Raw genomic sequence first — 72,089 nt, forward strand, 5'->3', positions numbered from 1 at the left:
ATGTGCCAGGCTGTTTTCAGTATTTTATATTAGTTGTCATAGCACTCTTGTAAAGTAGGTATTGCTATCCCATTTTTAGATGACTGAACTCTTGATTCCTGAAGTTGGGCTCCGTGTTTGTGAAATGAGAGGGCCTCTCAACTCAGAATGATCTGGCCAGAGAATACAGTGGCACTGTACTCTAAATCAGTGGTCCTTAAACTTTGGTTTGCATCAGAATCACTTAGAGGGCTTGTTAAAAGATTGCCTGGCCCCACTGCCAGAGTTGCTGTTTCAGTGGGTCTGGGTGGTGCCTTAAGAATTTGCATTTCTTTTAAGTTCCCAGGAGATGCTTTTACTGCATTGGGCTCAGCCCAGTAATGGGGGATTGTGATGTCATTCAAAACCAGGGAGAACTAAGGCAGAAATCTATGGCTATGGGATCACTTCTCATGTAAATGAGTATGTTTCAAGACTAGTGATATATATACATAGTTCTGTTTATTCCACTGGAATGAGGAAAACATTGTTTACTTCTTTGTCAACCTAGGAGTACATTTATTTTCATCATGCCAGTATGTTAAAAAAAAAAGAAAAGAAAGACTTTTTTAAAAGCAATTTTAACTTCATGGCAAAATTGAGTAGAATGTACAGAGTTCCCATTACCCCTTGCCCCCAAATGCACACAGCATCTGCCTCTATCTACATCCCCCATCAGAATAACACATTTGTTACATCTGATGAACTATATTGATGTATCATCAGCCACAGTCCAAAGTTTATATTAGGACTTACTCTTGGTGTTGTGCATTCTTTAGATTTTGACAACTATATAACGCTTGTATCCAAAATCCTGTCTTAAAAAAAATAAATTATTTTTAGCTACTGTTAAGTAATCAAAATTTCTTTGCTTTTATGGGATGTACTGTAGTTCTTCTCAGAGGTAAAATAATATTCATTTTGCTGGAAGAATCCATCTGCTTCACCCCTCCATCCTCACTCTCCCAGACACACAGACACACACACACACACACACTTTTTTTTTTTTAACGTTAAGGAAGGAGCAAAAAGAAAATCTTATTGGCTAATTTAAATTTTTTTTTCAAAGTTAGGAAATTCCTGGTAAACGACGCTCTGCTTCTGATTTCAATGGCAAATCAGTCATGGGATTAAGTGGATTATTGTAAAAAGCTTTCTCAAAAAGAGAAAGAAAATCCAGTCATTTTATTCCGAGTGAATGTGTCTGTGATTTCAATGACCCTGACAGTACCAGTATGAAACAGCCACCGCACAAATGGATGGTAACAGCTGTACTATACCACCGGGGAAGACGGCGATTGTCCACGCAGTGCACAGCTCTGAAAGGCTTCTTGTCACTATATAATTCCCTGTATTGTAGGTGGTAGGGATGTCCTTTCAACAAAACTTCACTCGAGTCTATTAGCCATATTTGAAAGGCAACGTGTGATGGTGGAAAGAGCTGCAAGGTTTTCAATTCATCAGGTCTGGGTTTGACTCAACTTCAAAACTGGGGAAGTTTTTTCCTTCTCTCAGAGATCATTGGAATGGTGGTCATAAAGGACAAAACTTACCTTCTCAGGTTGCTGTGAAGGTTAGCAGTGTGCGAAAAAAATGCCAATAAGTGGGCACTATTATCTATTCTCATTTTGCCAAAGGCGCTTTGTTAAAGCAATCATTGAGCTTTCTACAAAGATGATTATTCATAAGGTCTTTTATGGATTCATTGGTTCGCTCCTTCATTCTTTCATTAATTTTTTTATGGAACACTTGTGTAAATGCTCTGCATGAGGCATTGGAGAGTGTCGACTGCTTCCTTCTTCATAATGGCATGGAGGTATTCTTGAAGATATTGACGTGAAATATTTTCGATGCTTATGAAAATATAGACGGAGCATGATATTTTATTTTTAAGTTTCAAGAGTTAGGGAGATAGAGATATGGACCATCTCTAAATGTTACGGTGGTTTTCTAGGGAAGTGAGAGCATGCATATTTTACATTTTCTTCTTTGTGTTTACTGACATTTTCTAACAGTTTTCACATGAAGTTTAGATCATTTGGGAGTGAGGGAAAGGACATCAATTTTTTTTTTTTAATTTTGAAAAGTGGTTAATTCTGATCATCATCATTAACAATAATCATTCCTTGGTTCCCCTTGTTGGTAGAACTTTGAGTTATGCATCAGGGGATAGAGAGTAAGAGACCAGACCAGTGCTTAACAGTCTTTCAAAAAAGTTATAAAGGGAGATGTTTCTCATATATTTGTAATATGGTTACAGAACCTGAATGATATGTCATGAATCAGTTATATTACTATTTTTGTTGCTTGCCACAGCTAGCTTGATCAATGATATCCCACTATCTTAATCAATTTTTAAAAGGACAAAGGATAAAGTTTAAATTTAGAAATAAAGGACAACCACAATAATGAGAGAAGATAACAAACATCTTTCCTAGAGAAAAAAAAATCCTCTTAAAAAAATCTTAGGAACCGTCCTGATGTTCCAAAGTTAAATATTACACATGTTTACCATCTTAGGATATGAAGTTTTACAAATTTAGTTTCATTTTATCCAGGTTAACCTGCACGTCAATAGGCTTGTCCATTCTAAGAGTATTTATCCTGTCATCGATGATGTCATTTACCATGTCTGAGTGATTATGGGAAGAAATCCAAACTAGACAGGAGATGAAATCATATTGGAGTTTTCCACTGTTACTAAGCCTGTGATAAATGGAGGGTTGCTTTGTATAAAACATCTTGCTGTTTCGTACCGCATGTCAAATGTCAATTGCTCTGAAATCACAAATATAAAAATAACCTGAGTTTAACAAGAACATTTTCTTAGGGACAAACCAGTTCAGCAGCCAGAGTCACAGAGTACTTCAGAATGTTGAGGGGACTTCCTGGGGATGGGGAAGCCTTGGCAGAGTTGTAGATTCTGGAGACACAATATTATAGTTGTGGTTTTTGCCAGTAACTGGAATATTTCTACCTATTCTTACTACTGGACACCTGAATCACTCAGAACTTATATTTGTAGTTTGAGACCTGAGAAGGCCTGATAAGAGCTCATGCTTTTTTCCAATATGAAACCCAGTTATATTTCAAGGACTTATATCAGCAAAAATTATTATATATTTTTCAAACTTGATTCAAATCATTATCACAACTGTCAGGCCTACAGTGGAAAAAAAAGTTACATAGGAGATTATTATTATTTTTTAAAGGAAAATAAAATGAGATGAATACCATTTACTTCCCAATTCCCTATCTTTGAAGAAAAATTTTGTATAAACAGTATGACTCTTACCAGCTTAAAGTGATTTTATGATGGATTTGATTAGTCAATTAAAATAAGAAGAAGAGGAAAATTCATTCCATTGAGTGCAAATATGCTTGTGGTTGGAAAGAATGCTTGTGGCAGTTTCAGGTAAAATGGCCAGCAGGTGATCAGTTAGTGGTTCATGGTGGTCAAAGGTGGGTAATGTGGTGAACATCCATGGACTTGGGCTCAGGGATGCAGTTGGTAAGAGAACAGTGATGGTTCTAACCCTGGGTACTGGAAAAGCTTGAGGCCCATGGATCACAATGCAATTCATTCCACAAACATCTTTTGGGCTCTCTGAGCCAGGCACCACACTTTATTGGGTCTACAAAATCATCGAGGCACATCTGTATTTTTGAGGAGCTCCCAGAACAGGGCGGAGGTTGGATAGGTATAAAAATCCTGGTAGACGGTACTGCGGGAGCCTTGAGTAGGGAGCTCCAAGGTTCCTAGGGTGGTGGGGAGAAGGTTTTTGTTTTTCTTCGAATTGCTGCTGTTGTTGTTGTTTTCTTTTAGAAAGAAAGAATATTGAGGCTTAGCGAGGCCATATAATCAAAAAGTGACAGAGCTGGGACTCAAAGCCCATGTCGTTTCTGCATACTATGCCAACTTCTCTGAGGGTGGCAAGGTCTTGCTGAGGATTAGATGGAAGCAGTGGGACAGAGACAAATTGAAAAATTTTAAGGGATAAGATGGGGGACTGATTGAATATTGAATGTGACTTAGGGGAACATGCCTAGATGACCCTTGGGTGGAACCCTGGCTTGGACAACTAGAGAGATAGTGACATCATTTACCAAGGAAGGGGAAACAGCAAATAGGAAACAGAGCAGGCATGGTAGTAATCACAACTTTAGATCTCCATGCTGCTATTGCTTATGCGTCTAGTTGATATTTGGAGCCCACAGGAGAGGAGTGTGAACAGGCACATATGTTGTGGAAATCCTTGGCATACAGGTGGTGGTTGAAGTTGTGTGGAGAATGGCATTTCCCAGGAAGAATGTGTTGGGAAAAAAACTGATCTGAAGCTAAGATCCTATGAAACATGGGCGGGAAGAGGAAAGGCAGCCAATGACGAGTTAATGAAGAGATGATCTGCAAAGCGGACAGGGGACTAAAAGTATCCAGTGGTAAAGAAGTAAGGGACATTGGGTTCAAGAATGGTGATGGTCGTTAACATAGGCTTATGGGTGCACATTGTATGCTAAGCCTTGTTCTAGACACTGTATACAATTCTTCTTTTTAAGAAATGTTTATTTATTTATTTTGAGAGAGAGAGAGTGCATGCATGCACATGCATGAGTGGGGTAGGGAGAGAGAGAGAGAGAGAGAGAGAGAGAGAGAATCCCAAGAAGTCTCCATGTTGTCAGAGAAGAGCCTGATGGCAAGCTCAGTCTCACAAGCCCATGAGATCATGACCTGAACTGAAATCAAGAGTCAGACACTTAAATAGCTGAGCCACCCAGGTGCCTCTACACTTTAGACAATTCTTATTTGGGTCTCACAACAACTCCATGAGGTAGGTGCCATTTTATAGCCATTTTATCTCCATTTTATAGCTGTAGCTTCACAAGAGTCATGCAGTTAGAAGACAGTAAAAGTGGGATTTGGACCCAGGCAGTCTGCTCCAGAGCTCATGCATTACATTACATTATACCAAGAATTTGGCCTAAAAAGTTTCCAAAGAAGCTACAAAATGGGATGGATTCTTTATCCGACTTTTTGCTTTTTAAATTGATTGTCCCTTTCAAGGTTAGCCTTGAAATTCTTTTAAGTCCATTTTTTTTCTATGAGAATTCCCACAGGAGTGATTTTTTTAGAGAGCCCACTGCTTTGGGGACCTCGGCTTTCATCATTCTCCTGGCATAAGCTCAAACAGGAGTATTTAACATGATATCTGGTCCATAACAAATGCTTGTTGAATGAAAAACTGATGTCTCATCTGGGAACGACTTGTGGTGTTTTCAACATGTTCCTTGAGTATCCATACGATACCATACCATACCATAGCCAGTTTCCAAGATAGCTAAAATGACCCTTGTCTCCTGGTACGCATGCCCTTCCATAATCCCTTACTTTATAGTGTAAGCTAAGCTTACTGTCTTGCTTCTAACAAATAGACTAAAGCAGGAGTTAGGTTGTATGTGTTGGAGATTAGGCCATAAAATTCAGTGTGGCATCATTTTCTCTGAGGGAAGCTGAGTTATAAGCTTGCTCTATGGAGAGGAATACATAGAAAAGAACTAAAGCTTCCTGCCAACAACCGTGTGAGTAAAATTGGAAGTGGATCCTCTAACCCCAGTCATTTTTAGAGATTACAGGCCCAAATGACACTTGATTTATGGGAACCAACTGTCTAGGTTTTTCAGGGACTTTTTCAGTGTTAGCACTGACATTCTGTTTCCTGGGAAACTCCTCTGCCGTGGGCAAACTGGGACTATTGGTCACTCTAACTTGACTGGAACCTCATGAGACCCTCTGAACTAGAACTATTCAGCAAAACCCCTGTCAGGTTCCTGACTTTCCAGAAACTGTATGTGGGGGTAATTTGTAACCAGCAATGAGTAAGTAATGCATATAACATATCATATTGTACCAAGAAGCCAGGTTCTGTCCCTACCAAAAAGGATGTTGAACAAGGAAAATACAAGGGAATAGGCTGTAATTTTCTATACTTCAGCTTAGAATTTTCCAGGTCCTACTTTCCTGTATGGCAGAGAATGTTTTGTTTTTTTTCCTGGTACCTTAATTTTTATTTCAACTGCTATGGAGAAATATTATTAGAAGAATTTCTCACTGGATTAGTAAGAATGCCCTACATGAAAATTAATGAAATTACTGCCTGGAAATATCCTAAAACAAAAAGAACTGCTTAAACCAAATAAAATATAAAGTACTGATGCCTTTTCTTCTATCTTTTGCTTTTTGTCTCTATAGCTCACAGAGAACAGTCTGGAGTAAGGGTTCCATGACAGAGTCAGCTGATTTAGGTATCAAGAGGATGTTATATTTATAACATTTACAGGTGTGTTTATAGTTTAGAAATAAAAAAAATCACTGTTTTGCATAATAAGCAGATGAATTTAGGATTCTACAATGCGGCAATACATTTGGCTCTCCAATACCATGCTCTCCCCCCCCCCCCATTCTAGGCCTAAAACATTTGTGGATTATAGGTTATTATATGTAAGGCTTTGGCTTCCAGTATATAAAATGACTTGGCGATACTAAATTTTAAAGATGTTGTCTAAATGTTCTAAAGATATAGCTTTTATTAATGGTACACATATATTGTGTTATTCCAAATTATTAATCCAACCCCATAGAACAGGCTTTACAAGATCAGACCAAACACATTTGCATTTAATCTAAAATAATATGTATATGTCTTTTTCTATTATTTCATTTACCAGAGGGACAAAACTAAACTCTTTAAATAAACTTTATTCTGTTATGAAAACTTGAATCTTTAGAAACTATCATTTAGGAAACTTAGGGCATTCTTAATGGCTGAGCTGGGAGTCAAACGCCTTTGGGGAAAGGGTACGGAAAATTAAAAGCAAGGTTGAGTCTTTCTGTCAGTTGAAGGGATACATGAGCCCGGAGAGTTTTTGGATACTTTGAATGGAGGATACCCAATGGATGACAGTGGAATATAAAGCTCCAAATGGCTGATACTGCAATATCAGAAAATAAACCAGTGTTGGTGGAATAATCTAATGAGTTGTATCTTATCTAGAATCAGATATTTAAGACAATTTTTAAAATCTTTATTTTAAGGTTTTAATGAAAATTAGTGAAATGTAACGTAAGATTTAACTAAAGAAACACTTTGAGGGAAAGAACTAAATACTTTCTTGTCGATACAACTGGAAAACTTTTTGACCAAAAGGACTATTATTCTCCCTCCCAGTATTTCTTTGTTCCCCATCATCCCCCAAAGGATGTTCGATGCATCATCCACAGTCACTGCTGTATATCTTCTGACATTTTTTTTTAAGTTTAAAAACTCTGTCTCTTAATTTTTTCCTTTCTGTCATTTTTAACACTGACTTATTTTGTTATGTCTTGAAGCCTCTTGGTTTCTTTTTCAGGTATCTTCTGATAGTTCTTCTGTTGTCTTCGCTTCTTTGCTCTTGTCTTAAAAAGTGTTCACGTCCTATTCCCTGAAACTTCCAGTTTCCACATGCTTAATCACTCCCTGTGAAACCTGCCCGTTGTAACCTTCCTCGCCTCTGACCTGCAGCACCCAGATGCTTCCTGTGAGACAAAGCCCAGGCGCTGACTTATGAGTTACAGGAAGCATTGTTCTTTTTTGCTGGAGTCGAAAATGCTAAAATAGTGTAAAAATGCACTATGTTATCTCTTGGTTATTGGAAGGGTGGTTCCCATGCTTTTAGATTTTCCTTCTCTTCTTTTTGGTGACCAACTTTAACCAAGTTAAATTACCACCCCTGCACTGGTGGCTGGATAGAAAGTAGACACACAGGTGAAACTTAGTCCTACTTGTTGGTGTCTCCTATGAAAAATTTGTAATAGAAGGACATGAAACCTATAGGCAATCTTTGACCATGTCCTCTCTTGGAGGAAACTTGTCACACTTTCCACAATGGAAGCTATTTTAAAATTATTACTTTTGAAACGTAAGTTGATGGCCACATTTAGATCTGGATGTGTTTGATCTTCCACTAGCCTATAATATTTCAAACAAAATCATAAAGCTGAACTGTTAAAAGGAAGTGTGATAAAATCATTTGTCATATTCTTCTCTGTCTCCTCTACAATGGAAAGAAATGACGTCATATATTAGACTGATACAATGCTAAAAGCCCAGTCAGCAGGAAGCCAACCTGTTATTCCACATTCATTCATTCAAAAAACATTCATGAGAGCCAGTTCTTGTCAGGCATTATACTGAATACTGAGGATGAGTATGCAGAGGGAGATATACAAGACGTCTGAGGTCTTGGAGGAGAGAAGTTCAACTACCCTGGGGTGGAAAAGAGGGTGTTGCTGTCAGAAAAGCTTTAGGAGATTATATTTAGCTCATTCTCAAAGGATGAGTAGAAGCTAGGCAGGTGGGGGGTGTTGGCCATGGTGAGTGGAAGATAAGAAGAGATAGGAAGGGAGATGAGCAAAGTATGAAAGCAAGAAATTGAATGCTGTGTGGGAAACTATAGGCATTTGAATTTTCGGAAGTATGAAGTGTGGGACTGCGTGCTAAAAAATTAAAAGAGTGAGATTGAGTGGCAAGAAATGAGGGCATGGAGGTGGGCAAGGGGCTGTGTTCCCTGTAAAGGAGCTTGGTTTTCATTCTGGGGAGATAGGGAGCCATTAAAGAGATAGACACTTTAGATCAAACTTTAGCGGGTAGTGGAAGATGAAAAGAATGTAAATTAGATAATTGAGGATGTTACACTGTGTAAGCAGAGACAAGAGCCTTAGTTATAATACTAGTAGTTGGGGTAATAAACAAAACATTTTAGAAGTAAAATAACCTAGAGTTTGTGATTTCATTGATTATATCTAAGGATTGAGGGAGGTAGCAATGGAGAATGACACCCAGGTTTCTAGATTAAACATTTGTTTGAATGACAGTACCATAAACTAAATAGAAAATACAGGAATAAGGGCAAATTTACGGGAGAATTTGATAATTTCAGCTTTGGAAATATTGAATTTGAAGTGTTATTGTTTATTCTCGTGGAGTTATTCTGCCTATTGTTCAGCATGAGAATCTCAGTCTCCAGCAGGAGATCTGGACCAAGGATTTGAACTTGGAAGCTGTTAGCAAACATACAGCTCTTGAACTACAAGGGTAGATAGAACCACAGCGGGATGGAACATAGATGGGAAATGGTGAGATAAAGTTCTATATGCCTGGGCAATATTGACTGGCTGTGCAGAGAAAACAGGCAAAAGGAAGACTTACATAAATGTAAGGAAAACCCTGGTAGCGTGGAGGCCAAGGGAGTGGAGCTTTAAGAAGCAGGAGGTAATCAAGAGTATTAAAAACAAGCTGACTTCCCCAGGTAAAGACTGGAAAATATCCTTTGGAGGTGGTAACTTAGGAGTTCTTGTGACTTTAGAAGGAACAGTAAGAGCAATTTCAATCGAGTACTGAAGCAGATGCCAGATTTCACTTGTTTGTCAAGCAAATGGGAATGTAGGTTGCACTTCCGACGAATTTGAAGAAGGGAATAAAAAAATTTTAATGGTAGTCCAAGAGATAGAATGGGATCAAAGAAGAAGGTTTTGTTTTGTTTTGTTTTGTTTTTAATGATTATGGGAGAGTCTTGTACATGTTTGAAGACTATTGGAAGAGAGCAGGGACAGCAGAAGAAGTCAGAAATGAACCCAAGCTTCCAGTGTCTCCAATATATTTCCCTAACCTACAGAGCTTCGCTGAGGACAGAAATTCAGAAACCTGGACGTTGGCAGAGCAGAGTCTGGTTGATCCAGTTCTGCAAACTGCAGTTACTCACTACTGAAATAGGTTGTCTTTCTGGTTAGCACATTGCTTGGGGGGGGGGGGGGGGAGTTGGGTAATTCGATGGGTTAGTTAAAGAGGTGTGATCTAACTCCTTCATGTCTGCAGAATACCACGGAGGTCTTAGAAAACAAAAATTGGATGAAAATTTAGGAAGAAGAATTGGTGAAGTTATTAACAAGGAATGAAAACCGATATTTACCATGAACAAATGAATTAAAAAGTAGAATGTGGTATCTAAAATAAAAGTGTCTTGGGGCGCCTGGGTGGCGCAGTCGGTTAAGCGTCCGACTTCAGCTCAGGTCACGATCTCGCGGTCCGTGAGTTCGAGCCCCGAGTCAGGCTCTGGGCTGATGGCTCAGAGCCTGGAGCCTGTTTCCGATTCTGTGTCTCCCTCTCTCTCTGCCCCTGCCCCGTTCATGCTCTGTCTCTCTCTGTCCCAAAAATAAATAAAAAACGTTGAAAAAAATAAAAAAAAATAAAATAAAACTGTCTGGATTAAGTAATCTTGCCCCTTATTAACATGGATTACTGAGGGCTGCTTCTACTCTACTTTCGCCCTATTTTCCAAATAAATATTTGACCTTACGACTCCCTCTCAGCACTGCTTTCTTTCTTTTACGTGTAAGAAAGAGAGTTTATCTTAAAAACAAAAACAAACAAACAATAAATGATTCTGTATACATCTAGTTGTCAAGTTCCAGCAACTAGAATGCAAAAGACACTGGATATTGGGTGTCACATGTTTAGATAGAACTTTAACAGAACTTGGGAAAAAATGAGGCCATTTTCTTCTTTGTGAGCAAGGTTAATATTTGGCATTTTTTCTTATGCTTTCCAAGCAGGCCTTTAGACGTTTAAGGATATTCTTCCTGTGCTATTCGTCTGCAGAGATACCATATTTTACCGGTGATAGATGTGTTCCTGAAAATTGGTAAATAAAATCTCATTCAAATGTGGTAAAAGAGCTATTTAAAGAAATCCTATAGCAAATATTTTCATGTATCCAAAGAGCATTTTTAAATGGATCCATTTAAAAGGTTGGTATGTGTGTGAATCAGGCTTTGTCAGGTGGGATTGTAACAGTATCTACAGTAGACAAAATCCTACCAGAGACAAAGCCAGAGAACTTTAATCAGAGTCACCTCCAAATTCACTTCTGCAAATGAAGCCCTGATCAGCAGTAATAGATCCTGAAAGTCAGGACTCAGGTCTTTTTTATCCAAGTGTAATTCTACTGAGCTATCGGAGGATATAGAAAGCAAGATGCCTGTGGAATGTTAGTAAGATGAACTGAACTAGGACAAATATAGTCCAGAGCACAGAAGAGTCTCTCCTGGATGTAGACAATAAACTAGCACACCGAGCATTTAAAATATAATCACTAGAATGGATCTTGGGCCAAAGGTTCAAAGTGATCCCACAACCCCAAGGCATGTGTAGTAAGTAGGGACAGGTTCTGCAAACATCAGGTAGATCTGAAAAGAGAATTGACACAGTTCTTTGATTTATACAACTCCTGAATGTCACTCTTACTATGTACGTTGGAGAAGTCAGATATCATATACCCTAACAGCTTTATGGCTAGATTTTATGAGCACAGTTATATTTCATTCATTATCATCTCTGTACCAACTCCTTTGTTTTCTCAGGTTTTCTAGTCTCCCTTTCTTTTATCCTTGGCTTTAATAACATCTTCTGTCAGATATCATCTTGACATATGTTTTGTCAACTCACTCTCTTTTGGACAAGGTTTTTCTTATTTTTCCCCCTTGACATGAGGTATAGAGCGCTTTGAGAGAAATGCTACACATCTTATTCATACATTCAGATGCAGACATTTGGTGATATCCTGTTCTATGCACTCATTTTGATTTTTCTGTTTTTAAGAATAACAAAAAATATTTTGCCATGCTTAAAATTAATAAAGGACTTTCACATTCACTAGTCTATTTACCTTTCACAACTATCCCATGAGGAAATATTATGAATTTTGTTTTTCAGAGGAGAAAACTGATGCTTTGAAAGGTCAAGCCACTTAGAGTGGGTGGACCAAGAACCATATGTGCCTTGGATATTCTCTTAGGGAATCACTTAGGCCATTCCCTCAAGTGGCTTTAAGAAATTCCCATAATTAGTTTGAGATAACTGGAAAGCAAGTGACTTCAGGAAGAATAAAAAGCAGCAGCAGCACTAGTCACAGCTGCATCTTGGGCTGCCAACAAGCTCCCAAGGCAGATGCTTGTTGACCGCAAGGTATAGAACCCAGAGAAAATAGAAGACTAATCCAGGGAATATGATGGTCAAATCATGCATTTATTAGCTCTGAACGTGACATATATATACACATATATATACATATATATGTATATATACACACGTACACACATATATAAATACATATGCATACATATATACATATACATATATATATACACATACATATATATATACACACATACACACACATATATAAATATGTGTATATATAAATAAATTTATATATAAATATATATGCATACATATATTCATATGTACACATACATATATATATACGCATACATATATACACATGGCATACATACATATGGCAGAGTATACATATACATATATACATATATACATACACATATATACGCATACATATATACATATACATACATACATATGGCAGAGTATACACATACATATGTACGCATACATATATATACACACATACACACACATATATAAATATGTGTATATATAAATAAATTTATATATAAATATATATGCGTACATATATCCATATGTACACATACATATATATATACGCATACATATATACACATGGCATACATACATATGGCAGAGTATACATATACATATATATATATACATATATATGCATACATATATACATATACATACATACATATGGCAGAGTAAAGGGAAACCTAAGATGTATTTTGTTGGTATGGGAAGATTCCAATGAAGGGATGGTGTCTGTTTAATCAATGAGGAAACAAATTCTCAAGAAATAATCATCTCCTTGAATCTCACCACCTTCCAACTGGTGATTCGGGCCGGGGTCGAGCTGGTTACGAAATATTCAGTTGAGGTAAAGAGCATCGTTGCTGTGTCATCCGCACTGTTGCATGTTTGAGGTGTGTTGAGGGGCAGAGCGGGCTCAAGTGACTCTATCTCCTGATGTAGCATTTCTCTGGCTCTAGCTCTGGGGCTGCTCCGCAACCCATTTCAGCTCCGGGCCAACAGGGAGCTTCTCCGCGCAGGCTCCGCCTCTGGGAAACCTCGGTATCTCGGCCACTGGTTTGGCTCCGCCCGGCCCCCGTCGCCAACCATGAAGTTCCAGGCAGAGTGGTAACACTTTTATCTCCCTAACTTTCAAAGGCTGCAACGGGAGAGTCAGTGAATGTGTGAAATCACAAACTATCCTTCAACGTGAGGGATTCTGAAAATGAGCAATCAAGCAATAAAAACGTCAAGACAAAAGGAAAAACTTGTCCTTCAGGCGTGCACAGCAGTAACAGCCCACGTAGAGAAACGCCATTAGGATGAAAGTTCCAGGCTTTTATTGTACTTTCTTTTTCTGATATTTGAAAAGGAAAACCTATGTAGAGCTTCTAGTGTTTAGAAGCCTATAAGCCTGTAAGAATCATAGTTGTACTGACATAATGTTATGTCAGTTATGTCTCAATTAAAAAAATTATTGTTTAACCTAAACACAGAAATTATGTTATGATCGCCATATGACTGGATTCATTGGCTCACGGATTTTCAGGAACTCAATGGAAAGACAAGGAAATACCACCACATACCTTTCTGTATGTGGAACAACTGGAACGCTTGTCTTTTTTTTTTTTTTTAATTTTTTTTTAATGTTTATTTATTTTTGACAGAGAGACACAGAGCATGAGCGGGGGAGGGACAGAGAGAGAGGGAGACACCGAATCCGAAGCAGTCTCCAGGCTCTGAGCTGTCAGTACAGAGCCTGATGCAGGGCTTGAACCCATGAGCTGTGAGATCATGACCCGAGCCGGAGTCGGATGCTCAACCGACTGAGCCACCCAGGCGCCCCGCAACTCTTGTTTTTTGTTGGTGAGAATATAAAATGGCATTTTACCTTATAGAACTGTTTGGAAGGTTCTAATAAGAAGACATTTACCGTACAGCCAACCCATTTCATTTTTACGCATACATCCAAAAAAGACAAGAATATTCATGGTGGCATTGTTCATAATAGGCCTCGAATGAAAACAACCCAAAAATCCATTGACAGAAGAAGAATGGAAAAACCAACTGTGGCACACATATATTTAATTATTACTCAGCAATAAAAAGGAATAAACTACTAAAGCATTCAAAAATTTTTTGAGCAAAAGAATCCTGACACAAAAAGTAGAAGTATGATTCTAGCTACATAAAATTCAAGAAGAGGTCAAAGTCATCTATGGTTATAGAATTTTGAATAGTGGTTACCTGTAGAGGTAGGAGGAATATGAGGGTAATTGTGAAAAGATTGAAGAAACTTTCTGGAGTTGTGGAAATATTTTCTATTTTGAATAGGCCACCCTGAAGTATACAAAATTTCATCAAGCTGCACACCTTAGGTTTTGATTAGACTGCAAGGAAAATATACTTCAGGAGAACACCATGAGCATAAATTAAAGAAAAGTCGTAAGATGCGGTAGAGACATACATAAAGTTGTAAGGTAAATTCGTGTTGGTCCTCAGTGAGGACAACCTGAAGACGTGGTTTGGGCGGTGTTGAGATATCAGTTTAACCTACTTTATGGTTTTTGTGGGGAGACAGCTTGTTCATCGTTCCTAGGAGGGGATGGAGGATAGAAATAAAGACAAGTGATGGTGGCACAGTGATTCAGATCTCTAGCTTACAGAGGGTGTGAACACAGCTGTATTTCAGTGTGTTGAGGGCCATGTAACGTCAATGTATCAGGAGACAGCACCTTTAGCAAGACTGGGTCATCTAGAAATAGTGGAAATAGTGGTAGAGACGGATGCTCCCGATCATGCTGGTTTTCCATCAGAGAACCTGGGAAAAGTTATACTATGTCCAGTAGATTAGACCTGTTCCAGAATGTATAGGAGGTCCTTGCTGGGGATACTTCCCAAATACATCTTGGGAGAAGAGATGTCAGGTTAAAGAAGGCTGAAATTTTACACGAAGAAGTGAGAGATGAGCCAGAGACACCGGGTGTAAAAATTACTGCGACTTCAGGTATACTCGGGACCGGTGAGCAGCCAAGGGCTAATTCAGGGGCTCTACGCTGCCTTAAAAAGGAAATAGTATATGTTATATTCATGTGTGTGCTCTAGGGCCCCAAGATCAAAACTTAATGAGCTTGACTAGGTTTGATCATCAATCTTACTGCTATAACCGTGAGCCATTAGGAACTAACTTTCAGTTTCCAGACTTTCAAAATAGTACAGGTGAGCTTGCCAGGAATTTTCTATGATCCTATAGAAAGTCCAGTAGCAGCTGCCAAGAGTTTGAGTCTCCATGGTAGCAAATAGCTACGCCCAGTAGGAGAGGATCCCCATTTCTTTAGGAAAGGCTTCCTGATAGGTCTGAGCCATCTCAATGCTAGGACTAAGAGGTCTCCACCCATGGAGTGGCTTAATAATACCTTGCCAAGACAAATACAGAGACTTTAAAAGAGCCTTTCTCCTCACCCACAGAAATGGTTCACAAATAAGAAGTAACACACACCCGTGAACTCCATGAATCTTCCCAAAGCAAAAAGGCAAGGGATCCACTTGGTGATAAAGTGAACCCAACACATGAAATCTTAGCGAGACGTCAGTCAGGAGGCATGAGTGACAATTGCCAGGGTATTAGATTAGATCTTCAAAATTACTTGTGGTATAATAAAAGATATAGACATCACGGGGAAACAAAACACTGGTTATTTCAGTTTTGCATTTACAAAACATCCTTGGTCCACAGAAGCTATTGTTTTATTATGCATTCTTTCTCAGCATACAAATAAATTTCATCCAAAAACTGAAAACATAAAGTAGAGTGATGTAGTGGAAAGAACATGGACACTGGAGCCAGACAAACTTGGGTTTGAATTTTGTCCTCAGCAGTTGCTAGAGAGTCTTAGCAGAGGTTAGGTTAGGATATACAGCTGCCAGGTCTCGGTAGTTTACAATAAAGATTTATTGTTCACTCGCATTACATGTTTTATTGGGTTGGCTGTGTTTTTGCTCCCTGGTGTCTTTATTCCAGAAACTAAAATAAAGACACAGCCTGTATCTTGTTATTGAGGACCTTGTTGGCCTCATGGGAGAGGGAGAAGAGAAGGCTCATGGTGAACAATGTGATATTTCTACTCATTGACCTAAACAAGGCCCAAGGCCAAGCTGGATTGTAGAACTCTGTGTAGGGAAGGGCCCACTGGAAGTAAAACATTTGGAGAGTACTTGGAATATAATTTACTTCAGTGATTTTAGTGAAGTTACTTCTCCAAATCTCAGCCCCCTCAAACTGGAAAGCAAGGTTAACAATCCCTGTCTTATACAATAGCTCTTAGTAAACAAATGTGAATTATCTGACATGCAGTATGGTCTGAACGAACAGCTCTTTTCTTTCTTCTTTTCTAATGTCTATGAATGAGCACTGATTTGCATTACTGTGAATTTCAGAGTTCAAAAATTAATCAATGCTTCTAAATCATAATTTCTTAACAACTATGTGTTGGCCATGTTTCACTGTGTGCACTGGAATTCACTAAATGGGAAGAAATAGAAGACATCATCATTTTTTCTTTAAAATTTCACTAGCCTACAGAAGGAAACTAATACTAACAATCGGAGTGCAAAGTAGAAGAGCGTTTTCATTAAGCTTCACACATGAGGATCTGAGAGGGGAAATAGTATTGTTTGTGGCATTTTATAGTTAAATGAGTTCAATAACAATTTTTTAAAAATTCATCAGTCCACTAATTAGCAAAGATTTGAGACTTTTTTTCTTCTGGCTATTAAGCAGAAATGAATGTACGTTATAGAAACTTAAAATACAGAAAAGGACTTGCAAGAAAAATAATCATGCATAATCTCACTCCAAGAATATTCATGGTTAACATTTTATTATATTTTCAGTCTTTTTGTGTGTGTGTTTATAATATTGTACAACTGGAATGATAATGCATAGATCTTTTTAAAACTTGATTTATTCACTTAATAGTATGTTTTACTTTCCTGTCCACAAAAACACCATTTTGCAAGAATGCTTAATATCCATCTATCATATATCATATGATATATTCATATACATTTAGCTTCTATCATTGGATACTTCATGAATTACTCAACCCTCTGCTCTTGATGACTATTTGGATTGTGTCTTTTTTTTGATTTGTTTTGTTTGTTTTGTTTTGCAATTAAGAAAACTCTGGATTAAACATCTTTGCACATATATTCTTGTGTGCATTTGAAATTATTTATTAAGATTAGGGTTCTAAAAGAATAATTCTGTCAAAGAATATTTTCTTTTTAAAGCACTTGATACGTATTGTTACTTTGTTTTCCAGAAATTTTTGGTGAACATTTTAACAAACATTCTTTATTTTATTTTTAAGTTTATTTACTTATTTTAGGAGACAGAGAGAGTGTGCGAGCGAGTGAGCGGGGTGGGGGAGCAGTGACAGAGGGAAAGAAGATCCTGAGTAGGTCCTGCACCCTTAGCACAAAGCCCCACGCAGGGCTTGAACTCATGAGCCATGAGCTCAAACTCACAAACCATGAGATCACGACCTGAGCCAAAATCCAGAGTTGGATGTTTAACCGACTGAGCCAACCAGACGCCCTAAACCTTTTTTATTTTTTAACTGCATGCATAATTGTGGAGGGGTGGGATTGGGAATAGGTGGGGATAAGGAGTTGGGTTGGAAGATGGGATGTGAACCTGAATAAGACCATATATATATATATATATATATATATATATATATATATGTATATGGGAATGTGCAAAAAATTAATTGAGTGTGGGCTAAAACTAAGAGCAGCCACGTGAAAGTACTAAGTGGGAAAAGCAGTAGCATTTGAAAATGCTACCCCAAAAGAAGGGTTTTGTGCCCTAGATGGTTTGGAGGGCAGGAGACAGACTAGTCAGCAGAGTTAGACAGGTTTAGCTCTTCCCCAAGGTCACAGAGCTAGTTAATGACGTAGGATATGGGTCTTTGATCTGACGGTGAGTACATTTTGCAATGCACCACCCTGCCTCTCAAGAAAAAGCATACGTTAAAGAGTCAGATTACTACACCGGGTATGGTGCAATTAAATGACAAAATGGACACCATAAACACGTGCTTCCTGAGGCAGTCGTTCTCTATCCAGGGACTCAGGGTTGGGTCAGGTGGATTTCAAAACAATTGCTGAAAATGTGTTCTGTCTTAGTTTCCATGACTTCCTACAAATTGTTGTTGTTGTTTTTTTATTTCTGTTAATTTTAATTCTGATCCAAATCGTCCATGTGGGGATTTTAACAGACTGTTATATGTTCCAAATTAGTATTTCTCTTGATGTTCCCTTTCCCCTGACCTCCGGCAAATGTTTTGGATATACCCTGTGTAGTGGACAGCTTAGTGTTTATTATTATTAGTTTAAAAATGATTGAGCATTACTCTGCACTCGTACTGTTCTAGCTCCTGGAGGTAAAGATGTGAACAATAAAGATATGGCTCTTCAGAGGGTATTTACATTTTAATGAGGAGAGACAGACAACACTAAAAAAGTTAAGTGGCACAGTAATTTCAGAGGGTAATATATGTTATAAAGAAAGTAAAATGTGATGTTTTGATAGTTATGGGGCCTTGGCTTTACTTAGGGTAATGGACAGGGAGATACTCATTAAGGCAAGGTCTTTGAGTTAAGACCAGAAGGGCAAGAAGGCACCAGCCTTATGAAGACTGGGGTAGAGTATTCTGTACAGAAGGAATATCAGTGGCAAAGGCTCCAAATCAGGAACAAGCGTGCCATGTTCAAGAAATGGTAAGAAGCCTGTGTAGCTGTGAGTGTGAGAGAGAAAGGGAAAAGAGGATCTTAGAAACAGAAAAGGATTAGCTCCTGGGGGTCAGGTAGGCTATGGTACGTTTCGATTTTGTATCAGTTTTAGTAGGGAGATATTAGAATGCTAAAGAGACCACAATGAATGTGTCTGTGTAAACCTAATAATAATCGGCGACAACAGCAGACGTGAAAAAATGATGAAAAATGATTTCTATCTTTTCTCCACATCCCTCACCCTCTTTCATATGAGATAAAGAGATTAGAGGGCCAGGGACGGAAGATGACAGCAAAGAGGCAGAGACTGGTGTAGGGCCCCGAGCACCGGCCGGGTTTGGCCAGGTGGCTAACAAGGGGTTGGTTGTGCCAGTCACCAAAAGAGGCAGTCTGGAGAAGGAACAGCTCCTGAGAAAGGGTGATGGAGAGTGCAGATTCATTTTGGACATTTTAGGCGTGAGATGTCTGTGGAGTAAATACCCAGGTGGATTCTTCAGCAGACCTCTGGCAAGACAGTCTGAAAACTGTTACGGAGAATTTGAGCTGGAATTGTAGAGCTGTAGCTGTGGGAGCCCCAACCATATACGTAGTGATCGGCATAGACTTTTTGCAGGTTGTGGATTACATGTGGTTTAAAAAGTATTAAACAGTTTATTAACTGAAAAAATAAAATGTCCATGAGGCAGCAGTTAGAAGGTATTTATCATCTGGATGCTCCAATAGCTTACCTAGTGGTTATAACAGTTTGGGAACCCCGCTTTCTTACCAAACAGACGTGAGGCTATGGGGCAGGCCTGAGAGAACGGTCATTCCGCGGGTGTGAACACAAATTGCAAATCATGTTTGTTTGAGGCCAGAAAGCTGTGTTTTTTTTAAATTAATTTTTTTAAGTTTATGTATTCATCGAGAGAGAAAGAGAATGGGGGAGGGGCAGAGAGAGAGAGGGAGAGAGAGAATCCCGGGCAGGCTCTGTGCTGCCAATGCAGAGCTTGATGCGGGGCTCCATCCCATGAACCTCGAGACCGCGACCTGAGCCTAAGCCAACAGTCTGACTCTTAACTGACTGAGCCACCCGGACATCCTGTTTTCGTTTTTGTTTTTAATGAGTATTTTGACTATACTATACGTGAACTCGGGTATGGGGCTCTGAAAGAAGAAAACATGATTTGGAGAGAAGGAAAACGGCAGTGACAGTGAAGGGTAGGGGTCAACCAGCAAAAATGAGTTTGCCCGTGGAGGTGGGCTTTACGAGGCCAGCGTTCAGCTGGACCATTTAAAAGGTGAAGAGGAGAAGTTTCTCAGAGTGAAACGGATGGTGTGTAGTCTTTGTTTTCATATCTGAACAAAGGAAGAGCTGAGCTCTGACAGACAGCAACATGAGAAAGATGGCTTTGACCAATTTTCTTTAAATAATGTAATTTTAAACCACTGGACTTTTGAATGATGTCTCTAGAAGGGTAATATGTCCCTGAATATGTAAAATAAGTCTTTATAAATAAGTTGGCTTTCAAAGTATTTTGCAGTATATTTCATCTATTTATATTCTCTCCATGACACGATTGTCCAAGGTTTTCTTCTCCTGTTGTGCTGGCTAACCTCAAGTTGATAATGGATAGTAAGCAGTTATGGAAATGGATAGAATTACACAAGGCAACTCTATAGAGCAGTGGTTCTTAGACCTAGTGGTGCACCAGAATCACCAGTGAGATTTATTTTATTTTATTTTACTTTATCTTATTTTAATATTGATGTACAAACTTACCCCAGATCAAATAAATCAAAATCTCTGGGAATGGGAACGAGGCATCAATAATTACAAGTAAGTCTTGGAGGTAATTCCAACGTGCAATTAAGGTTGGAAACTATATAATATAAAAGGAAGAGAATTGAGGACATGGTCCTGGGAAATACCTAGGAAGAGGGAACAAGACAGGGCCAAAAAAAAACCAGGATGGCTGGAGAGACAGACAAAAAACCAGAAGGGGTGGGTTTTCAGAAACTGGGAGAGATACAGAAAATAGCCAACAGTGTTAGGTACTGAAATCAGCAAAGACAAGGACTAAATATTCTTCTGGATGTCATTTGTGTCTTTTGCATGAGCCACTCCAATGAAGCCAAGGGTTCTGAAGTAGGTTTGCAGTGAGAGACAATAAGTATGGGAATAAGGAAATTGAACAGAGTATTAGCATGGCTGTAAGTGGATACAAATATGTGGCCATAGATGAATGAGACATAGAATCAGGGAGAGCTTCATCAAAAAAATATGGGTATCTTACAGCACGTTCATAAGCTTAGAGAAAAGAGTGGTAGAGAGTGAGAAACTGAAAGTATAGGAAGGAAAGGGAAAAAGAACAAGGTTTTTGAGGAATCAGAGGGTAATATATAATATGATGTATATAACATGATTATATTTCATTAGAAAAAGAAATTCATTCATTGGGATTGAAGAAAAGCAATAATATAGGAAATGTATTGGGAGAAGGGAGGCCTGATGTTATGAGAGATGAGGCAAAATAGCTTCTATTTTCTCTGTGAATTAGAAGGTAAATCTCCGTTGTGAGTGAGAGGAGTATTGGTGGAGTTCCTAGAAGAGAGTGGAAACATTTTGGAAAGATTGCAGGGCAAAGTGGGAGAAGCAGGTGACTGGGGTTAAATGGAAAGATGGCAGAGCCTTGTTGTGACAGGAGACTGTGGTGCTGGTGTTCAAGGGACGTCAGCAATCTGGACACAGTAGTCAGGGTTGGATGGTTGGATGAATTGAGGCTGGACGTTTTACTGGGTGGCCATTTTGAACTAGAAAGAAGCTGATGGTGTTAACAGCATTAGGGTCTAAGAGGTGGACCTCCATAAGATCCAGACTGGCTAGAAAAGGAAACAAAAAGAAGTGACTGATAAATTGAGAGAAAATGGAGGGAAGGATGAGGCAACAAAGGTGAAGCAGGAGAACATTCATGGTGGGAAGAAGGGGAAGAGAAACGAGGGGCATAGAGAGGATTGTTGTCAGAGAGGAAGGTTTTGGAGATCGTGTTACAGAGTAGTGATGGAGAGGGAGGAGGTACACAAAAGAGGAGGAAAGGATTTTAGCTACATTGAGTTCACAATTCGAACTGGAGGCTAAATACAAAGATAAATAAGAAATAGAATAAAGGTGACGTTTGCCAGTACTGAAAGAGTGATATCCGCAATGCCTGCTCTGGAGGTTCAAATATGACATCATCGTAAGGAAGAACTACCAATGGACTTCACGGTGAAGAAGAAATGCCACCTGTATCTTGAGGGTGAACACAATCCAGAAAAATAGGAGCCGGGAAGGGATTTTAGGCAAACAGTAGGGTAGCCTTGAATATAGAGGGAAATAAAATTATATTTGAATACAGCAGTTTGACCAGACAAGGACTTGTGGAGAGAAGGTTGCATAAAAGGGAAGTAACCCTGGAAGGCTTAGGATGGCCTTCGATGTACGGCTAACGAGTTTTGATAATGTGATAGCATTCCTTAACAATATCTCAGGTAAATAGAATTTCTGCCAAAATGAAAGCAGAAAATCATACCTAAAGGTTAGCTTTTCAACAGCCTTCTTCTTCACCTGATTTGTTAAATCAGGATCCATCTTTTCTGGAGATTGCTCGGAACCCTGACATTCTTCAGGGCCCAGTGTTTCTGGGACATGACCTTCTTTTGTCTCTTCCACCCTGCCCTCTGACTGCCAGATTTGCCACCTTCCAGCCAAATCATCTGATATTTCCCAGTGGAATCTCATCCCCACCCAGTGAAGCTCACCCCTGAAGTTAACGAGAGGGATCCTTTCGCAGCTCCGGCCCCACGAAGTTGTGCATTTTAACTGTCAGCCTCTGTTGACAAGATGGTCACATTCCTCGTGTCACCCAAGGAAGAGATTGCAACAGTGGAGCCTTCAAGATGTTCCCCCTCCTAAGATGAGTCAGACCGTATACAGAGAAAAATGGTGATGCAGGATGAAGGCCCTCAACTTCTGGTCCCTCACCCCAATTACATTTACCTTTGCAGCCACTCAGTGCTTCCCCCTCCCCTCTCAGGACAAGTGGTGGCCTTCTCTCTATTTAACTCCAAATCTGTTCCCTACACCCTCTTCACCCATTCTGTACAGTTTTCTCAGAGACCTCACCCATTTATGATTTCCTCTAACGTATACTGTCCAGTCGTTATTTTAGTGCCTCTTTCCTCTTGGAAGATAAACATCTTCTATCATAAAACAGTACAATAAAAGCACTGTGGCATAGCCTCATTTCTCTTCCGGTGGCATTCATTCTTTCTCCTTTCCCTCTTGGTCTAGCTTCATTGTCCACATTCTCTGCCTCTGCCTTTGATTCACTGTTCTAGACTCTAATCTTATTTATTTATTTGTTTAATGTTTATTTATTCTTGAGAGAGAGAGAGAGAAAGCAAGAGAGAGAGAGAGAGCACATGTGAGTGGGGGAGGGGTACAGAGAGAGGGGAAAACACAGAATACGAAGCAGGCTCCAGGCTCTGAGCTGTCAGCACAGAGCCTGACACAGGGCTCGAACCCAAGATCATGACCTGAGCCGAAGCTGGACGCTTAACTGATCGAGCCACCCGGCACCCCTAGACTCTTAATCTAGCTGCTGTCCATATGCAGCACTGAAATTCTCTTCTGAAGTCACTAATGAACTCCTTGTTGCTATTTTAAAGGATCACTGTTCAGTCCTTGCTTCTCCCCCAGACTAACCCAATTTATTCTCCTCTGTAGGTGGATTTCCTCTACTCTTCCCCTGAATGTTGGCCTTCCTCAGAGTTCTGTTCTCAGGCTACCTCTGCGCTCCCTGGGCAACTTTCCAGATTGATCTGTTTCTCCCTCACATCTTCACCTGCCACCTGCACGCGGAGGTTTCCCGAATCTACATCTCCAGCCCTCAGCTGTCTTTCCAGTCCAGACTCACATCCCCTCACCCAGGGGAAACCTCTGTTGGAGGATCCACAAGCACCTCCAACTTAAGATGAAAAAATATGAGCTCAGCACCTAACCCTTCTCCCTACCTTCCCCACGTCTTTACGTCTTCCTGTTACATTTAGCAAAGCCGCCATCATTCATGTTGTTTCTCCAACGGAAAATTGCCAGTCATCCCTGATTCCTCCCTTGCATCCTCCACCCCTCCTTTTTCCTCCTGGAAGCCCCCCGACCCCACCCTTTGTGGAGCCTTATCAGGGCTGTCTATATGATACAGATAGTCTTCTAACCTTTTCCTTGACTTCAGATTTCCTCACCTGCATTCATTCCCACAGTAACACTGGAGGGATGGTTCTGCCATGGTCTGCCTGTGCCACTCTAGCTTTCAAGTAACATGCGGAAAAGTCTTTGCAAAGTAAGTAACGCCCTCCTTATCTGGCCCAGCCTTATTTCTTACCACCCGTTTCTCCTCTCTTCACATTTCCTCTCTCTGTAATCCCTCCTGTTTGCTTTCTCTCAAACCATTCAGAGCTACCCGCCCCCGCACCAAACTTGCCATGCTTGTTTTTGCATTTGCACCCGTGTTTCTCTCTGCCACGTACACCTGGTCTTTCTTGCCTGCTTTTTTACATCTCTGTCAACGCCTCTCCTGTCGTGAGAGATGGAGCTGGCTGCCTGCCCTGTGCTCTAGCCCTCTGCACCTGCAAGGATCAGAGCTTTTGTCACGCATGGTATATCTTACACACTCAGTTCCCTCATTGGTATGGGAGCTCCAGCAGGTAGGGTCTGAGTCTGACTTGCCTCTCTATTCTCAGAATTAGGATGAGGGCAGCGCTGGGCATGCGCTCTACGAACATGGGAAAGAGGTGCATCTCTATCGTGGGTCCTGATAGGTGATTCATCTGGGCTGGAGGGACCCTGAGGTGCTTCCGAGCCCTCCTCTGATTTGGAGGGCTGTGACAACTCCGTGGTCTCAGGAAATGTACTCAAACAACTATTGTAGTATCAGTCATGGTTTACATGAGAAGATACTAAAAATCTCCCTGGTACCAAGTGATTCCTCTAGACATAGAAGAGGTTAAGTAAATATTTGATACATTAATGATTGAACAAATTGGTGACTCAAATATTAATTCCTTCTGTTCCGAAATAGCCCTGGCAAGGAGATTACCTTATTAAAGAATGAAATGTCACCTTTATTGTCTAGGGTAAAGGCGGAGTTGATTGTTTTCAAGTTCTTATAGCAAAGTCAGAATTTATTTGATGTTTGGAGATTATTCCCATTGAACCTGAAACAACTGTTTGTTTAAACTTTTCTCAGGACACCTTACATACAGATCCTAAATGTAGCGTGTGTAGGGGTGGGGGGGGGGATGGGGGAGGTGCGGGTGTGTGCGCTTGCGCGCCCATGCACGTCTGCTGCTTGTTTGTTTTCTTAGGTTTGTGGAAAGGAAATACTGTATTTACATCGTGCTTCGGCTTTCTCAGCACTCCCTTCCTTTAGTCCCAGGAACATGCATCACGCCGAACTTAACTATTTCTTGACAAACCCAGAGCATATGTTCGCACAGACAAGGAAGTCAGAATGACAACACTATTGAAGGTAAACACGTCTGCACTGAGCTATTATTTCCTCAGAATTCGGGCGTCTTTTGTGGCTAATTTTGTCACATCTCCATGGTGGACTTGAAAACATTCAAATATTGGCTAAACCAATCTAAGAAAAGTGCTCTGAGAAAAATTAGGGCAAAATCAGCTTATTGATCCATAAACTTAAGAATTTGATGAAATGTAGTGTAATGAACTATTCAAAAATTCATCACAAAAAGTGGAAGATGTGCTGGATATAATTGATTTTGCCATCACTTCTGGAGATTTATTGAAAACAATCAATGACTGAAGCTTTGTGAAGGATGCCTTCATTCTTATTATGACTTGGATGTTATGTGAAAATTGAAAAGTTATGACTAGTTCTCTGAAACTGGCAGAATAAAGAGAATGCATCTTGTATATATTATGAAAACCATAATTCTTGTCAAATGAAACGCATCTCTTCTGCATAAAACACTCAAGTGTGTTAGTGAATGCGGTGTTTCCTCTTTCCTCCCATATTTTACTGTCAAGCAAAACTGACGATGTTTTGCGGATACATATTCCAAATCAAGATCTCTCTTCGCGTGTAGATATATAAGATTTTTGATTAGTATTTGGTAATCTTGACCGAAAGAAAACTGCCATATCCAAGACTGAAGAGTAGGAGGAAGCAAAAACAAGGGGAATTCTAAAAATACAAATTCATGAGCCTAGGTCAGTACCATAGGCATGGACCTGGGTCTCTATTGTTTTTTGAGTTCTCTAGGTAGTGCTGAAGCATGGCCAGGTTTGGGAAGCACTAGCAAGAACCCAGTTCTCTCCGCCTGGATTAATTTTCACATCTGTCAGAATGCTCTCCTGAACTAGATGTGGGTATGAAACAGTGTCTCTAGCTGGTGGCAAGGGCAAGGGAACAGGTGCTTGCCTCTTCTTTCCCTTCTGTGATAGCAAGGACGTCTATGGTAGGTACACTAGCTGGCCGCAACACCTCCCTTGCCCCGCTGGAGTCATCAGTTGACAGAGCTGGTGGGAAACGCAGAGATTACTTTAGAGGAATTACATTTTGTAGTTGAGGACGCATTTATATAGATATTAAGTTACTTGGAAGATCACATAGATAGTTCCAGAAAGATTTGAGACGAGAACTCAGATCTTCTGAGACCACATGCTTTTCTAATTTTAAAAAAAGGAGGGGGGAAAAAAAGCTATTTACAATCAGACTTCAATCTAATTTCTCATCCTCATTTCCTATCACTTCACTCTCAACACTCTGTTCACTTTTTCTCAGAACTCTGGGTATTTCATAATACAGTAGACATCAGTTGTAATGCCAGCTCAGTGTCCCTTCTTCCTTATTTTGGTAAAAGTTCTTGACTTGTCATTGTGAAACCACTTATCCATCATTCTCATCTGATTTGAGTGGGTTCACCCCAGCCCCTGGCTTGGGGAACAGGATATGACTTAAACCAGGGCAACTGCAGGCCGAGCGATTGGTTCAAGAAGGACAGGGATTCATCCAGGCCAACGAGAGTCAGTCAGATAAATTTTTTGGAAGCATTAGGAAACAGCCGCTTTCTCCACTGTGGTCCTCATGAGCAGGAAGGAAACTATTGCAGCTGATGGCCTGGTTTGACAGCAGTTAGGGAGTCCCTGCCTGAGAATAAGGTCAACACAAAAGTCATGTGGAAAAAGAGAGACTGATTCTTGGTGTTCCACCTAGAGTATATGGATCCAGTCACGCCATTTCCATGTCGGTTCCTGGATTTTCCACTTATGCAGCCAATAAATCACCTTTCGGCTTCGGCCGGTTTGACTGGGTTTTTGTTACTGTGCAGCTATCTTACCATTTCCTTGTAATATCCATCTTCTATGTTTCCTCCTACAAAGCTATTTATTTGAGAAGGCATGAAAGTCAAGTTTAACTGTTAAAAATAAACAAGAAAAGTCCTGCAGGTGTTCTATTCTCGGCACAAACCAAGGGCCTGGTTAATAGCCTTGACTTGATGTCCATTGGGGCAAGCATGTGGGGAACTGATTTCATTACTTTTAGAACACTGGCCTAGGCCTATGAAATGTCATTGGACAAAGATTCTTGCTTTTGTGGGGTTTATCTTTTTATGCAGGGAGAGATAATTTTTTTAAAAAACATGAAAAACTAAACATGTAAATTATTCTGTGGCTAGTAAGTGATAAGTGTTGTGTTCAAAACACGACCAACAGCAAAGAAATCAGAGAAGGGGGTTCTTTTAGAGTTTTAGGACTTCCTTCCAGTGTAGGGGGCGATTCCCCCCAACAAAACACTAAGCAATTCTTGGACACCCCGCTGGTGTCAACTCAATTCTGATACTATTTACTAGGAGATAGCATCAGATTCCACAGGTTAAGGGTTCAGTATTGTAGGACTGCCTCATTCCCCAATCCCACCTCCCCACTTCAGAGACCAGGCACAAGCCCCAGGCTGTTACCTGCGAGTCTAGGCAACCAGCTATAGATTGGTGGTTCCAATGATCTCCTCCTTAGGTTCCTTTAATTTGCTAAAGCAACTCACTGGACTCAGGGAAACACCTCTGTTTACCAGTTCATTAAAGGATATGATAAAGGATATGAATCAACAACCAGATGAAGAGATGTAGAGGGTGAAGGATATGGAAAGGGCACAGAACTTTCCTGACCTCTCTAGGCATACCACTCTCCCTGGATCTGCAAGTGTTCACCAACCTGGAAGCTCTCCAAACTCTGTCCTTTTGGACTTGTATGGAAGCTTTGCTATATCGGCACAATTGATTAACTCATCAACTATTGGCTAATCCATCCTGTAGCCCCTCTCCGGTTCTAGATTGGGGGTGAGGTTAGTGGAACTGAAAGTTCCAAACCTTTAAATCACACAGCTGGTTCTTCTGGCAGCCAGCCCCTACCCTTAGGTGGGGTCCAAAAGTCACTCCATTAACATAATAAAGGACACCTTATTTGCTGTCATCACAGGAAATTCCAAGAGTTTTAGGAGCAGTGAGTGAAGAACTATGGACAAAGACCAAACACATCTAGTCAACTGAGTGACCAAAATATATATTTCTTCTGAATCACAATATTGCATGGGTACTAGAAATTCTGGGGATGGGATTTAAAATTAAAATTTAAATTTAAAATAAAATTTCATTAGAAAAGTAATAACTAAGAAAAGACAGTGGTGAGGGCGACCACGTGGGGAAAGAGTGTTTTAGGCTTTTAGAACAACCAGTGCCAAGGGCAAAAGGGAGCGGACAGGTGTCCCAGGAGCAGGAGGCCAGGTTAGCTGCTACAGAGCTAAGTCAGAAAGACCACAGAGGTTAGATCACATTCTATTTGTAGCCATCTGTGAGCGTTTTGGCTTTTATTCAGTGAAACAGAGAGCAAATAGGGTTTGTTTTATTTTTCTCTATTCTAGCAGAGGAGTGACGTCTAATTTTCATTTTTAAAAAGTGCCTCTGGGTGCAATGGTGAGAATAATCAAGGGGATAAGGGGGGAAGCAGGGAGATGAGTTAGTAGGCTGTGGCAGATAGCGTCCACAGATGCTCAGCTCCACTCTCAGGCTTCTAAACTCTCCTCTGTGTACCATGAGTCTGGAGGCTTGCAGACCATTGTTCCTAGGCTCTCTTGCCAGCTGGCTTTCACGTAAAATCTGCCAATGGAAAGCATGGTGGGAGGAGGAGTGTAGGAGGGAGAGACAAGCCAGTTTTTCTGCTTCTGAGGGCACTTCTAGTCACATGGTGGTAGGGGCAGTGGGTGACTGAGCACCTGGAGAACAGAAAAGCCATGAACCGATGGGAAGATGGGTGCAAATGGGACATGTTTGGGGCAGAAGTAAGTGGATGAATAGGGAAGAGAGGAGGAGTTCAACTTTGGATATAGAAAGTTTGAGATGCCTAGTAGCTATCCACATGGGGAGATCAATAAGTGACTAGATAGTTTGGAGCTGGCTGTAGATATAGGTCTGAAAGTTAGTGATGTCGTTTGAAAGCCATGAGATTAGGTGAGCTCACTGAGGAATAGAGAAAAAGAGGACCACCCCCGAATCCAGGCTGTCTGACATGAAAACTCAGGGAGGAGAAGAGAAACTGACAAAAACAGATTGAAAAAGAGGGATCAGTGTTGTAGGAGGAAGATCTCAGAGAAGAGACAGGGACCAACTTTGTCAGATGGGCTGCTGTGTCAAAACCGCATGGACGCTGAATGGACGGCTGACGTCAGCAACATAAAGGTAATTGGTGACCCTGACAAAAGTAGTTTTTATAGGGTGTGGGAGTGAAAATCCTGGCACTAGTTTATTCATTCACTTATTCATTTTAAAATACTCGTTGAGCACCTGCTTTGTGCCAATCACTGGGGATTTGAGGTCAATAAGGAAGACATTGCCCTTATCCTGTAGAAGTTTAGAGTATTCTACTGTAATGACAAGCTATAATTTCATGCAGAGATAAACTTCAAAACAGACTCTTATTATACGTGTGTGCGCGCATATACATACATACACTTAAAAGACTAAAGACAACAAGAAAGATATAGGCTAAGGGAAGTTTACCGTGAGGGCCATCGCACCGCTGGAACAGGTACTGCCTCTGAGCTGGGACTTGCTGAATGCTGTTTATCTTGTGAGTTGAAGCAACTGGCCTCTTTAAAAAGGGATTATCGACTCTCTTTTTGTTTTTATTTGGGAAAGTATTTGACCAGGTGCCATAATTTGATTTTAATCTGATTTTGTCTCTGTAAGACTCAGATAGTGTAATTACTGGTTTGATCCGGCACCTAGAATATGAATTGCTGGAAAAATAACACGCTGCATTCGTATCGTCAGGTTTGTTTTCATGGATTCTCTCTCCTGAATACAAGTGGTTATTCATAACTCTTCAAGGACTAGGATTTGCAAAACAGTATTTTGATCATCTAAATATCATCTGATAGAACATGTAAAGCAATCTCTGAAACCCTAAAATTTTCTGGAATGAGTTTGCCATCAGGTCCTGTGCAAATGAAAAGAATTGAAACTGAAACAAAACTTAAATTATAGATGCTCTAATGTGTGTTTCATTATGAATCCTAAATATTATTCTTCTGTAATTCTTTTGAGCAAAGTAATCACTAGTAAGACAATAAAAATGTCAGTATATCTTGGAAGTTATTTCTTTATAAAACAAGAGACCTCTTGTTTTATGGAGAAGCTTTACTCTTCCAAATATAAAGTGCATCAGTATTTTGAGTTTTCGGTTTGAATTCTATACAGTATTAATAACCTAAATACGAGTGCTTTTAGGCCATGACAAAGTCACTCTGTGATAAAGCATGTGCATTTTGTTAATTCAGACCATGAGATTGTCCTGCAAAGAATTTCCTTTCACAGGTACTGATATGACCCATTTTGAACTAATCCTAGGAATATTATTAATAAGTAGCTGGATATAACTTACCCCCACATTCAGAAATTTGAAATGTAAATGATTTGCACCCCAAACATGGGCATTTCAAGAAAGAGATTCTCTCACTGGGAACTTTCATCAGAAAACGGGTGAATAAATGAGAAACTATAGTACAATGCTAACAAAAACAAGAAAGAAAGAAAGGAAGAAAGAAAGCTGTTAAATATTCTGATTGTGACAGAAAGCCCTGATGATCTTCATGGCCTGGTTTTGGCTCAGAGGACTTGAAATAATCAGCCATGGCCCCCCCACAGTCAAGGTGTTTGCCATGTTTTCTTAGATTTCAGTAATGGAAGGCTATGGGATTAGTGGCTAAAATGAAAACTTCTTCGTGTTTTGTTTTCAGTTCTGTTGACTTTTCCTCAGGGATTTTTTTTTTTTTTCATCTCCTCTATTCTTGAAATGAAGATGAAAAGTTGTTTCCAGGAGTGTTAGGCATAATTGGAGTTCATTTCTCGCCCTACATGCAATTTCAATCTAGATAGTTTATTAGCTAATGAGACATAATGCGATTCCATTTGTCAAGATTAGATTTGTGGGGAAGAATCACAGAAATATCCTCCCCTTTTACCCTTTGCATCAAAGTGATTATTAATTCACACTTGGCAGGGTGTTCTGCAAGGTCAGAAGCTTAGCAGGGCAGACTGGGAAAATGGCTCTGAGCTCGCTTGTTCACTGAGCTGACAAGATGGATGTAAATCAGGAGTTGAAGAGGACTTTCCATTATTTAAATGGGAGAGAGTAATTTTCACTGGTTGGGTCTGACTGCTTAGGAGGCATGACACATTCCTTTTTGATAAAAAAAACCTCTGTGAGAGCAGTGTCCAAATTTTATTTCTCAGAATCAAGGGTCTCCTGTGTGGTGAGATGCGGAGGGAAAAGAGGAGACTCGGATGCCAATTCTGGCCCCTCACTTCCAACTGCTAATTGAAGCCGTTGTCCCTTCACTTTTTGTTTTTAAATGTTTATTTTTGAGAGACAGAGAGACAGAATGTGAACGGGTTAGGGGCAGAGAGAGAGGGAGACACAGAATCGGAAGCAGGCTCCAGGCTCCGAGCCGTCAGCCCAGAGCCTGACGCGGGGCTCGAACTCAGGAGCTGTGAGATCATGACCTGAGCCGAAGTCGGACGCTCTACCGACTGAGCCACTCCCCTCAGCTCTTCTAAATAGTAATATGTTCCATTCGAAAACAGTACTACGGAGTAGATTAGCTGTTTTAAAAATTATTTGGACACCTGGAGAGGGAGGTCTCGTTAAATGAAGAGAACAGCATAATGAGGAGTGGGGCTCTAAACCCAGATGTAGTAGGGCCTGCTAATTGTTCCCTCAAATTCATCCTCCGTTTTTTCTTTTTAATAATAAAGCCCTGAACGGCCTGCTCTCTCTCCTCTACAATCATGTAGCTGGTACAAGACCACCCAGCTAGAAGCCATATTCCCCAGCTTTATTTGAGCTAGCCCTGAGTCACATGACTAAGTCCAGCGCCATAAAGTATGAGCCGAAGTGATGTATGTACATTGTGTGTCACTTCTTTGGAAAAAAGAAGCTTATTGCCCTCTACTTTCTTTTGCCCCCTTTCCAGTGACTGGAACAGCGTCCTTAATCTCTAACATAGAAGCTGTGCAGTGACGATATCAGACTGATCCCACCACACCTTAACTGCTGTTGAGCTATGACATGGGTGAAAAAACAATTCCATGTAGTTGAGCCCCTATATTTTGAGTTTGTGTTTGTTTGTTTGTTTGTTTTAATAGTAGCTCAGCCTTGACCCATAGTGATTCAACAAAGGTCATGCAAAGAGTTGTGAGGTCAGTCTCATTAGAAAGGCTGACTTTCAAGAACTTAATCTTCGATGTAATTGAGTTTAATGTCATGTTTACTATGAAATAACATGGTATAGAAGGATATCACTCCAATCACTGCTGGATAGGCCGAAAGAGGTAGATTCCAGTCATTGTTGTCCTTATTATTTGAGACAGCACAGAAGAAAAGCAGGATTAAAGGCATAGGCACATCTAAACAAACAAACAAAGGGCAGAAATTAAGAAGTGGGAGGTGATATTGCGACACGAATGGCTGGCAGTTAGTGCCTACTCAGAGGAAAGCATGAAGTGAAGAGAAATTCAGGCAAAGTGGCAGCTAGGGGAAGGGTTCTCATTATTTATTAAGTACTTCTGTTGTATTTTTCCCTGTAAGAAGCTTCTGAGACTTAACACAATAAGTTATCTTACTGACACTCTGGTGTTTTACATTTCCTGTTCCTTCACAGGCATCTTACTATGGTCTCTTATCCAAGGGTTTCTCAATGCTCATGATACACCATTCCTCCTACGTCCTGCCATTGCCCCAAGCTGAACACATTGGAACTTGAACTCCCTTTCTTCTCATAGAGATTGCTTCCCTTTCTACGGTTAGCTTGTCAATTTTTTTTTTTTTTTTCCCGCCATTTCTCTCTAAGATTTTCTTTGGCTTTTCTTCCTTCTTCATTTGTTTAGCCAATGTCAACATGTCTTTCTTTTCTTCCTTTAGACTAGTTTTTAGACTCATCAGTTGCTCTCTGTTCTCACACCCACCACTGGGTTTCAGACCAGAACACGTCAAACCTTGGATATAGCCCACAATCTTCTACTGGGTCTAATTGATTTAGTCATAACTAATTTCTGTTGATTCTTCCGTGTCAAGATTCGAGGAATTGCTCTAAAAGGTGCTTTTAGCATTTCACTTCCTTCCTCAAGAACCCAGAAGGGTTGACTGCATTTGCCTATTGCCAATAACCCCTGTTTACCTTCTTGCTAGGCCTTCCATGAAATGACCCTGGTAAAATCATTCTGGGGTAGTAGCTAAGAGCACAGGTTTTGGTGTCCTTATGAACCGGCTTCAAATTCTAGCTTCACTACTTATAGACTCTGTGGTATGGCCTCAATGGATTAAGCCTCAATTGACTATCTGTAACTGATGGTAATACCTCCTGGTAAGGCTTTTTGAGGTGTCTAAGATAGCTGTAAGACGTGTGGAATAGCATACAACACACAGTGGGCTTTTGATTCATTTATTTATTTTTATTGTCTGGTCATGCTCCCTCTGCCCCTGTCCTCTGTGGTATAGTCCTTGCTTTCACGCATAGTATCTGCTGTCTCTTTTTATTTTTCATTATTTTCTATTTTTTAAAATGCTTTATTTATTTTTGAGAGACAGAGAGTGATCCGGGGAATGGCAGAGAGAGAGGGAGACACAGAACCCAAAGTAGGCTCCAGGCTCTGAGCTGTCAGCACAGATCTTGATATGGGGCTCGAACCCATGGACAGTGAGATCATGACCTGAGCCGAAGCCGGACACTTAACTGACTGAGCCACCCAGGTAGCCCAGCATCTGCTCTCTTACTTCCTTGGCACTTCAGTGCCTCCCCTTATATTCCCAGTGGAAGTCACACAGTGTTTCCTCATACAGTCTTCTCTGAATTCCCGTTGTTTCTCTCATTGCCCAATATGTTTTCATTTATTTTCTTCAGCTGCAGATGAAGTGCATCCTGAGGGACAGGAATCATTAATGGGCTTTTTTTTCTACTCTCTTCAGCATCTGGCTACTGTTGGTCACATATCATCTGCTCAACATCTAGTAACAAAGGTATTGAGATAGATGAATTCACAAATATCATAATACAACAAACTCTTCAAAATTACTATACTAGGAAAAGTTGTGGAGGGAACACATGTCCTAAAGTCGCCTTGATGTTGTTGTGATCCCACTGTGCCCTTTCTTTATACTATTTCCCGTGTGACATGACTGAACTTGAGAATAATTCATAATATGGTGAAGAAGCTATGGGAAGGCTCTTAGGTGAAGGTGACTGAGAGAGGATGTTGAACCTGGGAGTTGAAGGGAGAAAGGGGCAAAGGGCAAAAGAAAAGATACTAAATTGAGAGAAAGAAATGAAGGTAACGTAAGTAAGAATAACATAGGAGACTAATTCACCATTATGCCTAACCATTGATATCAGCGGTATCATCAGACTCCAATCATAAACTTGAAAAATAGGCATTAACAAGCCCTGTATAAGTAAAATCTAAGGCACTTACGAAAATCTATGTTAAATCTAAAAGTTTGCATTATGAATGAAAGTTTATTGGCCACCATTGTCCCAGACACATCATGCTCCCGGGAGTCTTAGAAAATCTCCTGATCCCAGTCCAAAGCTGAGGTTCTCTAGGATACCCAGAGCCCTGCAGGTCTGTGAGGGCTGGATGACTTTTGAGCCCCCTCATCCTAGGGCTCCAGGTTAGACTGGCATCAGTTTATCAGAGTCCCCAGCTTTGGTAGACTCTGGGCTTTGCCTCCTCCCTCTCAGTCTCTAAGGCTACCAAAAGCTCAGCTCGTTTTGCTACTGTTTTATTTTTTTCTAGATTGGCAGATGACTTTGGCGCAAAAGTGGCTTTACATCTTGGCTTTCCTTCTCAGGGATCTTGTCTTTTAGATTTTGGTCCAGTAATTCCTCAGCATCTTATTATCTCTTTGATGTTTTTAAGAAGCAATTATTGTTTTTATTATTATCATCAATATTTTGTTCAGCAAGTTTCATTTGTTCTCCATAAAAGTGTAGGTCTGAATTATTTCAATTGTAATTATTAGAAGGAAGCTTGTCATTGCATTTTATAGTTGCAGAAATTGACGTTTAAAGAGAGTTACCCATCCAGTAGAACCAGAATTCCAATCCAGTTTGCTCTCATCTTAAACCTCTTGCTCATTTTGCTCTGAAATGTAGACTGACAAGTGAATTTGGTAAAATTTGGCTATAAGTCTAATGTATTGGGTAGAAGTTACAGGAATCAGCTATCTGCCTTTATCTCACTTTTAGCCTTGGTTTGCAACATTCCCTCCTCCAACAATATTAGTTATTAAAAAGATAAAAGAAAAAAAGATTGATAAAGCCTGCTGGCTGTTGCTAACTCTATACATTGTGCCTCAAAGAAAACTGGGGTATTTTCTTTTTTATCGTGCACCCAGGTGGCAAAATGATGGAATCTATCTCCAAAGGGCTTAAAGCGCTTAACCAACGTGATCTCATTAATCCTCACAACACGATCTTAATGTTTCTGTTTTATAATGGGTGCAATTTACCAGTAGGAAGTAATTAACTTGACTCAAATCTTGATCTTAAAAACTCTTCTTTTTGGATCTCTTGATTGTTATGCACATGTCTGGGGCTGCCTCTCCATATTAACTACAGTGTGGTTTATTTAGAGTGACATTCACAAGTAAGACTTTAGGGGAACTCTTCGTAAAACCCAAGGTAAATGATGTTAAAGGGATGGAGTTAAAAGGATGTGTTAAAAGGATGGTGTTCGGGTGGTACTTCTAGGTTTGGGATAGAAATTTCTTCTAGTCTGATACAAAAGGAAACAAAGAATTGGAGGCAACTCACCCATATATCAGGCCAACACCACAACATTACCTTTCGATAAATGTAGAAAATCGTCATTAAAGGGCTTCTGCTTCAACTATATGGACAATTAGGACTATACGGTCCTAATTCTGTGCTAGAACAAATGGTAAACTATTATACACTTGTGTGCATGATGCTTGCAAACAGAAGAATTAGACACTTCAATATTGTTTCTTATAACCACACCAAGGAGACCAGAAGCGCAATCAAAGATTGACAGAGTTCACTCGAGGGCAGAAAGTTTTTCACACTCTGAAAAAGGTCAATGAAAATATTTTCAGCCAAGTTTAAAAATCACACACCCTCTTGTTTAAAGCTTGCTTACGTGCCTCGTATCTACACACCAGAAATGATGCATACCGGAATCAGAACTTTATCCTCGACCCCCACTGAACTTTGGACAGGAAAGGTCACGTATCCAAAGCACGCAGAAGCAGGAAGCTCAGATTGCCTTTTTGCCACATCCCGGTAGTTGCAGAGAGAAGTTTTTGTTAGGAGAGCTGTAAGGTCACAATGGGGCAGCACTTGAACTTTGTCATGCTTATGCAGCAAGAAAAAATGACTGCTGGTCTGGTTGGGGGCACCTCTAACAAAGGTGACCCGAGTTAAATATAAGGAACACAATTAGAGTAGCATGAAACACATCAGCCAGACATTTTCTATAGCCAGAGTCCACGACGATCATGTGCTCGTCAGTATTTGTGGGCATGATAGCTTATGCTAGAGCAAAACCTCACGGTGAGATGGGGATTTAAATAGCTGATTATGGGGATTCATGGTTAGACTGCCATTTTATCAGGCAATGATGCCTTTTGTTTCTGTCATCAGGGTTATGAGATGTTTCTATTCCTCAGAAAAAGCTATTTTGCTACAGGACATTTCTGAGTTCAGATAATGGCTTCTCCAAGAAGCACACGGAGAGAAAAGACGACTTCATGTCAAGACGAGGCTTTGGGAATAAGCTGAAGTCACTGCATGTTTGCATATTAATGAGGGGGAGCAGGTGAACATTAACAAATGGAAGCACAGAGGGTGGCTGGTGAAATCGCTAGGGGCTGTGCAGGCCCCAAACGATTTGCTATTAAGTACAAGCTAATGGAGTGATGCTTTAGATTCTACCAGCATAAATGATCCATAGGAAGCGAAGAGCTAGGAGTACTCATTTTCTTTCCTCTTTATAGTATAATATTTCAGCTGGCATTACGATAGTAATCAGTGATGGGGTTATTAAATAGAAGTAGGGCTAATTTCAGCATAAAGCAGAACAGGAAGAAGTTGCTAAAATGCTAAGAACTGTTTTGATTTTAATGTCGTTCTGTGTCAGAATAGCATCACGAAGAGCACAGAGTTAAAACAGGCTATGGGGTCAAACAGCCTGGGTTCAAGTCAGTCTCTACTACATCCCAGCCCCGGGGACTACCCGGAAGTTACTCACTTGCCCTCTCTGCAGCTCAGTTTTCTGTAAAGTGGGGGGTAATACAGTATTCTTGTCATTGTTATAGTATAATCTTAAGTAGGTAATTTTGTACTGTAAGCAATATAAAAATCTGTGTTAAAAAAATGAACTTCTGGCAGGGCGCCTGGATGGCTCAGTCGGTTAAGCCTTGGACTCTTGACCTGGGCTCAGGTCATGATCTCATGGTTTGTGAGTTCGAGCCCCAAGTCGGGCTCTGTGCTGACCGTGTGGAGCCTACTTGGGATTCTCTCTCTCCCTCTCTCTGCCCTTCCCCCATCTCTCTTTCTCAAAATCCATAAAATCAACAAGTCAATACATAAACATTTTTTTAAAAAGTAATTTTTACCAAGAGACTTCTAGTTTCTGTCTTTTAAGTAGCAGTTTTCTGGCACATTTAAAATATTCTCTGATATATGCAAATCTTGACTTAGGCACATTCCAGACAGCCTGGTGTCTGGCTTTTGTCCTCTCTCTTGTCCTATCCAAAAGCCTTAGCTCAGAGCTGGGAGTCCCTAACAGGAGACCCAGTCACTGCGGCAGAAAGGTGTTCTTTAGTTCGTTTCTGTTGGCTCCTGGGAAGCCCACATGGGAACAGAGTTACTCCACAGGAGGTGCAGATGAACCTATAAGGTAGACGTGGGTAGGCATTTGGGAACTTGAGTAGCGCCTGGAGAAATTTAACCAATCTCCTATTCTCTGATATAAAAGTGATGTGGCTATATTATAGGGTAGAATTCAAAATTCACCTAAAGACTTTAAAGTAATCAGGTGTTTGAGGTGGGCATAATATAAAATGTAAAATGTAGAAGTATTCCTCCCTGACATTACGGTACTGCAAAGAAATTACAGAGAAAGACAGTTGGCTCTGTATTCCCAAGATCAGCTGCACCCCCCCACTCCACAATATAAGACTAATCTTAGCTTGATCAGCCTCTTGGGAGAGTCACCTTAAGTAACTAGTCTTTGACTACTTTTCCATAGGAAAAGTAAGTTTTTCTTTTTATCAATTGTGTTTTGAAAGCTAACCTGGTCAACTGAATTGTTATTAATTACTGGTGTTATGTTTCTGACTTAGTGGTTATAACATTACATATATAGTTTTCTCATTCTCTTCCCCCTCCTCCTCCTCCTTTTTCATAACTAACCCAAGAATTAACATTATCTTGGTATTTATGGGAAACATAATTTGCCAGGTAAGGCTATATTAGGCAGCTTTTGCCTTTGAACATACAATTCATGAATTTTAGACAGATATATTAAAGAAGAAAATTTCCTATTTGAAAAGCTACACAATTTTAATTAGACTCTACAATAGTTTTCTTAAGTTTAATTTTTTTTTTTTTTTGAGGTAGAAAAAGAAAATAAAAACTGGCAAGTAAGTCAGCCCCTTTGACTTGACACCTTGGATTATATTTGTACAACGTGAAATTTTTTATCACATTTGACCCATTACTTTATTGAGCTATTTTTAAACAACTAGGAGCCTTGAGTTTTAAATCTATATAAAAAAAAAGAATTTATTTTAATGAATATAAATGGACTAAAGCAGGAATTAGCAAACTATAGCCTTTAGGCCAAATGTGGCTTGTTTGAGTACAGTATAAGAGTTAAAAAGGGCTTTTAAATTTTAAAGTGTTGTAAGAAAAACAAAGGACAATATGCTACAGACACTGGATGTGGTCTACAAAGCCCAGAGTATTTATTATCTGGCTTTTTACAAAAGTTTGCTGACCCCCAGTCTAAAGGATTACATGATATATTGTTTCTAACTCCTATTAATGCTGTCCTAGTCCTTTCCAGGACTCACTGTTGTTTGATTGTCCAGCCTCTTCAAGGAGTATGGCTAGAGTTAACACACATGGAATCTGAGTTCCAATAGAAAAAGCTGTGGCTTTTCCTGATTATTTCGTAGCTGAATACAGTAACACCATAAATTCAATTCCTGACCTTTACGCTAACTGGAATTAACCTTCCCCGGTCTTAAGTAGAATCTTGCTTTCTGGCCGCAATTATTCAAGAATAATTCTCATTAGTAGGTGGTAAAGGACAGCAACAAGACTGAAGTTCGGAATACTAACTAGTCTTCAAATTATATAAACACAGGGTGTAAAAAAAATCCTCTTTTTAGGGAGAAGGAAGACAGAAACTCAGGGGTTAACCAGGTGAAGAAAAAGTGTTTTTGCTCTTAAAATGGAGGTAAAGAAAGACAATCCAACATTTGGGGAAATTGTAAACTGCTACTTGTATTGCTTTTTTCTTAAGTGGAAATAGACATGTGAAAAACACCATTCTCTTCCTTCAGGAAAACAGAAAACCAATTCTCAATTACGCTCTCTCTCTCTCTCTCTTTTTTGTGACCAGTGGTGATTTACCCCTCACAGTCCAGTACATGGGTTCCTGCTGACATTCTGGCCCCAGATATCTGACCTTAGTTTGTACCATTTCATGCATAGAATTCCTTCCATTAACTGAAAAAAGGCAAACAATCCAGTGCAGATCAAAAGCAGTAACTAAAGAGAATACGATCTAGAGCAAGGAGATTTTGACACAAATAATAATAATAATAATAAAAGGGTCAGATTAATATTGTAAACTGTTATCGACCCCCATCACTTCTGCGAAAGATTATTTCTGGAAGTTTTCCAAAAATTTCCTTGTTTGTTTAAAAAAAAAAACAACCTAAAAATCATTTTATGTATGTGTACTATTAAGTTTTATTCAGTTATTGGTTAAAACTCAGTTCATTCCTTTTGCAGTTCTCACTGCCCAATTATGTTCTCCTTTTGACGCTGGTCTTAATGCAGAAATGAAGAAACAAAGGATTAGATTAACAGTTTTTACATGGACAGACAGAATTTGGGCAGGTTCCTTGAAATTCCCTTCAGACTTTGTGGGAATTGTACAATCAACCACAAAGCCATTCCTGGAATATTTCCTCTTGTTCAGCTTTGAAAGATTTTTGGTTGTCCATGGCCTTGGAGAAATGCACGGTCTCGTTTCCTTGCTAAAGGGCCCCTTCCCGTGGTGCTGGCTATAGTTCCGTGCTGACCTTCGATGGAGGGTGACATCTACTTCCTGGCCATCAGCTGGCAGCATCCTCGTCCCTTCAAGAAAGCAAATCTCAGGGAATGGATAGCCAGGCGAAGGAAGTCAGGAAGAAAGGAAGAGACTGTAGCAAAATGGAAAAAAAAAAAAATAAAATAAAATAAATAAAATAAAGCAATTTTGGTAACTTCAGGAAGAATACCATCAAAGCTGCAGGTTCTGATCTCTCCCATTTATTACCAGATACATTTTCAGATACGAATATTGCTAGAGAATGACTGATTAGCAAATCAGCCACTCCTTTTCTTTAACACACGATGCCACGTGACGTCTAGCACGTGGAATCAAGAGATTTGGATCTGGAATCAAGAGATTTGGATCTGAACCGTTCAGCAGTTGTTTCAGTAATAGTACCTCTGCCTGAAGATGTGTGGGATAGTCTGTTCTCTTTCAAGGTTAAGCTCACCCTTCTTTATCCTCTTCAGACATTGATGGGAAATCGGAAGTTTGGAAGTGGGGGATTTACAACAAAAGTGCTAGACGAAACCCTGCTTTTTGGGGCGCCTGAGTGGCTCAGTCGGTTGGGCATCCAGCTTCGGCTCAGGTCATGATCTCGCGGTCTGTGAGTTCGAGCCCTGCGTCGGGCTCTGTGCTGACATCTCAGAGCCTGGAGCCTGCTTCAGATTCTGTGTCTCCCTCTCTCTCTGCCCCTCTCCCACTCATGCTCTGTCTCTCTCTGTCTCAGAAATAAATAAACATTAAAAAAATTTTTTTAAATAAAAATGAAAAAAAATAATAAAAACCCTGCTTAACTTCAGTTATCCCAGCGTTCTCTAAATCTATTTAAATACCAAAGTCTCTTATAAAAATAAATAAATAAATAAGTTAAAAAAAAAATAAATAAATACCAAAGTTCCCCTCTGCAAGTACCTCAGATATCATCTTGCAGAAGTGGAGTTCTACAGAAGACATTTTAGAAAACGCTGGCCTAGTAGGATATCTGTGGAGTCCTCAGACAGAACTGAGCTTCATCCTAGAACTGCCTCCTTACTTGTCATATGACCTGAGGGTGCTTTCAAGCTTCACTGAAGCTCTTTTTGATTTCTCTGTAACACGGTTGGTTACTATACAGAGATGCCTTAGGGTGACCCTTGGTGATCTACACCCTCGTATGATCTCCTCCTCTTGAATGTGACCGGTGTCTAACCAATAGAAAATGGCAAAGGTGATGGGTTGTTGCTCTCCTGATTCTGCTTCCTCATGCGCAGACACATCCTTTGTCTTCACAGACTGGAGAGAGACTCTTCCGCTGACCTTGAAGGAGTAAGCTGCTACCACGTGAACAGTTGAGAGACGACCGCGTGGTTTGGCACAGTGGGCAGCTTAAAGGATCTGAGGCCTCAGTGATAAAGTAGCAAGAACATGAATCCTGCCAGTACTTTGGCGTTCCTGGCCACTCTGGCCAACTGCAGGCCCTCGTTCATGGGGGCCCACCTGGTTCACACCGACCTCACAGACAAGCAGGGCAGGCTGGCAGATTTTGAAGGAAGGGCATGCTCTGTTTTTTCTCTTAAGCTCACCGACAGAACACTCCCTCTTCCTCCCAAGCAGGAGCCTGAACAGGGCCAGAATTGGGGGGAAGCCAGCACAGGGTCAGAGTCTGTCTTGATGTAAGTAAGATTTTGATATTTTGTTCATTATATGGGTTATTTTTTTTTACATTCATTTCAATTGTTTTTTTAAAGATGTCGCATTAAAACTTTTTTGTTTTAATTGAGTGTTTTTGGCACCTTCCTAGATTTTGTACCTGAGGTGAGTGAGTCACTAGCATCACCCTAGTCCCAGCCCTGCAAGAAGCTTGCAGGATAACATTAACAAAGGCCTTTCCAGATAGAAATATAAGGAACACGGGATACATTTCTACGTGACTGGATATTTAGTAGCTGAATCACCCATACCCTACCGTGACTGTGCGAAGTTACTCAAACAGTCTCAGAAACTTTTATTTCTTTAGTCAGTATGTTGGATTTCTGTTATCATAAAAGGAAAAACAAAACTAGCATCAGAGGTGCTAGAAAGTGATTGTAATGTTCAGTGAAGCAACGAAATAAGGTTGGTTCTAATGGTCTTCAGAACCCAGTTGTTCTCGAAGCAAATACTTGCTGTGCCTTGTTTTTTCTTCCATTAAGATGCAGAAAATATCTGGTTACATAAGAAATATGAAAAATGTAAGCACAGATTTGGATTTGGGAAGCTTAATGCATGAATGTATCCAACTAAGTCTTGAGGTTATTATGTCCATCAGAAGGATTGCCTGTTCTTTGACAAGTGTGAGCCTGCCTCTGGAATTCGCAACACATTCCAAGAAAATCATATCCTAACTGGTTTGTTGTTTACCCTGAAGAGGGCATTTTTGCACCTCATTTTTCAACTCTTTAGTTTGTTTACATTGAGGCAAAACATTCTCACACAGGAAGAGACTAGATAACTCTTTCTCACTGGAAGAAGGCTTCTCTTTTCAGGGTCAGGAACTTTATGTCTTCAAATTTAATTATCGGGAGATTGTAGACCGGTCCTCCAGGCTACAAGTCTGTGTCTCTGACCTTTCCAAGGGCACAGTGCCTCTAGGCATACCACTACATAGGCAAAGGATGGAGTCTAACTTGAATAGCCTTGTTAACTTGTCTTCTGATGCTGATACAGAGATTCTCATCAGAACGCATTTGGGTGCCTTTGAGAGAGCTCAGTTCAAAAGGTGGAATAGTCTAGCATCAAAATCCTTACCCAATTAACTATGACATCTTAAATTCTCCCAGCCAGACCTGTAAGAGAAAGCCTTTTACATTTACACAAGACGTAAGCAAGTCCTTGGACCAACTTCATCAATTTCGTAATTTTGTAAGCTCTGACAAATCGAAAACATCACTTCTGATTTATAGCTTACCTTTAAGGAAGATCTACTGTCATGGCCGTTGGGCACATTTCAGTCAATTACAAAAACTTAACAGTTTAAAAGAATTTTCCCAAGTCTCTAGCTTTGTTCTGGATGGCTTTCACTAACTGAGCATCTAGACCTCTTTAATGTGGTAGCCATTAGCCACAGGTGACTACTGAGCACTTTCAATGACTAGTCCTCTGAACTGAGATGTACTGCAAGTCTAAAATACGCATGAGATTTTAAAGACAGGAGAAATGATACTATTTTGAATACAAAGGACTAGATAAATATATATTATCAACATTTACTTCACCTGTTTCTTATTACTTTCTTAAATGGTGCCACTAGAAAATTAAAAATTACATACGGAGCTCACATTCCATTTCTATTAGACGGTGCTTATCTAGATGCCTTGGAAGCGAACATCATGGAAGGAGACTCAGGAATACTTTGTGCATTTATACTTCCTTTGAAGTACTCCAGAAACAGCATTCATTTACACAAAACCCCTGTGAGATGGATGGAAAAATGCCTCTTACTAGCATTTCAAGGAAAATAACTTCAAAGGATATTGTCATCATGACTATGATTCATAAGTAAGCAAAAACTTTGAGTTCATGCTTCAGAGAATAAAGCATTCGGGGTCAGCTGTTTCCCTCACTCCTAACTCTTTCTCAGGTCCAGCTGAAACCAGAAAAATCTTGGGGTGGGAGTGGGGAGTGGTGTGGATTTGGGCAGTGATGTGTAGGTAGTAATTTTCACAGGAATACCTGGCAGAGAGTAGGTTTTTAAGAAGCGTTCGTTACGTTGACAACAGGGGACTCATGAATTTGGATTAAAAGCCTCATGTTGTCAAATTGCAACTGGCTGGCTGGAATGCCGTGGTGCGACATGGCAGTTCAACACCTTGTTGCAAGGCCAGTCATTCCTGTCCCTCTGTGGCATGGTGAGGCTGGGTCTAGTGCCAGCACAGAGTATGGGGTCCCTGGGCAAACGGCAGGCGTGCAGAGTCTGAACAGTACAGAGACGTAAAGTTCTGAGAGGCTAGAAAGGGTGAGGGGTCAGAGGTCGCCATACATCAGGAAAACATTAAAAATGCATGTTGTGACAAGAATTCAAAGTGTTTCCAGCAGATGAGCTTCAGATTAGTGAAAGAACTGCACCCAGAGGTCAGTGTAGATACAATATTGAACCTGACAGAAGAGTGGGTAATGGAGCTATGGGTTAAGCCCTGCAAAGAAAAACTTGGTTCAGCCAAGTGCCTCTGATCTACTTCCTGCCGGAGCAGTGACTGGTTCCAGGTCATATGTAGGTCCGAATGTTTCAGTGCCAATCAGGGCTAATGTCACCTGATTGCAGATGGGATGATTGAGTAGCTGAATGTAGGTTCCGGGAAACTTCTTAAGGGTTTGGAATTTTGCCCTTTAAAATGTGAGCCAAGCTCCTTTGTTGCTCTGATGGGAGGAAAAGGGCCAGAAATGAGGGGCTTTGATACTCTCCTGGCTCTTTTCACCACTGATTAAGAAAGAAAAACTCAGGTGCCTGAGTCAGTTAAGCATTTGACTTCGGCTCAGGTCATGATCTCATGGCTTGTGAGTTCGAGCCCCGCGTCGGGCTCTTTGCTGATAGCTCAAAGCCTGGAGCCTGCTTTGGATTCTGTGTCTTCCTTTCTCTCTGTCCCTCCCCCTCTCGCACACTCTCTCTCTCTCTCTCTCTCTCAAAAATAAATAAACATTAAAAAAAAGAAAGCAAAACTCTCCTTTTCCAACATTACTAGGCATAAGCTACTAAATGATCTAGATGTACAGTTAAACACCCCCCCCCCATTTCTTTCTAAGTTTTTTTCAATGTTTACTTATTTTTGTGAGAGACAGAGCATGAGCAGGGGAGGGGCAGAGAGAGAGGGAGACACAGAATCCAAAGCAGGCTCCAGGCTCCGAGCTGTCAGCATACAGCCTGCTGCAGGGCTTGAACACGTGAACCACGAGATCATGACCTGATCCTGAAGTAGGACACTTAACTGACTGAGCCACCCAGTTGCCCCAACACTCTCCTTTTCTTTGTTTTCTTTGCCTACTTGGAGAAACAGAAACAAAATTAAATGTTTGGCATATAGGAAGTTATCGTATGTAAGGGCAATCTGCTTTCACTGTCATAGTCTACCAAATGAGCTTAGTTGAAATGATCTTGTCTCAGAATGGTTGTAGGATATCAAACTTGAAAGCTGGTCTTTATAACTTTGATATTGTAATGTACAGATGAGGCCCAGAAGAGTGAATGCCTTTATGACCTTGTGATCCCAATCTGGGTTGAAATAAAGGCTTTGGTGACGTATTGATTGATTGATTGATTTTTTAAGATTTCTTTATTTTTGAGAGAGAGTGCACAAGAGAAGGGGCCGAGAGAGAGGGGAGGAGAGAAGATACGAAGCAAAGTGGGCTCTGCACTGACAACAACAAGCCCGATGTGGGTCTCGAACCCACAAACCGTGAGATCATGACCTGAGCTGAAGTCGGTCACTCAACCAACTGAGCCACGCAAGTGCCCCAGTGACATGTTGATTTTGAACAAATGGCACAATTGATAGTTGAAGTAGCAATTGCCTAAGAGATGTGATCACTCTGTTGCTCTGGAGAAACCCAAGGGATCTTTGTGCTGTTATTATTGGTTTGAAATCAAATTGGTGACCCTAAGTAAGCCAACAGCAGCTCTGAAACCATCATTAATAATTAAATGATGGAGTCCAAATTATAAGTGGAATCAATGTCTTCTTTTCTCCAAGAATCGGAATCATGCTGTTTTTCCTAAATAACTGCCGGACACAATTGGTTTCTCTTAAAAGATGAGCTTGTCTTTACCTCCTTACCAGTGAAATGGTGAATCATAAAAACAGATACAGCTCTCAGATCTGACAGTTTAATACTTTTCTTCAGTACTGGATTTACTTAGAAGGGACATCTTCAAATTCTTGGCTACGGAACATCTGAACAAGCACAAATACTTCTACAACCCATAATTGCCAGTTTGGACCAAAAAAAAAAAAAAAAAGTATGGCTTTTTGTGGATTAAAGACTTAGATTTCAAGCAGTGACTGCCCCCCCCACCCCAATCTCCCACTACCAAATCCAGCAGTCTTATAAATACAACGTAAATTTGCATGAACTATAATTACTGTGGTCAATTATGCTACAGCAAGCACATAGTTTTTCCTCAAACATTTTCATAAGCAAGGAAGAAACTGCCTTTATGACTCATGTTTAGAGATGGGCCAACAAATTTGGGTCATGTGAGAGCTGACTTGTTTTTTTTTTGTTTTTTTTTTCCCTGCACACTGAAGATGTGTTCATGTTTAGGGGAATCTAACTAAATCAACTTTCTATTACTTTGATTGGGTCCAGATGAAAAGTAATTCGAAAATAGGTCAGAGTTTTTAAATCCTGAGGATATCTTTATAATAAGCAGACCTCTTCCTTACTAAGTAGTTTATGACCATATACCTTCTGATGTAGTGTAATTATTTAAAAAAGCAGCTTTATGGGAGTATAATTTATGTCCCATAGCATTCACCCATTGTAAGCAGATAATTCAAAAATTTTTGTGAATGTATATAGCAATGTAACCTTTACCTTATTTCAGTTTTAGAACATTTCCATCACCCCTGAAATTTCTCTTGTGCACTTTATATAGGCCTTCCTGCTTCTACTTCCAGCTCCCAGCAACCATCGATTTGCATTTTCTCTCTACAAATTTTTTTTTTTTTTCCGGACATTTCATGTAAGTGAATTAAATGGTAATTATGCCTCTTGTGTCTTACTTTGTTTTGGGGATCGGTCTAGGTTGCAGCATGCATCGGTTGTACTATCCTTTGATTGCTGAATAATATTCTGTTTTATGGATATGTCACATTTTAAAAAAAAATCCATTTACCAGTTGATGGACATTTAAACTGTTTCCAGTTTGGGGACATTATGTCTAATGCTGCTACGAACATGCATTGACGTGTCTTTGTGTAGACATATGCTTTCATTTGTCTTACATAGATTCCTGAGAATTGAATTGCTTTATTATATAGAAAGTTTCTGTTTAAATTTTTAAGACAGTGTTAAATGTTTTCCAAAGCATCCATGCCATTTTACATTTCCACCAACAATATATGAGAGTTCCCATTCCTCCACACCATCATCAATACTTGGTATTGCATTCTCTGTCTTTTTGATTATAGTGATATTAGTAGATGTAAAGTGGCATGTCATTATGGTTTCAATGTGCATTTTCCTAATGACAAATGATGTTTAGCATCTTCTCATGTGCTTAATCAACTATGTGCATATCTTCTTTGGTGACATGACTAAAAATATTTTGCCCATTTTTTTTTTTTACATTTATTTTTTTGTTGAGAGACAGAGAGAGACAGAGCATGAGCAGGGGAGGGGCCGAGAGAGGGAGACGCAGAATCAGAAACAGGCTGCAGGCTCTGAGCTCTCAGCACAGAGCCCGACGCAAGGCTTGAACCAATGAACTGTGAGATCATAACCTGAGTGGCAATTGGACACTTAACCGACTGAGCCACCCAGGTGCCCCATTTTGCCCCTTTTTAAATTGGGATGTTTGTCTTATCACTGAGTCATAAGTGTGTGTTACGTATTTGGGTACAAGTCCTTTATCAAACACATGATTTGCAAATATTTTCTTCTGGTCTGTGACTTGCCTTTTTATTTAAAAAAAAAATGAGGTGCAAATGTTTTTAACTTTGATGAGGTAAAAATATTCTAAATTTTAATGGAGTCCAATTTACCAGGTTAGCAGCTTAAAATTATTTATGGACTCTCTATAAACCACAAGGGCATAGTCAAGAATCCATAGCACCAGATACAAAATCACAGAAACACATACAAAGTCAGATCTGACTTCCATGCCACTCTGCACGACTTTAGCCCTTGACCGGATTTTGTCTCTCATTCCATGTTTTAATCAGAATGTTATCTCCTGCACCCTCTTAATTGACCTTGTCATTTCTGCTCCCTATGCTTTTGCTCTGGTTCGTCTTTCTACTCGGACCAATGTCGCACATCCCTTTCTCTCTCTGGCTAAATTCTTCTCTTTCTAACTCCTTTATAACTAAGATCCTCTGGAAAACCTCTGCTATTCCTCCCTCCCAGGCTGGGTTGGGTGCTCTTCCTAAATGTCTATTTCAGTCTTCGTCTATTTCAGTCTTAGCATATCTCACAGTATTCTGTAATTTTTGTTATATTGTCTTCCTTATCCAAGAATAAAGTTGTTTAGATAAAGGGCTAGTTTTTAGGTAACGGGTTAGTTTTTCTTTGTATTTCTAGTGCCTAGCATAACTGCAGTTTTATTATAAGTACTTAATAAATATCGACTGAATATATGCTGTGTTTCAAAAAGTCATGAAGAGCCTGACTTTTAGGAAAGCAAATCTATTCAGTGGATTATAACCAATCAGAGATAAGCATTCACCAAACCTACATGTTCAGAGAAATAAGATTATCAGAAAGATTCTGGATTCAGCATCAAACCGTTTGTTCAGTTTTATTCTATAAAGACACTGTTTTATTCTATAAAGAACTATCTGCTTTACAAGAGTTTTCTCTAATACTCACAACACCCTCGTGTAAGAGAGGTAACTGTTGATGTCCCTGTTTTATAGGAAAGAAAACTCAGAGTAAGTGTCTTGACTGAGGCCATCTAGCCATTTGTAATGGGAAAGAGAACAGGTCATTTATAAACTTAGCATGATAAGAAATCATGGCTTCGAGGAATGCACTTAATAAATGTTCAGTGAACACACACTATGTGTCAAAGAATATTCTAGGAGCTATGAATTTAAAAGGAAAAGAGGAAACAACATTTTTTTTTGCAGTCATGGAGTTTATGATCTAGGTGGTCATGCCATTTCCACTAAAACAATGGATGCTACTCTAACCAACATGTTAAGAGAGAAAAACTGAGCTTTCAATTCACTTGAGATAGTAAAGACAGAAAACGATAAAAAATTTGAGTCATACAGACATGAGAATGCTTGTTTCATCCCTCATTTTTCTTTTCTAAGTGGGAGTTGAGAAATGAATGGATTTTCATATACACAGGGGTTTGCCAGCAACATAAACATCATAACCTATCCCTGGCCCTGCCCCTGGCCCTGGAATGGCCAACTATTTGGCCATGATATCTGTCAGAGAGACCAGGCAATGCCTATGTATGCAGTGCTGTGTTTAGGAAAGAGTCAGAAGAGAAAGGATAATTGGAAAAGGTGGGAAGGAGGTAGGAAAATTGAAAATGCAGTGGGGAAGAGAGAGAACAAGGACATAATCATTGTCAAGACCGACATCTGTGGGTCTTCTCTCTGTATCCTGAGGGTAGGGCCCTGCCCGTACTGGTAATTATTATATGACTTGGGACCTAGCACAAGGCCTCTCCCTTGGTTAGTGTTCACTAAGTGTATTAGAAATATGATTTATTGAAATAAGTCTATTCATTAAATTAAAAAAAAACACTTGTTGATCGCTCTGGGATCCTAACCATAGTGTGAGGTGTTGGTCCCTGCCTTCAAGGGATACACACGATATTTAGGGAAAGAAACAAAATCGAATTATTGAAAGGAAAGTATGATAAATACTGTAACAGAGAGGTGAATAAAGTGCTATGAAAATGCTAAAAAGAGATACTTGCGCTGTCTCAGGATTAGGGGAAAGCTTCGTGGAGCGTCTGACATTGGAGCTGGGAAGGTTACTTAGGGCATGGTCTGGAGTGACTGGCCGGTTCAGGATACACTGGGAATGTCACAGTGGCTAGAGAGAAAACACATAGACAGAAGAGACCGAGGACATGTGAAATTTACAAGGCCAGGCTAGCCAACTGGATGACCGTCTGGGGCATCCGGCAGGCAGTAGGGGCACACGTTAGTTCACCCGCTGTGCTGTCAGGGCTATCTTTTTAAAAATATGTTTTGTGATGTTAATACCCTTCTCAAAGCCACAAAGCCACTCATCCATCATGAAGAATTATGTAATATGGGTTTCCACAGGCTGATGAGGCCTCTAGATAGACATGCACACGAAAGTCTAATTGTGGAAGCACTAGTCCACATAAGTCACTGAACCTTTGTGGCCTTAGCCCTACTTCCTGGTATCCATGCCCTGGTATAATCCTCACTAACACTGAGTTAGTGCAGGTCTATGTATCAAACAGAACACAGAGGAAGGGATGGTTTGCCACTTCTAAGGCTAGGTCCTAACATATACTGGGGCATCGCCTGTTTTGTTCTCTCTTCATTTATGTGCTCTGGGGAAAGCCAGTCACTATGTCATAAGGACATCCCAGGAGCCTGTGGATTGCCCCGTGTGGGAAGGAACTGAGGCCTCCTGGTGACTGCCATGTGAGTGAGCCGTCTTGGAGGCAGACTCTTCAGCTTCTGTCAAGCCTTTTCTGATGGCTGCAGCCCCAAGCAGGAATCCCGAGGGACTTCTGAGTCAGAGCCACTAGCTAAGCCGCTCCCAAATACCAGACCCATAAAAAGTTTTAGATAATAAGTGTTTGTGGTTGTAAGCCACTGAATTTTAAGATGATTCTTTAGGCAGCAATTGATAATTCATACATCACTGATCATGTAAAGTCAGAGTTAAAAGGGACTCCAGTGATTAAGCAAGGCAGGCACTGATAGCTGGGTTCACCCTTTCCCATGAAGCCTGAAGAGATTTGATCAAAGCTGGCACATGTTGAGACCCCTTTACGATCCCTGATTCTAAGAGATGCGGGGCTTCGTCCAAGTTTGCGTGTGTAATTAATGAGAAGAACTCCATTTCCTGATTGCAAGTCCAGGTCTTTGCCACTATATTGTGCTACCGTCCATAAAAATGACTTAACTTAACCTTTTTAGTTTTTAGGAGATACCCATTCACTTGCTGAACATCAGTCACTCAGCTTGTTAAGAATTACTCATCTGGGAAGAAGGTACCATAGTGTTTAAGGAAGTGGAAGATAGTTTGATTCGTGGCAGGCTAGATAATGGCCCCCAGAGATATCCAGGTCCCAATTCCTGGAATCTACACATGCCACTTTATATGGTAAAAGTGATTTTTCAGATGTAATTAAGTTGAGGATCTTGAGATGGGGAGATTATCCTGGATTTTCTGGGTAGAATAGAATCTAAATGTAAGCACAACTGTCCTCTTAGGTGGGAAGCAGAGAGCAATTTGATAAAGAAAAGGAGAAGGCAATGTGATGCAGGATAAGAAGAGAAAAGATTATGTGATGCAGGGCCATGAGCCAAGGAATGAGGACAACATCCTTCCTGGAAAAGACAAAGAAACAGATTCTCCCCTGGAGCCTCCAGAAGGAGCCAGCCCAGATGACCCTTTGATTTTAGGTCACTGAGACTGATTTCACATTTCTGACCTCCAGAACTATAAAAGAATCAATTTGTGTACCAATCCATCTCCCCGTCTTGTTAGTTTGTGCGAGACCATCTTTCCAAGACTCTGTTGGGTCCTCTGTAAAATGGGAATAATAAAATACCTATTTCACAGAGTTGCTGTTAGATTATGATCATTCATGTAAAATGCTCAGGATAGGACTTGGCTCGTGGAAGGTTCTTTATAAAGTTGGCTACTGATTTGGTCTAGACAGGAAGATTGCAACATTTTTTGCCTCCTTTGGACTAACTCAAGTAGAGTACTAAGTAGCTCTTGGAATACAGAAAGGGTTGCATATTTATTAACTGTTCGAATGTCACTATCCTATCAGGCACTCCGACCCTATTGGCTTCATCTGCTCCGATCGTCTTTTCTCAAGAGTTGACTGCAAGATACAGAAAAGGCAAATGGATGGAATGACTGGAAAATAACCCCTGAATGAGAGAACTAAAGAGGGTCTTGAAGGGATTTCTTTGCCTATTATCTGTGTTCAGGGAAAGTCACACAAAACAGGTGAAAGGTTATCCTGTTTGTAAAGATCTCTAGCGAGGGAGTGCCCACAACCTTTCCTAGTAAGGTCCCTTGGTGCAGATGAAGACTGTTCTTGATTTTCAAAGAAGACTGCACTGATGTCTGTAAGTCTCCTCTGTGGAAAGAAATAGAACGGTTTTGTTTTTGAGAACGGCTTAATACACAGTGCCGCTCAAGAGTCTGTTGTGAAAGTGGCCACGTGTTAGTTACCTGGCCGTGTCTCCGTTTCGGTTTCAGGACCACTGAAGGCAAGAGGCAGCAGAGTTGTACAGAGATTTTCTTTTCCTTACCCTGGACTCCACTTCAAAATGTCACGAATGAAAAAGAAAACGTATAATAAATCTATTTACTTATGTTATTCATCCCTACAACTCTGTTTTCTGTAGACTCTTGTATTTTCTATTTTTCGCTTCGTGGATTCGGCATTTGTATTCTGCTGTTTATAGGTACTGGTTACATCTGCATAGATGAAGTGCTCTGTAGTTTCTACCGTGAGCCCTTGGGGGGCAGGAACAGCTTCTACACCTTTCTCTTGTATAGTGTTTGGTGGAACTTCTTGTGCCCCAGGGCTGTTTTATGATGACAGAGATGTCACTATAAAACGAATCTAAAGGAACATTCTTTACTTTTATTTTAATATTTATTTATTTATTTATTTTCAAAGAACATTACATTTTTTTTTAGCTTATTTATTTTGAGAGAGAGAGAGAGACAGAGACAGAGACAGAGAGAGAGAGAGAATGAGAATGAGTGGGGTAGGGGCAGAGAGAGAGGAAGGTAGAATTCCGAGAAGGCTCCACGTTGTCCGTGCAGTGCACGACGCAGGGCTCGATCCCATGAACCGTGATGGAGTCAGACGCTTAACTGACTGAGCCACCCAGACACCCCTCAAAGGACTATTTTTTTTTTAAAATAGGGTCTTTTGCTGTTGGGTCTTTAGGGGGTGTCTCTCTATTTACAGAGTAAAGAACTGAGGAAGAAGCACTGTATCATCACGACAAGCAACTGTGGCCAAATGACCCAGGCCAGTGATTTTCTAAAGGCCTGCAAAATCCTGGTCCTGTTGGAGATGGCCGTGGAAACAAATGAATCTGGTTCACTGACCTGGCCTCTGATGCCAGACGAAGGTTTAGCCTAAGGATGAAAGACCAAGTTCCCTTCTATCTCTGAACATGTCTCAACCCTGGACATTGTCCTTCTCCATCACTGAATCCCATGTTCGCCCACCCCCGTGGTTAGCAGCTCATTAGAGGGGGGTGCATTTTTCCTAATTTAACCTGGAATGGCTGATGTTTGTTGGGCTAACAGGGTGTGATGCCTGGTGCAGGAACAAAGTCAGTCTGAAGTCAGTTGACCAGGATGTCTTTCTCTCCGATGCAGACTCAACTACCCAAACTGGTAATGGAGGCAGACATCTCTTAATTGAAGCGGCCTTGTTTAGCCAACAGAGATTGACGGCCGAGGTGGCATTAGGTTTGCTGCCTCACAGGTGCCATCTGATGGTGGCAGTTGAGCAGAGCCTTAGTAGGTCTTTCGTGACAGCTTTGTAAGACACTGACTATAAGCCACGCACAAATTACTTTTTCATATTTAAACACTTTTTAATCTTCAGTTTTCAGAGAGCGAGAGACAGAGACAGAGCACGAGCGGGAGAGGAGCAGAGAGACAGGGAGACACAGAATCCCAATCAGGCTCCAGGCTCTGAGCTGTCAGCACAGAGCCCAACGTGCTGCTCCTACCCACAAACTGTGAGATCGTGACCTGAGCCGAAGCCGGACACGTAACCTACTGAGCCACCCAGGTGCCCCTCTTTTTCATATTTAGATGCTCTGATTGTACAAGGTAGGTGAGGAATGAACAAAGGCACATCCAGAGGGTGATACTCAACCTCTCTCCAGATAAGAAGCTCAAATCAGCTTTTGCTTTTGTGGGGAATCAAAATTTAATATATAATCTAAAATCCTCCCAGCTTACGGAACACAGTTCACAGGTTCTAGGAGAGAAGATGAAACTTTCATTTACCTTTACCCTATACGTGGAGAGATTCTGTGCATAACTGCTTAAACCAACAGCTGGTAGATTTTGATGCATTTTATCTGCTTACACAAGATCAACTCCCACCATAAACACTGAATTCTGTTTATAACAGAAGGGCAGGATCCGCGGGTAGCATAACCAGAGTGCTCCAGGCTCTTTTTTCCCCCCCTTTTCTCAGAGACTCCAGAGGAATGTGCCTTTGTACCGCCTCACTAGCATCCCTAAATCATGATTAATTTAAAGCCTTTTCTCTCCTTAGTTAGGCCTGACACAAGCAACTGCTTTTCTGTCACATCGATTTTTCTGTCCTTGCAGATTCGAAGCCAGGGTTGAGTCCTCCTAACAGGGCGAGTTCTCTGACAAGGAAGTTTTGCAAGCAAATTTACAGCTGGAGTCAAGCTCGTCAGTGAGGGCCAGAGGGGAACTGTCGCAATCCACTGGGTAAGTATGCATTTAATAGTGTTTATCCAAGCAAGTTTGTGATTTCTTCACTCTATGCAACAAATATGTTATTTGTAATACCTATCTTCTCTAATCTAGGTGTTTGAAAAATGCCTCTAACGTGTGTGGGCTAGAATACATTTTGTTTTTCTGTGGGCATATTCATTTAACAAGGGCAGCCTTTGAGGAACGATCAAAAACTGTTTGTCATTTTTCCAAATCATCTCTCTCTGCGGTGACCATGACTTAATCCTGAAGGAAAACAAGGTAATCTTTTCAAATAAACATTCTCAAGGATGTTTAGAGGGAACCCAGTCGCTAGTATGCAGAACCCTCCCCGTGACTGAAAATAGTTATATCGAAGGAATCCAATGACAGTAAGTTGGAGTGTTTGTAAGCATTTGGTATTTACAGATGATTGACAATAATAAGCTAAATTGTGAGCAAAGACGTGTGTGTGTGTGTGTGTGTGTGTGTGTGTGTGTGTGTGTTGGAAGAGTCACTTAGGATCTTGTTTCTCAGTGCTGTTGGTGGAAAATGAGGCACAGAGTGGTTAACCACTTTCCTTAGGTAAGGGAGCTGGTGAGGAACATTGGTGATATTTAGAACCTAAGCCCATCAGCTTTCCTGGGGTTCACCTGCTTCTGGTCAGAGTGACTAAGGGATGAAGAAACATTTGATCATGATGTAAAAAGGGAGCTCTGAAACCACAGCAATTGGTTAGTAAGCAATGCAGCTTAGTAGTACACGATTCCTAGTCTCAAGGAACTTGGCATGAAATAAAAAGAGGAAAGGCTCAGTATGTATTGAATAAACAAAACTTACTTGGATGATAGAATTAATTAAATCAATACAGACCAAGGGCATGAGAGTTTATCATATTACTGACAACATTATTTGCATTACAATTTTTTTTTTTTTTTTTGCCAGTCTTTTCCCTTCTGGTCTCTGCGCTCTTGAAGGACATTTGGGCCTGAAGTCCCAGGACTTAAGGCTGATCCCGGCACAGATGAGGACAGGAAGAGGTGAGTGAATAAATTTGGTCTTGAATTTGGTATTTTTATCTCCCATTGTTTGTGGGCCTGATGTTCTCTAATTTATCATTTGCTATTTAAGATGCCCATACATTCAAGGCATCTTTTTAAATATGTCCCCACCTACACACGACATAATTACATTATTACCTTGTTAAAAATCTTATAGCTGTGCTGTGCAGCAGAAACACAATGTGAGTTTTAAATTTTCTAATAGGCACATTAAAAAAGTGAAAAGAATAGTATAGTTCATTTAACTCAACATATCTAAAGCCTTGCCATTTCAGCAAGTCAATTAATATTATTAATTAACAGAATTACTAATGAGATAACTTACATTATTTTTTTCATAGTAGGTTCCTAAAATCCAGTGTGCATTTTAACTTAATGGGCATCTCATTTCAGACCTACTTTTTTTTTTTTAACTTTTTTAAATGTTTATTTATTTTTGAGAGAGAAAGAGCACAAGCTGGGGAGGGGCAGGGAAAGAGGGAGACACAGAATCTGAAGCAGGCTCCAGGCTCTGAGCTGTCAGCACGGAGCCTGACACAGGGCTAGAACCCGCAAGCAGTGAGATCATGACCTGAGCCGAAGTCGGACACTTAACCGAATGAGCCCCCCCAGGCGCCCCATTTCAGACCTACTTTTGACTATGATGTAGATTACTGCATTTCAGGTCAACAATGTGCACTTGTAACCGCTGTATTTAGCACAGAGCTAGAGTTCACATGTAGGTGTAGGCAACGTTTTCCCTGCCATTATGCACGTTCTCAACCCCTGTAGTTCAGAAATAATCCCATCCTCAGTCTCCTGTATGAAAGCTGGGTGACCAACCATCCTGATTTACCCCAGGGTTTTCTGGGACACAGGACTTGCAACTGTAAAGCCAACACAATCTCAAGCAAAACCGAATGGCTCGTCATCCCACGTGTAAACCATGCCTGTCCATCCACACATTTTATCCTCTTGGCCGCAGTGAGTGGATCAGATTTAGAATATATACACCTGCTGCCACTCATGAGATTTTGTGGGAACCACTGGGGAAAAGACCCTCACTTTCTGCAGTAGTTATCATATTAGCTTCAGCTAACCTTCTTTACATCATGAGGAGAGAGCCTGATTGACAATAGTTCTTCAGAGAAAACCAGAGGTAGGGAAAAACTGAGTCTTGGTGACTTTTTATTTTGTATTTTTTTAGTTCCTGGATCCAGCCTTGCGTGAAGCTACTCTGCCCTTAAACTTTTCAGTAAGACAAAAAAGGAATGGAGATCTGCTGTTTGTTCCTCTCCTGTCTCTTTCTCTCTAGCTCTCAGACCTTTGCCTTTGCTCATGTTTGCGAGTGCTTTGCTCCATTGTAGTGACTCTCACGACGGATCGTAAGTCTCATTCTAGATATTGGAACAATCTAAAGTTCGTGAGATCTCCAACCCATGGGCTAGGGACCCTTGGGAGATTGTGGAGTTGTAAGGTCAGCATCTGAAAATCCGTCCATCCATTTATGTCTTCTTAATCAATGAATACTAAAAGTGAAATCATTAGCATGTGGAAAGATAACACTTTTCGACAGCTCCAGGAGAAGACTGAGTAGGCATTCAATAGATATCATCGAGCTACTACTATATAACTTGACAAGGTTAAGTGCCCTATATGAAGCATTTAACACATATTATAGCATAGTATTTAGACTGGACTATTATCCTTGTTGTTTTGACATAGAAAAATAAATTTATATATATATATATATTCTTTATTCACTATTCATTTAACAAATTTATTTTTTAAACTATTATGTTCTCGATGACTTTAACAGGTGGTAAAGAAAATAAGCTTACAAATATAGCCTACGAAACCACGCATGAGTAAATAAAGAACTAGGAGACGCCACTGCAGAGGAGAAGACGAGAAGCACCTGAGGGCAGAGGTGGGAATGGGTGCAGAAGGGACTCTGACACAATCGGAGAAGCTCCCACAAGCATGGTGCCTGATGCCTGACACAGCAAAGTGTATCTGCTCTATTGCAAACGTCTTTACCTTTTTCAGATGAGAGTTCCATTATTTCACAATGACAAATTTTACTTTGTTTTTCTGCATCATGGTGACGTAAGGTCATGTTCCCAGGGTTGTGGGATCGAGCCCCGCATCAGGCTCCTCGCTGAGTGTCGAGTCTGCTTAAGATTCTGTCTCTCTCTCCCTCTGCCTTTCCCCAACTCGAGTGTATGCTCTCTCTTTCTCTCTGTCTCAAAAAAAAAAAAATAGTATTTGAGGCTGGAGTTTCCTTACCTGTGAAGTAAGGCAGATCAACCAATTCATCCAGAAGAGCATCCCTTTCAAAGTTTAGACACTACAAAGACTTCAAATAGCATCCTCTGTTTCTACATTTACTGGCCTTCTGTTAAGATAACATGTCTTACAAACCACAGTCCAGAAGCCAGGCATTGCAGCTTGGCATCAGCTCAGCCTACGAGAGAAAAATTCCATCTCGTTTTATTTATTTTTAAATGTTTGTTTAATGTGAGAGAGAGAGAGAGAGAGCAGGGGAGGGGCAGAGAGAGGGGGAGAGAGAGAATCCCAAGCAGGCTCCGCATTGTCAGCACAGGGCCTGAGGCAGGGCTCAATCCCACGAACTGGAAGTTCACGACCTGAGCCGAGGTCAAGAGTCAGATGCTTCACCCACTGAGCCACCCAGGGGTCCGTCACCTCATTTTATTTTTACAGAAGTCACAAGATCATCCCTTTGTAGCTGTAACATTTCTTCACTTAAATATAGCCTAGGACAGACTGGTGAAGATTTTGTTACTGGTGGCAGGTTACTGATGGCAGAAAGAGTTTCAGCAAATGCCTCAATCTAGTGTTACTAGATTTGCAAGTGAGTAACAGTGAGTTTCATCCAACGTATAATAAATATCCTGAACTTTCCCTGTCCAGAAGCAAAACAAAATTGAAAGAACTCAAACCTTTTCCTATGGACCTAAGTTGGAAGCATATCAAATTCTTCATCTTAGAATTTAGACTTTTCGAGAAATCTGCTTTCATGTTATGTTTAATTTGACTACGCCTGGGAATGCATTTGTGTGTGTTGTTATGATGTCAGGTAGAGGGAGAAAGAGACAGACAAAGGGCGGGGGCGGGGAGGGTGGAGGAGGGAAGGGGGAGACTGTTGTGCTGTGTTCCCCAGAGTTTAGTGTAGGTCTACAGCTTAAAGATCAACATCATCTTGAAGATGACATGAGAAAAGGAGAAGATAGAAAGGGCATAAGTGTTTATGGACCACATTGGTGCACTTAGCCTCTGACACTGGATTCTTTTGATTTCAAAACAGTTTTTAATGTTAGTTTCATTGTTTTGATGTAAATGAAAATATCTCCTGCTTTATGAACAAATGTGTCAATTAATATGGCGCTGTATCTTAATAAAGTAATATATGTTCACCTTAACAACCTTGGAAGACCCTATCTGACTTTTACGAACTGAACGTTTTCCCTCACTGCAGATTGAAATTGACATTTTACTTCTCTGCAGGTGAGCATGTGACAGTTTCAGCTACATGGTAACTCAACACAAGGGTCATATACTGGCTATTACCATGCTCTTCCAGATTTACTGTGCCTTTTCTTTTTTGAGAGAGAGAGAGAGGGCACAAGTGAGCAAAAGGCAGAGAGAGAGAGAGAGAGAGAGAGCGAGAGAAGCCGGGATCACCCCAAGCTGGGCTCAGTTCACCCGAGGCAGGGCACCAGCTCACAAACCACAAGATCATGACTTGGGCTGAAGTCAGATGCTTAACTGACTGAGCCACCCAGGTGCTCCCAGATTGTAATACTTCTTAAAAGGACATCGCTGCAGGATTAAACCCAGAATACTTACTGTGGTGCACCTGGAGTCATCCTATTCATGAGATCAGAGTCACAAACCTTGTGACACTCATCCAAGGCCACGGCATCCGATATCTGTGTTTCTAATTATTGGGTAACACTAGCGTGAAAATCTCTGAGATTTTCCCCCTAACCTCTGCTACCTTAAATGTAGCCAGCATGCCTTCATCCTGCATCGTGATTGGCAGATAAAGGCCAATGGAAGGTGTCATTGAGCATTATTAACAGAAACTGGCACCAGCAACTTCCTGTTTAATGTGACTGTAACTCCTGCTATTGCCATTACCATGACCATTTATTAAGCATTCAGGGCCTTCACCGTATCAGAAGCAGGTGTATCTCTAAGTTTGACGTTCCCTCCATCTCTTGTGTCCCCTTTGTGTCCCTTTTCGCCTCACTGTCCTCACAGTTTGGGCTTCACTTGCTCAGGTTGTGACTGTGGCTTCAAGGGGGCCCATTTTTATCTGGCTGTAAAGCCGAGCCAACTAAACTTGCAAAACTGTTCTGCCACACATTGGAGCCTCTTCCTGCTTGGGATTTATATATTAACAACTTGCAAAGTCTTCGAAACCGAGCTTTGGCACAAAGCTGCTTCCCGACTGTGGTGCACCATGCTGCTAAATTTCCACACCAGTGTCACCTCCTTGTCACCTAACCCACAAGGCAGAAAGTAACCCACAGCCAGAATTTTAGGTTTCTTTCTTCCTTCATCCAAAGGAAAATACCAGGCTGTTGTGTAAAAAAATGTGGCTCGGAGGTATGGTAGCATGAGCCAGGGGGTTATTGGCTATGGAGATCCTACTGCCAATCCTGTAGGACGTTTGCCTCTTCTACCTTCTGTCTGTTCTCTCTTGAATACTTTCTGCCCTCCAGCACATCACTTCTGCCAAACCAGAGAAGCAGTGAAAGGCCATATTGTTTAGCTCACTCATCTGGAGGCTGGTAGAGAGGGACGAGTCAAGCTTGCCCTGAGTTCTGCTCTGTCAGTCCCTGTCCCTGTCCCCATTGTCCAACAGCACACCCTGACCCATTTCTTCTCTTTCTTTCTTTTTTTTTTTAATGTTTCTTTATTTTTGAGAGACAGAGTGTGAGCGGGGGAGAGGCAGAGAGAGATGGAGACACAGAATCTGAGGCAGGGTCCAGGCTCTGAGCTGTCAGCACAGAGCCCAACGTGGGGCTCGAACTCACAAACCATGAGATCATGACCTGAGCTGAAGTCCAATGCTTAGCCGATTGAGCCACCCAGGCACCCCACCCTGACCCACTTCTTAAGCAACATGGCAAGAGAGAGCAGGAAAACCTCCTTTGTTTGTCTGTCATTCATTCATTTGAGGTAAAGTGCAGTTTACCTCCTAGCTGCAAAGCACCGAGCTCTTGTTCTGAGCATTGTGAAGGAATACAACATCAGGTTCCTGTTCTGTATGGCCCTTCCAGTATGCCCCCCAGCCCCCTGACTTACAATCTAAACAGTTAAGCTGCAGAAGGCCCTTCCTCCTTTGGCAATGTCTACTGGATTATAAAAACTGGGGGAAATGAATTTAGCAACTTTTCTAGATTTGCTTTCTTTTGTGAGGTCTCTCACACCTCACATAGCAACCAACCTGCACTGTTTAGCATCCCCTGAACCCAACCTGCCCTTGCCAGCCTGCAAAACTCATTGAAGCCTTGCCTTCTGTACCCAGCACCTCACACTGCCCCTATCACTGGGAAACACATCTTTCTTTTTCAAAGCACATTTCAAATATGCCTTCCTTTCCTCTGGGTAAAATTCTCTTTTGCCTGTGGACTCAGAGAAAATGCCAGAGAAAACACTAAACGTTGGAATCTAAAGGATCTCTGCCCTTGGGCTTCACTGCTTACTAATCATGTGCCACTGGAAAAGTTACTAGGATTCTCTGAGCCTCAGTTTCCTCATCTGCAAAACAGAGATGATAATACTGCAAAAGAGGTATAGCTTTTTGATGAGGGTAGTTTAAATAAATGGCCTAACTCCGTATCTGGCTCTTGGCACTCCCCAAATGTTAGCGAACATCCCTTCTTGGAAACTTCCACTATTAAATATCTGTTTAGATAGCTGTTTGCAGGATTAGGCCCTGTGTTCGATTCCAAGTCACTTAAGAATAGGCATCATGGCTTATCCATGTGGGGTTCCCTGTAGCCTTGCACCATGTTTTGTTCCTAACAGATGCTCAGGAACCTTGGACACACCAAGGTGTTGCTGTAAAAATATAAATGATCATGGATGTGTGAAGAGCCAGGCACAGTGGGTGAAAAGCAGATCTGGGTACAAAGCCCAGTTCCTTTAAAGCCTTTGCTGAGCTTGGCAGGGTTCTTAAGGGTAAGGTAGTTGCAGGGAGAAAGTGGCAGTCTCTGTGTGCAGGCTCATATTATTTAGGGCCCCAGGGTGACCTCTCCCTGGGATCACGGGCAAGATGAATCAGGAGAAGAGAGAACAGAGATGGGGCCAGCTGTTCTCAGATCTTAAGACATCCCAAACAAGAGGGAGAGACTCGGTTTTTCCAGATTAATCTTTGGTGATTTATTCCTTGGGCATCATTTAAAAGGAGCATTTTAAAGTAAATTAATTGAACTCCCATGACCTTTTACCCTACTTGTATCATCAAAAGAAACTAGATCTTGAAATTAAAAAAAAATGCTTGATTTATTTTCTGTGACTTACAAACTACCGCGGGATGTCAGTTTTTCAAAATTCTAAATAAAAACCCCAGCCTTTTCAGCAGTGCGTTGAAGCAGCCCAAGTTTGAAACATCCCAATGTTAGCAAATGAATGTTGCGTGAGGGGTGTCGTATGTGTGGGCAAATGATAAATATATAATCTAAGACACACAAAAATGAGAAAGGATTGGCTGTCTTTAAAAGAGTCATTTCCCCTTTCACCATACTGACTCGATGATATTCTTGAGTTCACCTCTCTCTGACAATACTTGAGTAAATTCTCATTAGTAGAAGCCAGTGTTTTTTGAAGTGCAGGTAACAGTCAGTCTACTAGGGAGCTGCAAAACCAATTTAGTGGGTTTTTTGTTTGTTTTTGATTAAAGGAGTAGAGTAGTTTAGAGAATAAAATAAAATAGAAAATATCTGAACGCATCACATAGTAAGGATGTATTTTATTTTGTAAAACTTTCGTTTGCATTTTATATATGAATTATGAAATGCATTTATGCATGTAGTGAGTTGGGATGTACAATGTAATTTTCACTGTGGACATATCTCACAAGTGTTGGAAGCCTCTAAATGTATCTGGCTTCATGGTGGTTTGTTTACAAATTATTCGGTGATGGTGATAAAGCTCTGGCCAATGAAATGTCAAGGGAAGTGTGGTGGGAAAGGCTGGGGTACAGGTGTGGGGTATGGGAAAAGATTCTTCACTCAAATCATGGTGCACCGTATAGCTGCTGTCTTTACTTTTATTGGATATGGTTGTATCCGTGCTTTCTAGAACTGAGGTACCATCTTGGAACCACAGAGAGAGTTCACATGAGATCATGTTGAATAGAGCAAAGTGGAGGGAAGATGGAGGAAATCTGGGTCTTAGGATTATTGTTCAAATGTGATATCAAATGCTTCTGGAACTATTCCAGCTCTGGACTTGTTACATGAGATAATAAATCCCCTTACTGTTTAAGCCACTTGAGTTAGTGTTTTGTTACTCATAGCTGAAAGAATCCTGAAGGATAAAGAAAGCTTATGTTAGGAAGTGCAAGTAAATCAAATACTGATATATAGGTCTGGCAGAAGGAAAGCTTGAATAGGTAGAGGGGGTCAGATCATGAAGGATTTTGAATTTCAAGTCCAAGCATTGATACGGAGATAGCACAGGCTTGTGGTTATGAATATAGACTCAGGAGTAGATTGGGCTCAAATCTGTGTCCTACTTATTAGGTGGGTTGCCTTGGGAAAGTAATAATTTTTTAGTATTTATTTGTTTTTGAGAGAGAGACAGAGACAGAGTGAGCACAAGCAGCAGAGGAACACAGAGAGAGGGGTAGAGAGAGAATCCCAATCAGGCTCCTTGCTGTCAGCGTGGAGCCCGAGGTGGGGCTCAAACTCACAAACCATGAGATCATGACCTGAGCCAAAATCAAGAGTCAGTCGCTTAACTGACTGAGCCACCCAGGCACCCTAGGAAAGTAATTGTTTTGAGCAGTGTGTTGGAATATTTATTAATCTGGTGCCATTGTCCAGGGTGGATTGAAAGTTGGGAGAAACTGGAGGTGGTAGAACTAGAGAGAAGACTGTGTTGACAAGCCAGCAGTGAACCATGAGGCTGTGTTCTGGAGGTGGAAAGAAAACCCACAGGAAGGAGGGTTAAGCAGGTGGACTTGACAAACTGGGTCTGGGAGATGGGGCTTGGGAAGGACTCAAGTCTGGTGCTGATTTCAGTGCTGGAATCCTCAAGCGGGGAAGGGATGTGTGTGGTGGGGTGGGACTCCGGAGTGGGCAGCGGGTAACTTCCCATGATCCCCTTTACAGGATGGCACTGTATGCACTTATAATTTCCTCATCTCAAGCCCATGTTATGGAGGATGTGCTGAAGTTCCGAGAAGTTAAGAAGCTTCTCCCCGAATGATACAGTAAATGGCAAAGCTCAGATCGAATCCCAGGCCATTTTTACTTCCAATCTCTTGAGAGTCACCCATGACCAATACATGAAATAGGGACATCATTAGAAGGTGAAGAGCTTTTAGTGAGAAGATGGAATTTAATAGATCCATAATACAGGTAAGTAAATAAAGGAGGGACGGTGACTAGGGCTTGAAGACAGACATTTTTTAATTGAAAAAAATTAAAAGTCAGGTAAGAAAACAAAGACAACAGAGAAGCCTGAGGGAAGGTTGTGAGGACAATGAGAATGGCATTGAGGCAATGAGCTCCAAGGGAGAGTGTGCAGAGAGAGATACCCCCGCCCTACCTGGGTGTCACTTCTTGAGTGAGGAAGGGAGTGAGGGCTGAGAAAAGGGCGCTAGATACAATAGTAAGTGGCTTCCCGGTGACTTTCGAGCAAGAAATCCCAATAAGCTTGACAAACATATGCGCTAGATTATAGGATATGGGAGTGAGCAGAGAGAGACTACGGACCCTTAATGAAAAGTCACAATGGAAAGTAAAGATTTGAAATGAGAGGGAAGATCTTTTCTTCTTTAAAGTAAAAAAGATGGAGGAGGGAGCAGAAATAATCTGAGGATACTTTAGACAAGGAGATTAACTGATGAAACAGAAATCTATAGAAATTTAGAGGGAGGGAGGGAAGGAGGAAGAGAGACAGAAGAAGAGGAGGAGGAGTCATCCCCAGCAAATAGGAAGAAATTTACTTTTTGAGAGAGGGAATGGAAGCAATCTATGTATCAACTGCTTTGTAATTTAAAAGAGGTGAATAGGAGTATAAGACCTAGGGATACATATCCAGGGATCGGGAGAAATTACTGGCTGTGACTTTATCCTACAACACCTGATGCCTTCAAGAGACGGTGAGAAGAAAATAGACACCTTGCAGGGGGTGTGGAATTTGCAACCAATGATTCAAGAAAATGGTACAGGGCTATAGTAAACGCACACTGAGGTGGTTGGTGTCCACTCTCTGGAGCAGGTTCTGAGTGGTGCTGTCATTGGAAAGGGCTGAAAATTCTAGTCATGGCTCTGCTGTTATTAGTTGGAAAGTATTTAATTTAATTTAATTTTATTTAATTTAATTTTATTTTTATTTTTTACTTTTTAAAGTTTATTTATTTTGAGAGAGTGAGAAAGAGAGAGAGAGAGAGAGAGAGAGAGAACCAGAGGGGCAGAGACAGAGAGCAAGAGAGAGTGAATCTCAAGCAGGCTCCCACTGCCAGCTTGGAGCCCAATGCAGGGCTCCAACTCATGAACCATGAGATCAGGACCTGAGCCAAAATCAAGAGTCAGACACTTAACCGACTCAACCACTCAGGCACCCCTGGAAAGTCTGATTTTTTTTAATGTTTATTTTTGAGAGAGAGAGAGAGACAGAGACAGAGACAGAGCATGAGTGGGGGGAGGGGCAGAGAGAGAGGGAGACACAGAATCTGAAGCAGGTTCCAGGCTCTGAGCTGTCAGCACGGAGTCCAACGCAGGGCTCGAACTCACGGACCATGAGATCATGACCTGAGCTGAAGTTGGATGCTCAACCGACTGAGCCACCCAGGCACCCCTGGAAAGTCTTATTTAAAAAAAAATATTTATCTTCTCAGAGCTAGAACAAACAATCCTAAAATTTGTATGGAACCACAAAAGACCCCAAATAGACAAAGAAATGTTGAAAAAGAAAACCAAGGCAGGAGGCATCATGATCCCAGACTTTAGCCTCTACTACAAAGCTGTAATCATCAAGACAGTATGGTATTGACACAAAAAGACACACAGACCAATGGAATAGAATAGAGAACCCAGAAATAGACCCACAAATGTAAGGCCAACTAATCTTTGACAAAGCAAGAAAGAGTATCCAATGGGAAAAAAAAAGACAGTCTCTTTAGCAAATAGTGCTGGGAGAACTGGACAGCAACATGCAGAAGAATGAACCTGGACCACTTTCTTACACCATACACAAACATAAACTCAAAATGGATGAAAGGCCTAAGTGTGAGACAGGAAACCATCAAAACTCTAGAGGAAAAAACAGGCAACAACCTCTTTGATCTCAGCCGCAGCAGCTTCTGACTCGACACATCTCCGAAGGCAAGGGAAATAGAAGGAAAAATGAACTATTGGGACCCCATCAAGATAAAAAACTTCTGCACTGCAAAGGAAACAATCAACAAAACTAAAAGGCAACTGATGGAATGGGAGAAGATATTTGCAAGTGACATATCAGATAACGGATTAGTATATACAAAATCTATAAAGAACTTAATCAAACTCGACACCCCCAAAACAAGTAATCCAGTGGAGAAATGAGCAGAAGACATGAACAGACACTTTTCCAAAGAAGACATACAGATGGTTAACAGACACATGCTCAACATCACATCATCATCAAAACCTCATTGAGATACCACCTCACACTGGTCAGAGTGGCTAAAAGTAACAACTCAGGAAGCAATCAACGTTGGCGAGGATGTGGAGAAATGGGAACCCTCTTGCACTGTTGGTAGGAATGCAAACTAGTGCAGCTGCTCTGGAAAACAGTGTGGAGGTTCCTCAAAAAAATTAAAAATAGAACTACCCTATGACCCAGCAATAGCACTACTAGAAATTTATCCAAAGGACACAGGAGTGCTGATTCATAGAGCACAGGTACCCCAATGTTTTAACAATAGCCAGATTTTGGAAAGAGCCCAAATGTCCACCAACTGAAGAATGGATAAAGAAGACATGGTTTATACACAGAACGGAATACTACTTGGCAATGAAAAAGAATGAAATCTTGCCATTTGCAACAGCATGGATGGAACTGGAAGGTATTAGGCTGAATGAACTAAGTCATTCAGAGAAAGACAGATATCATATGTTTTCACTCATGTGGAATTTGAGAAACTTAACGGAAGACCATGCGGGAAGGGAAGGGGAAAAAGTAGTTTCAAACAGAGAGGGAGGCAAACCTCTCTTAAATACAGAGAGCAAACTGAGGGTTGGTGGGAGGGGCGGGGGAGAGGGGGAAATGGATGATGGGCATGGAGGAGGGCAGTTGTTGGGATGAGCACTGGATATTGTATGTAAGCGACGAATCCTGGGAATCTATTCCAGAAACCAAGAGCACACTGTATACACTGCATGTCAGCTAACTTGACAATAAATTATACTTAAAAAATAAATCAATAAAAAAGCACTTTTTAAAAATAAAAAAATTAAATATTTAAATATTTATTCATACAGTTATTCATTCCCTCAAGGGCCTTAGTTTCTTTTATTTTTATATTAGAACACGTTGCTCATAGCTCCTTACTGTTTTGTTGTGGGAATTCACCAAGAAGACAGAGATGATGATGATGATGATGATGATGATGATGATGAAGATGAAGAAGAAGAAGAAGAAGAAGAAGAAGAAGAAGAAGAAGAAGAAGATGGCAATGGATAGCAACAAGAGGAACTTTAAAATTATTCGGCTCTTCCTATGGTGGGCCACATAGCATTCTAGCTTTCTATGTACATTAACTTATTTAACCTTCCCATCAGTTCTATGAGATTCTTAAAATTGCCCCCAAGCTCATAGAAGAAACTCAGATATAGTGAACTTTGGGACTTAAATTTAACAACTAAAAAGTGACAGAGCCAGGATTCCGCCTAAGCAGCCAGGCTCCAGAGAAAGAATGTTGGAAATATAAAGCCTTATATTCTGCCAAGTATCCGTATGAAAGAACCGAAGTATTACATTATTAAAACACAGGCTCACCAATGTTCAACAAAGGACATTTTTGAAATTAATGAATTCATCTTGATTACTTAAGGTATCTGTTTTCCTAATCCCATTAGCTCTCGATAACGTTGCGTTTCCATGGTTCTGTTTGTTTTTTCCACTTAGAAAACAGCACAGCCCATCTTTATGTGGTTTCCTAAGGAAGATAAGCCTCTGATGTTGCTTTGTGGTTTTTATACGTAGGAGCAGCAACATCACTGCTCTGGGAAGTGTGGTCTCCTCGGATGGATTGCTCCTAAGCAGCGTGTGTAGCAGGTGCCGCCTCGAGCTCCCTGACCGACCGCGAGCCGCTTGGTGTATCAGCCAGAGACGATAGCACTTGAAAGGAGTCCAGCTCTTTCAAAGCTAGAGAAAATTCTTTACCATGTCCTAAAAAGGTGGAATCAGTTTTTAAATGGATTTCCTCAGGGTCACTTTTTTTTTTTTTTTTTTTTTTTTTTACCGTTTATTTACTTTTGAGACAGAGAGAGACAGAGGATGAACGGGGGAGGGTCAGAGAGAGAGAGGGAGACACAGAATCCGAAGCAGGCTCCAGGCTCTGAGCTGTCAGCACAGAGCCCGATGCGGGGCTTGAACCCACGAACAGTGAGATCATGACCTGAGCTGAGGTTGGACGCTGAACCGACTGAGCCACCCAGGCGCCCCGTCCTCAGAGTCACTTTAATGACTTCTGCCGCAAGTAATCATTGAGCAAGATTCTAAGCAAATTGTGCTGGGTGGGTGTTATTTTATACCGAGAGCTGTATTGCACCAACACAGCCTCCAGACTGTTAGTCAAGCCTTATGAGGCTGTTCCAAGCAGCCCATCGTGCCTGGTAAGAAATAATTTCTTTCAATACTGCCACAGCTGCGGAGGCTTATTCGTACTATCTTCAAACTCAACGGGCTGCAGTTTGGAATTGCTATAGCTACCTGGGAATCTGATCAAAAGAAAAGGTTAGGAAGTTAAGTGGGGGTCACATCCTCTGTCAGCATCATGAAGAAAGCCCCAGAAACACCGCTTAATCACTATATCGCAGGTGACTCCCTTGGGGACCGTGCTGGGGGGCCTGCTGCTGGGACCCCCCTCAGGCAGATTTGGAACTGGCCACGAGAGAGACCACAAATGATAAGCCGGGGCTCTGGATTCGTGCATTTTCTAATTCACGTTAAGCTGTTGTGGGGAAGGTTTGCTTTTTCCGTTTCCACACACGCCAACATTCACAGCCACGTCCCGGATCCATGGTCTACCGGGGGAACAAGGACATTCTGAGACACAGAAAAAGCACACTCTCTCGTTCTAACCTTGCTCATGTGTTTTAAAGGGAAGCTTCAGTAACAAAAAGTTATTGATTCAGAGCCACAGGAACTGGAGGGTCAATAGTGAAAATCATGTAGAATCCAGGCAGCAAGGCCAGCGGTGTTGACATCGGCCCGCACAGCAGTCCCAGAGAAGGGTTAGACACCTCGTGCTGTGTCTTCAGCCGTGTGACAATTCAGGCCCAACTGCGAGCAAGCCGATGTGCAACCTCAAAGGGCCTCAATGGTCTGCAAACAAGGCCAGATTCTTCAGGGGGCAATGCTACCGCCTGCTTAGGTGTTAACGTGCTTCTATAGCACGTTTTTCCTAGGGTTTACTCCACAGTTTTGTCAAAAAAAAAAAAAAAAGAAAGAAAGAAAGAAAGAAAGAAAGAAAGAAAGAAAGAAAGAAAGAAAGATTACATCAGACTTGAAAAAGAGAAAAAAGCATCTCTAATGTGAGACAGGCTGTAAACATATAAAGGATTTGATCCTAGCTCGGGCAGATTTTACTCAAAATTGGTGGGAATGCTGTGGGCTTCCTCTTTTTGATATTTAAGGGGGTTCTGCTGACTTTTCTTAGACGGTAGATGTCCTTAGGTGTTAGCTAATTTTATATATGGAATTTACTTAGGAATACCATGAGTTTGCATGCTCTGAAATTCAGGCTGAGCTTGGTTTGTAATGTATTCTGTATAATGTATTTACAATCTATTCCTGCCTCTACCCCCAGACCCCTACAATAGATTTGGGCCCAAAGAGTTGAAGTTGTGCCTAAAAGCTCTGACTTTCACCTTGTCTCCATACAGAATATGCAAGATCATACTTCCAGGCTGGATAGGCTTTGGATTGTTTCAAGCCTAAAATGGATCTTCGAAAATTTTCTAGTCTCATTTTTTGTTAGCAGAAAACCTGAAGTAAACACATACTCGTACAACAGCCTGTATCATTTTTTTCCCTATACTTCAGAATTTCTGCTTTTCAGCATGATTACTATTCTATGAAAATAGAATAGTTCCCTTTGAAGACAGAGGCTTATCTTGGTTATCAATGTCTCTTTGATTTTTAAAAAAAATATTAATCCGATTGTGGCACTTCTCTGCTTAAAACTATTACACTGGGTAAAAAAACGAATTCTCTCCATGGGTCTAAGGACCTCCATGATGCAGACTTTGCCTCATTGGAGGCTATAATCCGGTCCCTTGCTCTCCATTCAGACAGGCCTCTTGCCCATTCTGCAAGCTCTTTCCCATCTTAGGCTCTTCATACATGCTGGTCCCTCAATCTGGAAGGCTCGTTTGCAGGGATGACTTCCTCTTATTTGAATGTTGTACCTTCAGCTATTGTAGTCCCCAACTATCTTATTTGACTAGATCCTTTTCTTTCTTCCACAAGTCCCATCCCCATTTCTGTATTCAGGAATCATGTTTTTTCCTTAGAAATCCTTCCCACAGTTCAGTTATTTTCTTGTTTATTGCCTGTCTTCTCCACTTAGCCATGAGCTCTATGAGGTCAGGAACCACACGCCTGTGATATTCCTGGAGCTTAACAGAGTCCATGTACACAGTAGGTATTCAACAACTAGTCATTGAATGAACACATGTGCCTGGGGGGTACATGATGATGAATTGCCATCTTCAGTATGGCAGGATAGAAAGACAAAATTGAAAAGGTGGCTTAAGTCCAGATTATAGAAGCCCTCGATAGTATTCTGTAGTAGGGTCACCATCAATAAAGCGTTTTTGAGCAGGGGGCTAATGTCACCTGGCCTGCATTTTAGACAGACGGATTTGGCAAAAAATATAGTAGGTTTGGCTGTAGTAGAAAAATAGCCTTGGGGAGATCAGCATCAAGGAGAGGACTGACGCTAAGGAGGGGGTTTGGGTCCAGAGCGATGTGGTCTAAACACTTTGATAAGCTAAAGCAGGTAGATGAGAGAAAACTCCTCCATGTGGTGGCTAATTCACTCAGAATACACGTTTTGGGTTGGTGGTTAGGGGAAATGGGATAAAAAGTTATTGCCTGCCCCAACTCTCCATTGTGAGGGGTTACTTTCAAAGACACAGACTGGTGTAGTTCGGCATCATTTGGTACTTTTGTTTTACGTGGGGTCTTCCGGTCACGTGTGGGGTAAGAAAGTTGAACGGTTGTTTTGTTGTTGTTGTTGTTGTTGTTGTTGTCTTTCAGACCTTCTATATCTTCCAATTCAGAGCCATGTTAATTAGGATGCATTTGATTTTGAAACGCTTTTTTATGGAGTATTGTGGGGGAAGACAGCCAGGCTGTGTCCCTTTGGGAAAAGTGGTCTCAGTTGGAGGAATAAGATTTTGAATTGGGACTTTGCAGGGTTGGGCCCTGA

At 40.8% G+C, this 72,089-nt stretch overlaps 1 long non-coding RNA gene across 1 annotated transcript; it reads left to right on the forward strand.

The window, feature by feature from the left end:
• The first annotated feature begins 29,068 nt into the window (after positions 1–29,068).
• On the forward strand, positions 29,069–59,791 carry LOC106968917 (uncharacterized). The gene is made up of 5 exons (XR_001429240.3): positions 29,069–29,624; positions 55,032–55,157; positions 55,257–55,424; positions 56,088–56,182; positions 58,002–59,791. It is a non-coding gene; the product is annotated as an uncharacterized LOC106968917 (long non-coding RNA).
• The last annotated feature ends 12,298 nt before the right edge of the window (positions 59,792–72,089 follow it).

The sequence above is a fragment of the Acinonyx jubatus genome, chromosome B2 (assembly GCF_027475565.1).
Source record: "Acinonyx jubatus isolate Ajub_Pintada_27869175 chromosome B2, VMU_Ajub_asm_v1.0, whole genome shotgun sequence".
NCBI classification, from domain to species: Eukaryota; Metazoa; Chordata; class Mammalia; order Carnivora; family Felidae; genus Acinonyx; species Acinonyx jubatus.